This window comes from Setaria italica, chromosome II (genome assembly GCF_000263155.2).
Source record: "Setaria italica strain Yugu1 chromosome II, Setaria_italica_v2.0, whole genome shotgun sequence".
Taxonomy (NCBI): Eukaryota; Viridiplantae; Streptophyta; class Magnoliopsida; order Poales; family Poaceae; genus Setaria; species Setaria italica.
The window spans coordinates 16,103,668-16,159,730 of NC_028451.1; the positions used below are offsets into that span (position 1 = coordinate 16,103,668).

General features: G+C 45.6%; 7 protein-coding genes across 7 annotated transcripts in view; 5 read left to right on the plus strand and 2 right to left on the minus strand.

The window, feature by feature from the left end:
- The first annotated feature begins 11,437 nt into the window (after positions 1-11,437).
- LOC101784932 (mannan synthase 1) lies at positions 11,438-14,270 on the plus strand. Its single transcript, XM_004959201.2, has 2 exons — positions 11,438-11,800; positions 12,754-14,270. The coding sequence occupies exons 1-2, from the start codon at positions 11,438-11,440 to the stop codon at positions 14,038-14,040; spliced, it is 1,650 nt and encodes a 549-aa protein (XP_004959258.1). The 3' UTR covers positions 14,041-14,270.
- A 186-nt stretch (positions 14,271-14,456) lies between these two features.
- Positions 14,457-18,985, minus strand: LOC101783293 (histidine--tRNA ligase, chloroplastic/mitochondrial). The gene is made up of 10 exons (XM_004956213.4): positions 18,541-18,985; positions 18,365-18,453; positions 18,117-18,246; positions 17,931-18,023; positions 17,465-17,539; positions 16,716-16,833; positions 16,293-16,435; positions 15,762-15,890; positions 15,004-15,164; positions 14,457-14,935 (listed from the first exon to the last, which is right to left on the minus strand). Exons 1-10 carry the CDS (start codon positions 18,925-18,927, stop codon positions 14,797-14,799), a joined length of 1,464 nt encoding a protein of 487 aa, XP_004956270.1. The 5' UTR covers positions 18,928-18,985; the 3' UTR covers positions 14,457-14,796.
- Positions 18,986-19,084: 99 nt separating this feature from the next.
- LOC101783701 (probable serine/threonine-protein kinase PBL23) lies at positions 19,085-23,080 on the plus strand. The gene is made up of 5 exons (XM_012844056.2): positions 19,085-19,229; positions 19,332-19,469; positions 20,421-20,608; positions 20,702-21,813; positions 21,908-23,080. The coding sequence occupies exons 4-5, from the start codon at positions 21,594-21,596 to the stop codon at positions 22,945-22,947; spliced, it is 1,260 nt and encodes a 419-aa protein (XP_012699510.2). The 5' UTR covers positions 19,085-19,229; positions 19,332-19,469; positions 20,421-20,608; positions 20,702-21,593; the 3' UTR covers positions 22,948-23,080.
- A 2,894-nt stretch (positions 23,081-25,974) lies between these two features.
- LOC101784106 (mavicyanin) lies at positions 25,975-28,014 on the plus strand. Its single transcript, XM_004956215.2, has 2 exons — positions 25,975-26,222; positions 27,577-28,014. The coding sequence occupies exons 1-2, from the start codon at positions 25,975-25,977 to the stop codon at positions 27,857-27,859; spliced, it is 531 nt and encodes a 176-aa protein (XP_004956272.1). The 3' UTR covers positions 27,860-28,014.
- Positions 28,015-47,277: 19,263 nt separating this feature from the next.
- LOC101784512 (mavicyanin-like) lies at positions 47,278-48,124 on the plus strand. Its single transcript, XM_004956216.2, has one exon. The coding sequence runs from the start codon at positions 47,422-47,424 to the stop codon at positions 47,932-47,934; it is 513 nt and encodes a 170-aa protein (XP_004956273.1). The 5' UTR covers positions 47,278-47,421; the 3' UTR covers positions 47,935-48,124.
- A 68-nt stretch (positions 48,125-48,192) lies between these two features.
- Positions 48,193-48,866, plus strand: LOC101785726 (pollen-specific protein C13). The gene has a single exon (XM_004959202.4). The coding sequence runs from the start codon at positions 48,327-48,329 to the stop codon at positions 48,834-48,836; it is 510 nt and encodes a 169-aa protein (XP_004959259.2). The 5' UTR covers positions 48,193-48,326; the 3' UTR covers positions 48,837-48,866.
- A 60-nt stretch (positions 48,867-48,926) lies between these two features.
- Positions 48,927-56,063, minus strand: part of LOC101786132 (dynamin-related protein 1E) — a gene marked incomplete in the record, with an annotated part of 7,731 nt that continues 594 nt past the window's right edge. Inside the window, 11 exon segments of the mRNA XM_012843412.2 lie at positions 48,927-49,256; positions 49,349-49,747; positions 49,868-49,918; positions 53,663-53,888; positions 54,307-54,377; positions 54,467-54,586; positions 54,668-54,862; positions 55,026-55,090; positions 55,195-55,285; positions 55,707-55,768; positions 55,862-55,912. Of these exon segments, the coding sequence (XP_012698866.1) occupies positions 49,122-49,256; positions 49,349-49,747; positions 49,868-49,918; positions 53,663-53,888; positions 54,307-54,377; positions 54,467-54,586; positions 54,668-54,862; positions 55,026-55,090; positions 55,195-55,285; positions 55,707-55,768; positions 55,862-55,912 (1,466 nt within the window).

Here is a 56,063-nt window from a genome sequence, read left to right on the forward strand (position 1 = left end):
TTGACTACTATCGGGGGCTACTCCTCTGTTTTCACACAATTCACAGCGGATTTAGTACTTGGCGGCACGCATCTCCTGTCGCGTCAAGCAGGGATCAAAGTAGGAACTTGGTTCGGTAATCGAGTTTGAAACCAAAGCAAGGCATCTCTGAGTCCGAATGTGAAGTTTAGCCTACTACACCCCACAGACTAATCAGCAAACTACCAGGCTATCATCGTGTCGTTGTTGTTCCAAAGGCAAAAAGAACATTGCAAAGCTGATTCCTTTTCGACCAAAGCTAGAACTCAAGTCTGAAAGCAGAGCATCATCAGGACCGAGAAAACATGCTGCCGTGGTGCATGAAGAAGATAAAAATTCAGCCTGAAATTGTTATGCACACACAAAGGAGTACAAGAAGACTTCAAGTGCTTCATGGCAACATCGACATCCGGCGACGTGGTGGAGGAGGGGAGGGAGGGAGGGGAAGGGATTGAAGTTTCGGTCGTTGTTTTATTTCAGGTATTTTTTTAAATCTCATAGTTTAGTTAGTGTAGATACTGTAGTGGATGAATGTAGTAGTACATAGATCTAGTAGTTAGTTTAGTGGCTCTGAGACTTAGAAAAATCTATCGGATTTTAGACATAGGAAAATGTAGCTTAGTTAGTATAGTGGATTTAGCTTAGGTATTTAATTCACAGTAAATTTATTTGATTACTTATGTACATTAAATCTATATGAATATTATTTGCATTGCTAGGGTCACATGTTGTTTAGGTATTGACAATGTAGTTATTATAGGGGTAGTTGGAATTATTAGATTTAGTGAGAACCTTTGTGCTTGTCGCGTATATTGTCCCAGGTAGATGCCTATGATAAATTTATTTCGTAAGGTTGGTTTAGTCTTAAATAGTTGTTAGTGTGGTTGAAATGAAGGTGCCATTCTAGTTAACTAATTTAAGTTATTGAGAGTAATTTGAACTGCTCGTTCCATGTATGATGACAGGCATGTCGGATAGTTTATATTTCCATGTGTTCTATGGTCCGGGGGAGGTTAGATATGGTCCAGAAGGGGTAGATTTGAGTGGATTTCTATATTTCTGCAACTACTTACCAAGAGCAAGAGAGAGGACTTGGAGGGGCATATCCAGGTGGCATTGTAAGGATTTCGGTGTTGATAGAGATCAAGTGGATGTTTCTATGAAGGTTGTAATGAAGAGATGGCCCGACATAAACTTTTGGGAGCTGCTCCCGCTTGAAGGAACCCTAAGCTACCGGACTTATGTAAAGGGTTGCACGAGGCAGGGTTTGTCGATCATATGGTATGTTCAACTGTTAACGAAGGCTGGGTCTAGCAGTCAGGTGGAAGAAGAAGTGGGAGGTGCTAAAGTTGAAGCGGAGGAAGATGTGGAGAGTATTAAGGGGGCAAATGAAGAACTTGATAATGATGGGGAAGAAGGGGGAGATGCAGAGGATGATGTTGCAGCCCGTGAGCCAAATGGGGAGGCTGATGAGGGGGAAGAAATTGCTGAGTTAGTTGAGCAAGTGGAGAGAGAAGGAGAGGAGGTCAATGGTTCCGTGGATGATGACTCGTCCGATGAGGAAGATGCTTACCATGTCCCGTAGAAGTGGTCAAATTATTACCATTCCGCCCTACAGGTTAATGTAAGGGAAAATGTACCTTGGGAGTACAGGGAGAATGAGGTATGCGTGGGTGCTTTGTACCCAAGTGGGGATGAGGTGAAGGCAGCTGTGAAGAGATGGTCCACTTTATCTTTGTAGCGTCAGTTCAGGATGGAGAAGAGCAACCCGACAGTGTATGATGTCCATTGTGTGAGAAATGATTGCCTATTCAGGGTGCACACATACAAGGGAAAATGGAAGGATTACTGGGAGGTGACTGGAGTGGTTGAGCATTAATGCTTGCTGGATGAATTAGAAGGAACACACCGCAACCTCACTGTTGATTTTGTTGCTCAATACATGTATCCTCAGATAGTGTAGAATCCTAGCTTCAAGCTCAAGTCCATCATTTGTGCCATAGAGGAGAGGTTCAAGTACAAGATTAGCTACAACAAAGCTTACCCAGCGAAGCAGAAGGCACTGGAGATGAAGTGGGGTACGTTCGAAGCATCTTATGGCAACCTCCTTGTCATGTTGCACACCATATGGTAGAGGAACCCAGGAAGTTTCTACGACATGAAAACCTATCCTTGTGCTCCATTTTCAGGCAAACTGGTCATGCAGCGGTCATTCCTGGCATTGGGTCCTTGCATTGAGGCTTTCCAGCGATGTCGACCAGTCATTTGCATTGATGGCACATTTCTGACTGGAAGGTATAAAGGAACAACATTCACAGCTATTGGGTCCGACAACAACAATCAGGTGTTGCCACTTGCGATCACATTTGTGGAGAAGGAGTCTGGAGATAGCTTGTATTGGTTCCTGGAGAGGGTGAAGAACATGATTGTGAAGGATGTGGAGGGGGTTTGTCTCATTCATGATCAGCACAAAGGCATTCTACAAGCACTCGAAGATCTACAGAATGGAAATCAGGAGCGTTTCAGGGTGGCGATATGGCCAAACTTGAAGAGTAGGTGGTCCATAAGGCATATGGGTGCAGATTTTCATAAGCAATTCAAGAACAAGACACTTATGACATTGTTCAAGCGTCCATGCAGCCAGAATTCAGGAGAGGAAATTCAACCTCCTATGGAAGAAACTTGACGACCTTACAAAGAAACAATGCGAAGACCTAGCCAAGAGGCCAGTCAACAGCGAGGCCAACCACCCTGTGTCTCTAGAGAACGTCAGGCTCGATGCTCCAAGTGTCAGGTGAAGATGGGGAAGATCCATAAAGAGCTTCTCACAGTGGATTGAGCATGAGCCGGAGGAAAAGTAGGCATTACTCTTTGATGAGGGAGGTGCTCGGTGGGGTATAATGACTACAAACCTGGCTGAGGTTTACAAGTGGGTTCTGGGCGGTGTTCGGGACCGCTGCTTGTTGGTATCATGAAATTCTTCCTGTACCGTACCATGAAGTACTTCAAGGAAAGGTATATGGGTACAAGATGATAGAGTACATGGAGGAGGCAATTGAGAAGGCTCATTTGCATCGTGTGAATGAAGTGGGAGCCATGGAACGCCAGTTCAAGGTTGTTTGCAGGGACAAATCTCGAATGGGTAGGAGGTGCGAGAAGCACACATAGGAGTGCATAATCAGCAATGAAGGGTGTGTTTGCTCTTGCCACAAGCCAAGGTTGCTGCACAAGCCTTACACCCATGTCATTGTTGCATGCATCGAGGCGGGGGGACTTCAACCTCGTCGGTTTGTGTCGTACCCAGACTTCGTCGGTCAGTTCGACGCTCTTGTCGACACCGACATGGGGTGGAGACCCTACACCATCGATGAGGTGTGGGCTCGTGCCCTGCATGGCCTCTCTTCGCTATGCCATCGGGACATAGAGTACTGGAGGATGACGAGGCCACTAGTATACAACATCCACATCGAGGACTACGCGGTTCATCATGTGATGAGGCAGTTCGGCGTGTACTAGCAGTCCCCACTTCCTGTTACATTTGCAGTCCTAGCCGCCGTTCACAGGTACAACCCACCCTTTGATTCTCCTTCCAATAAGGATTTTTAGTTTACCTAACTCGCTGCACAATGGTTATGTTAGGGCTAGCCGTCAGGGTGGTGGTAGTGGTGGTGGGCCTGGGGTCCTGTGGGCTTCGAGGATGGTTCAGTGGGTCGATATGTGGACGATCGCTTTAGACGAGGTGGTGCAGGAGGACCGTGCACACGACAATGACGCTTTCGCAACGTACCTTCGGTGGTTCTTGCTGAGGACCAGGACGCGGGTCGCGTATGTTCTGAGTCAGCCACCAACGGAGACCGTGCCTATCACGCAGACGTACCCACACTCGAGGGACATCAACTTCGATGTCGCGGTAAGATTCTACATCATTTCTTACTCAAACTGCATCATGTGGTGTGGTTAACTTCAATCCTATCCTCTTGCCAAAAGTATGACGTTATTGCAGAGGTCGCCACTGAGCTCTGGTACGGCATTGACCACTTCCAGCAGCTATCTATGGAGTAGCACAAGACGCTATACAAGAGGGCCTTGGGTGCCTGCAGTAGGTTCTTGAGGGCCGTCAGCTGCCGTGGCGGTCACGGGGATGTCGTGCTTCCACCATGAGCTGCTTACCCCTATTCATCCTCTCCAGGTCCTACCCACCAGGCCAATACATCCTGTCAACCACCCATTCGTCCGCCGTATCCGGGCCATGTACTGCACCACAGGCACATGCGCTAGTGGCTAGGACATCCTGGGCCACACCGCCACCACCACCATATTGGCATGCCACCGCCAGCCCGTCCACTCTTCCGCATTATGTGACCTCGATAGGTACATGAACGTTATTTAGTCGTACACCATTGATGAAATGTTATCCAATTCACCTTACTAACTAATAATTTATTAACATAGCCCCATAGATGTACGGAGCTTGTAGTGGAGCGGGGCCATCTTCTGCTGCACCAGGCATAGAGCACTCTGTGCGTGATGAATATATGTTTTCTATTCCATTTTAATTATGCAACGAAACTAACAATACCATTGTCGTTGCATAACAAGGTTTGCAGACCACGGAGGGGCTTCGGAGGACTCTATTGAGGAGGAGGGATAGAGGTCCAGCGTCCTTGCATGGGTGGATGATCTTTTCAGACCCGAGCCTGACGTGATCGGTGCCTCGCAGTTGCGTGACAGCCCGGAGGCTCCTACATAGGACGCGACCCAGGAGCTCGCAACACCACCTGAGGCCACAGCAAGACGTCCGCCTCGTGATGTTGCCCCACGGGAGCCCTTGACATACGACCAACAGCAGACCAAAGCAGCACAGCGGGCATCAAGGTGTGGTTGTGGTCAGGGTGACCAGCCTCGTTTCAAGCGAGGACACATTTAGTGCGTAGGATCTCTTTTATCTTTTGTATGTTGGTGCAGGCTATCATGGTACGATTGTATAACATACACTGTGTGGTCATCCGCAGACTACTCTATCTAGGCTGGGAGTTTAATGATTTTTAATGATTTCGTGCAATCACTCTACCTCTCTCAAAAATGTTAGAAAAAACTAAAGGAACAATATTCAAAATAGAGGTACAGCCTCATATTACGAAGTTACGTATTGCAATGGAACTACATAATTGAAATAATCGATAAAAATGAAGGAAAAATAATTGATAAAAGTCAAAAAAAAAATGAAGGGAATATAATTGAAAGGGTGCTTATAGTCGTTTCAACCGGCTATAGTGTCGCCAACCCAATGGGGGCCTTACCGCCGGCTCAAACGGTGGAAGCCTGAAATGGCGGTAAGGCCCCTTCCACTGTTTCAGCTGGCGAGGCCCGCACGTGGCGGCCGGCACCCTTTCGCCGTTTCATACGACGAAACGAGCCTTACTGCCGTTTGGTGTGACGGTATACGTCCATTTTTGCAAATTTTTAGTTCAACTATTTATTTCTGCAAAATTGTAAAAAAAAAAATTCGGCCATGCCGACTGAGACCAAGGTCGCCCAACAAGGGCTGCCCATGCTGAGCGAGGGTGTTCCGTCAAGGCTGCTATCTGCTCAGTGCCATGTCACCCATCTGATCGTCTATGGCCTGCCTGTCGCTGCTGCTTCTAGCAGCCATTGCACCAAGCTACGAGTATAGATATACATGCAGCTCGCAGCCCGAGAGCTCGGCATGAAGCCCGTATTTTTAGCTCGGATCTAGCCCGGCCTAGCCCGTAACTCTTTGGACTCGGGCTGGCCCGGCCCGCATACTCGTTCCGGACGTGGGCCAGTGCCTCAGCCCGACGGGCGGCACGGCCTGGTACGAAAACGAACCGCCGGCCCGTTGCCGACCCATCAAGCGAATAGTCGGCCGGCCCAGTAGCCCACCAGTGTCCACCAACGGTCGGGAGGGGGGCATATATAAGCCTCCCGCAGCTGGTCACGCCCCTCTTCGCAAACCCTACCCCATTCTCCCCTCCGCCCGCCGCCTCCTCGCCTCCCTCGACCGACTTCGACTCCTCATCTCCTCCGCTCTAGGCTCCTCACCTCCTCCCATCCCGTCCCGCACCCGCAGGCCACAGTCCCACATCCCGGCGACGGCCGATGGCGACCGGCGCGCCGCCTCCTCGCCTTGACTCCTCCACTCCCGGCTCACCTCCTCCGCATCCGCGCCTCCGCCTGACCGCCTCCCTAGCTCCCTGCCCCCCTGGTGCCTTGCCGTCTTGCCACCGGCACCGCCTCCTCGCCTTGACTCCTCCGCTCCCCGCTCCTTGACTCCTCCCGTCCCACCTCCCTGGATCTGGATCTAGATCTAGATCCTCCTGATCCTCTTCTTGTTCTCCTGATCTTGTTCCCGTCGTCCTCTCCGACTCCGGGCTGTGGCGTCCCAGGTATGTAGATCCTCCTGATCCTTTTCTTGTTCTTCTGATGTAGATCCTCCTGATCGTGTTCTTGTTTTTCTGATCCTCTTCTTGCAGGTAACTATCTTCTTCTCCTGCTCCGGGCTCCGGCGTGTAGCGTCGCAGGTAACTGTCTTCTTCCTTGTTGTCCTCCTGATTCCCTTATTGTCTAGCTGGTCCTCTAGTTGTTCCTAATCTTGTTCTCCTATTTTTCTTGCAGGTATCCATCACCCGTTGGGTGCCGCACGCCGTTGAGTGACGGAGCGATTGAGGCCTGAGGGACGCCCCGGCTGCCGCCTGCCACAGGAGGTTGTCATGATGGACGAGAACTACACCATCAACGACGACCTAAGGGCCTGTGGCCTGCCAGGTAACTTCTTTCTGATCCTCTTCTTGTTTTTCTTCTCCTGATCATCTTCTTGTTCCTATCTTCTTGATCCTCTTCTTGTTCTATTCTACCAGGCGACGATGAGGACGACGTGGCTACCGGAGTCGTGGCACTCTTCGGTAGCTCTGCTGCTCCCGTCAATGTGGATGCTACTGGTGCCGGAGGTACTGCACCATCTTCTACCCCAACTACATCAATGGGCACTAGTGTTCGCAAGGGGAAGCAGCGATCTGCTGCCTGGAATGACTTTGAGTTGTTCCAGGAAGGCGCTAATAGGAAGAAGGTAAGGTACGCTGCCAAGTGACGTCATTGTTCTCACATTCTTACTGTCCAGTCTTGTGCTGGTACTGGGCATTTGCTCCGGCACCAGAAGATGTGCTTGGCTAAACAAAACCATTCTTCTCTTGTTCAGTCGCAACTGCAATTCCATTCTGATGGCTCAATTATTAATTGGGAATACAAGCCTGATCTTGCTTGCAAAGAATTGTGCCGGTTGATTGCTAGACTTGATCTACTCCTAGGCTTTGGTGAGACAGAGGCATTTGTGGAGTACATCCAGCGTGCTCATAACCCTTGTTTTGCTAAATTTTCTAGACAGACCACTTCTAGAGATCTTACCAAGTACTTTGCTGAGCGTCGTGTTCTCTTCTTGATACTTTGAAGTCTCATGTTTCTTCTGTCTGTCTTACTTCTGATATTTGGTCAGGGAATGCTAAGGAGGACTACCTTAGTATTGTTGCACATTTTGTTTCTGCTGATTGGGAATTAGAGAAGAGAGTCATTGCTCTTAGGTTGATTGATTGCTCCCATTCTGGTGTTAACATTGCTGAGCGTATTGAACAAGTAGTTTCTAAGTTTGGTTTACAGGATAAAATTTTCTCTATCACACTTGACAATGCTTCTGATAATACTTCTGCCATGTCCACACTTATTCCCAAATTTGTTGGTTATCTAGGTCCAGATCCTGAACCTCTTGATTCTGATTCTGATAAAGCACTTGTTGGTCTTTTGCATCAACGCTGTGCATGTCATATTATCAATCTCATAGTCAAGTCTGGTTTGAAGAGGATCAAGTCTTATCTTGAGGCTTTTAGGACCGCAATCTCTTTTTTGAACTCTTCTAATCAACGCATTACAACTTTCCATAACTTATGCATTGTCAAGGGGGTACGCCCTCGTAAGTTTGGTTTAGATATGGATGTGAGATGGAATTCTACATATCTCATGCTCAAACATCTACTACCATATAAGACTATCTTTTCTATCTTTATTTCTACTCATTATGGTTTGCACAATGGCCAGGCACTTCTGACTGAAAGCCATTGGGTAATTGCTGAGAAAATTTTGCTGTTCCTTAAAATGTTTTATGATTCCACTGTTGCTTTTTTATTCCATCCATAAATCGACTTTCCCTCCTATGCTCTGAGTTCCAGTATCGATAAGAATTCGAGTTCTTATTGTTCTTATGTTATGGTATGCCAACTTTATGTATTCCTCTATCCGTAGAGTACATTGAATGCTCGAGAAATAGCTCTCCATACACTAATAAGGGATGTATGGATTCTCGAGAAGAGAGGAGCCGCGGTGCCCCCCCCCCCCAACCACCCGGATCCCACGAGTGAATAGAAAGTTAGATCTACATGGGATCTCACCTGAATCGCGTCGTATTGATTGGTTGAAAGGCCTGAAAGAAAACGTAGTTCTGGGGGGGATTATACCTGTCGGTACCGGATTCCAAAAATTTGTGCATCGTTCCCCACAAGACAAGAACCTTTATTTCGAAATTCAAAAAAAAATCTATTCGTCAGCATAAGCGGCACCTAACCACACTCAACCACGATTGGAACTGGGCAAGGTAGGGCTTCAACCAACTTTACTTTCAAGCCCTGAACTTTATGCATTATCTGGTGTTTACTATCCAACAAGTCCTTTGATGTTGCATCATATTATTGAGATTGCTGGCCATTTGCATGGCCATGATTCTGATCCATTGCTCAGAAATATTGTTGTTCCCATGAAGCTTAAGTTTCTCAAGTATTGGCAGAACATACCTCTGTTGTATTCCTTTGCATTCATTTTGGATCCTAGAGGCAAGGTGAGAGGTTTTCATAATGTTCTCCAACTTCTTTCTCAGAAAGTTGGTCTTGATTACTCTTCTTATTTCACTGAGGTAAGAACTGAATTACATAAGTTGTTTAACAAGTATGAAAATAAGTTTGGTGCAGTTAGAACGCAAAGGCCCCCTCAACCTACAGTTGCTACTGGTAAGAAAAGAACAGCATGGGGTAAGATCTCTGGTGGTCCTGGTCCATCTGGTTCATGTGGTTCTCCTATTCTTTCATCTACACCTCCTATATCTCCTGCTTCTGAGCTATCATCCTACTTGGACAGTGATACTATTACTTGCTATGACGATGACTTCAACATACTTAGTTGGTGGCATGAGCACAAGCTATCCTATCCTATTTTGTCCACTTGCTAAAGATGTTATGTCTGTTCCAGTTTCCACTATTTTTTAGGAATCTTGTTTTAGTCTAACCGGTAGGGTGATTGAGGAGCGGCGCCGATGGTTGTTGCTGGAGATGGTGGAGATGCTGATCTGCCTCAAGGATTGGGAGTTGGGAGATGCAAGGGCACAACATGATGTTGAGAAGGAGGTTAATGAACTGGAGGAAACTTACAAAAGCCCCTACCCAGACCAAGATGAAGGCCAAGCTAGTCAGTAAGTCCATTACTAACTCATCTTTTGTTCAATTGTTAAACAATTTCAATTGCTAACACTAATGCTGTTGTGCACCTCTAGGCCTACCCCAGGAGCAAGCTGAACTGCTGGAGGGCTGGAGGATGAAGCTGAAGCCTGTTGGACTTGGACTGTTGCCTGTTGGTGTTGGCTTGGCCAGTTGGGTGTACTAGTTCTATATTTTTATGTCTGTGTGTGTCTCAATCTCTGTAAACTGTAATGTTGAATTGAACTTGAGTCTTGAGCTGGCTGTACTCTTTTTCCCTTCCTAGGGTTTTCTCACAAGGGTGAGTTTTTACCTAGGAAGGTTTTTAATGAGGCAGCCAACACTTGATCACATAGATCAAGTGTTAACAGCTCTAATAATTCCTTTATTATGAATTTCTGTGTGATTGTGTGCATGTGATGAATGTGTGATTGTTGATTAACCTTATATTTTGATTTTTGAATGTTTGATGAACTTGAAAATCTTAAATTGTGAATCAGTGTTTCACCCTTATGCGGTGAAGTCTTTTTCCTCTTGACTGGCTGTGGGTTGACCCGGCACGTAAAAATGGCCGGGCTCTTCGGGCCGGCCCGGCACAAAAAAAAAGCCTCATGGGACCGTGCATGGGCCACCAGTGAGGCCCGTGGGCTAGCCCGGCACGGCACGACGGGGTTGTCGTGATGGGCTAGGCCCAGCACAAAAATGAACGGGCCATGCTGGGCTCAGGCCGGATCGGGCTGGGCGGTCTGAATGGACATCTATTAGCTACGAGAGAGAAAGCACAAGGAAGAAAGTGAGAGAAGGAAGAAAATGAAAGGAAACAAGCCGTGGAGGATAAGGATACCGATGTGGCATCGGCCCACGTGAATGTGCGTGAATCACTCATTAACTTTTGCAATAGTAGGAGGGCGTGACTGAAATTTTGATGACCGAAATTTCTAACACAAATGTAGGGGGGTCCATCCAACCTGCTACTCTCATGAATCAATTTTTAGGGTTGGCTCATGAGGTGAGCCGCCTCTAGAAACCAACCTGATTTCTAGGAGTGGCTCATGAGGTGTGATTTATAGGGATGGCTCACACCATATATAGTCTATCAGCGTGGATCGGCGTCGGCTGCGACAGTGCGTTGTATAGTTATGTAGGGTAGGGAACTATTCACCTGTTAAAAAAAGTGCGCCTACAAACATTTTTTTTTAGTAGTGGAGGCCTAAGAAAATAATGAAAGAAAATCAGAGGTGAAAATGGGGAAACCGCAGGCACAAGAGAATAAAACTAAAGGCGGTGAGAGAATGAATCCGCCCACTGTCATGGCTAGCAGATATATCTAAAATCTTGTACATATGAACATTGCACGGGATGGAGCGATATTGGAGAACATATATCTTCAGCAAGAATTTATACATATATACCGTCGTGTGTGCGCGTGTTAGCTGTCCCCCATGCAATATAGTTTATATACTACGGCTGCAATGGGCGATAATACGGGGGGACGCCAGCGTGCACGTGTACACTATTAGCCATACGCGCACCGCACGTCCGCACCCAGTCTTTCTACGGTTGCATACACACATGATGCACGCGCAGCCAAAAAGCATCGCAAAGCAAAGCAATAGGCGGCGACAGTACAGATGCAGGCAGCTGGCCGGCATGCCAGATGTATTCTACTGTACTTGCCAAATTAATTAATCGTATATTCATACGTATACCCTCTGTCTAGTGTGTATATATACACAGACAGGCAAGGACACTCTCCACTCCAGTACAAGCAGTATACGTACGTGCACATCACCCTTCAAACTAAACCCTGGTCGGCGACCAGGTACATTCCATGAGGAGTGATTGAGGAAGACATCCCCGGGCGATCCATGCCTCTGCATGCCACAGGCATGGGGAGCCTCGGGTTGGGTGGTGTAGCGGCGACGGCTGGGTCTCCTCCGGCGGCGGCGTCCATCATGCGCGCGGCCTGGCAGGCGGTGCGGTGGCGCGTGGTGGTGCCGGCGCTGCAGCTGGCCGTGTACGTCTGCGCCGCCATGTCGCTGATGCTCTTCCTCGAGCGCCTCTACATGGCGGCCGTGGTCGCCGGGCTCTGGCTGCACCGGCGCCGCTGCAAGCGGCAGGCCTGGCGCCGCCTCGCCGACGCCGACGATCCCCGGCAGCGCGTGCAGGACGACGACGACGACCTGGAGGCCGGCGACGGCCACCGCTGCCCCATGGTCCTGGTCCAGATCCCCATGTTCAATGAAAGACAGGTGAGCGAGATTGCTCTGATTATTGCTCCGGATTCGCGTTCTGGTTCTTCTTTAATTCCAGCTGCTAATCGCCACGCTGAGTTAATGCCTGGCTCACTGGTATGGTATGAGCATGACATTGCTTGTTTGTTTGTACTAACGCAAGCAAGCAAAGCGCGCATGCGAAACAACTGAAAGGTAGCGTCGATCTGTCCAAGCATGGCATGATCGATCACCCCAGCATGCATGATCTGTGCGGCGTTTCTTTCGTACAGTTGGTTGTTGCCGCATATATGCACTTTAATTTGTTTCTCCTCCATGCATGTAAAAGCGAGAAACCAAAGCTACTTTGTTTTCGTTTGCAACAGTTTCTTGTTTTCTTCTCCTTTTCTTTACCTTTCCCCCACGTCAAAGTCAAAACCCACAGACATGAAGTATTCTTCATGGGATGGATAGATTTTTTTTTCCTTATGTGTATTTGTTCTTGGAGAAATTGTTTGCATATACATGTATCTGTAGAGGAGTGAATGTTAGAGATGTGGTAACAGAAAGGAAGGCAATGCCATGCAACAATGAGGTCAACTCTAGGTCTCTAGCTTGTCGCTAGCTAGCAATATTCTGAGATGAGCTGGACTCATTTCCGTCTCTCTAATTTGATTTATCTCTGATACAATTTATTGCCATATATCGGAGTGCATGCTTGCTGTCCATCCGTATCTTAAGCTTTGTACTATGTATTTGTTACACAAATTATATATGTATATATGAGAGCACTCGGTCGCCTCTAATAATTAACATGTGTATCTAGAGTAGTATATCTTGTCAGAAACGACAATCAGTCCAGCTTATTAATTTCTGTACGTAGTAGGTTTTTATCTAGATCTTGCTACGTATACTCTCTCTATATATCGTATCGACCAAAGATTATGTTATTAACTAACTGCTACTAATAAACCACGTCCGCACGCGGTCAGGTGTACCGTCTGTCGATCGGGGCGGCGTGCGGGCTGTCGTGGCCATCGGAGCGGCTGGTGATCCAGGTGCTGGACGACTCGACGGACCCGGCGATCCGCGAGCTGGTGGAGGTGGAGTGCGCGCGGTGGGTGCGCAAGGGCGTGCGCATCCGCTACGAGAACCGCAGCAACCGCAACGGGTACAAGGCCGGCGCCATGCGGGAGGGCCTCCGCAAGCCCTACGCCCGCGACTGCGAGTTCGTGGCCATCTTCGACGCCGACTTCCAGCCCGACGCCGACTTCCTCCGCCGCGCCGTGCCGCCGCTGCTCCGGGACCCCGGCGTGGCGCTGGTGCAGGCCCGGTGGTGCTTCATCAACGCCGGCGACTGCATCCTCACCCGCATCCAGGAGATGTCCCTCAACTACCACTTCGCCGTGGAGCAGGAGGTGGGCTCCGCCTGCCACGCCTTCTTCGGCTTCAACGGCACCGCCGGCGTGTGGCGCGTCGCCGCGCTGGCCGACGCGGGGGGCTGGAAGGAGCGCACCACCGTGGAGGACATGGACCTCGCCGTGCGCGCCAGCCTCCGCGGGTGGCGCTTCGTCTACGCCGGCGATCTCGCCGTGCGCAACGAGCTGCCCAGCACTTTCCGGGCGTACCGGTACCAGCAGCACCGGTGGTCGTGCGGGCCGGCCAACCTGTTCCGCAAGGTGCTCCCGGAGGTCCTGCGCTGCGACCGGGTGTCGCCGTGGAAGAAGCTGCACCTCCTCTACGCCTTCTTCTTCGTGCGCAAGGTGGTGGCGCACCTCGTCACCTTCCTCTTCTATTGCGTCGTCATCCCGGCCTGCGTCCTGGTGCAGGGGGACGTGCACCTGCCCAGGTACGTGGCCATGTACGTGCCGGCGGCCATCACGCTGCTCAACGCCGCCTGCACACCCAGGTCGTGCCACCTGCTCGTCTTCTGGATCCTCTTCGAGAACGTCATGTCCATGCACCGCTCCAAGGCCGCCGTCATCGGCCTGCTCGAGGCCAGCCGCGCCAACGAGTGGGTCGTCACCGACAAGCTCGGCAGCAGCAAGGCTGCGGCAGCGCCACCGGCGATCGCGAGGAGGAAGAAGCAACCGGTGCGGAGACGGGAGGTGCATGTGCTGGAGCTCGTGATGGGGGTGTGCCTGCTCTACTGCGCCATCTACGACATCGTCTTCTTTGGCCAGGATCATTTCTACCTGTACCTGCTCCTGCAGTCGGCGGCGGCCTTCATCGTTGGCTTCGGCTACGTCGGCGCCTCAGTGCCGGCAGCACCGTCCTGACCGACCCACCGACGGCCGATCGACGACGACTCAGTGCCTGCGTGTGATCCCCACTCCCAAACATTCATTAATTGTTTGGAGCCTCGTGTCATGGGGAATAATCATGAAAAATCAAGCTCAATTTCGTTACAATTTTTTTTTCAAAACCAAGAGACAGGTTCAACCGCCAAAAAAAGAAAAGAATTTTCCGAACCAGCTGGACTTCCGTGACTGCATGGTACCGTGTGCTGTAATAGCTATTACTCCCTCCGTCCTAAATTAGGATTCGTTTGTCCATTTCTTTTGATATGCACCTGGATATATATGATATGCACCTGGATATATATTATGTCTAGATACGTAGTAAAAGCTATGTATCTATAAAAGTCAAAACTAATAGTAATTTAGGATGGAAGGAGTACGGGCCTCGCATTGTCTGAACGAATATGACAGATTTGCTGTTACAGCACCAACAAGCTACTCATGGCACATATATATCTGATTATGAAAACCCCACTGTTACAGCAGGTTAAACTCCAAGCTACCTAGCTCCTAACTCACCAGCATTATCCGAGCTAGCCTGACCTACAATTTTGCAACCTCTGCCGATGATTGATTCTTTACACTAAAACCAAACAAACGAAGACACAACTCTGACAGCAAAGGTTTATATCACGAGTTTGTATCTATCCCATGTATATATGTATCTACACAACTTCAAGAAAAAATGGCAAAAAAAATGATGCTCAGAAATTAGGCCTTCTAATAAGCAAAAGCTCAGTCTAGTTCATCTGCCTTAACCTCGTATTCTTCCCTGGTTGATAGTATCTTTACACGAACCATACCTCGCTCCCACTCGGAGTTTCCAACCAATATCAGCCTGCTAGCATTGATCCTCTCCGCATGCTTAAATACCCTGGTAGTAGCGTAAAGGGATATTTCAGGCACAGCAATATACAAATGAGGACAAAAATGTATGTATACCATTTGAGACGCTTGTCTTCTACAAGGTCAACAGCTCGGCCTTTCTTCCTCAGAGAAGAAGCAATACTGGATGCTGGTCCTTCGAGCACTTCGTCCAAAGGGAAGACAATGTCATCTATCTGACGTGACATATCAGGCAACAGACCCTTTTCTTTCAGCAGCTGCCATAATGTAAATTACAATAATATTAATGGCACTCTCTTGAAGCAGTAACTCAAAATGATGTAAAACTGCAAATCATTCTTTTTGAGAAAATCATGTCATAGTAGACATCTTATTTACATCCTCCACTTTGCATGAATTAGCACACAGCTAGCACTTGAGATGCTTAGGCCCTATTTGGATGCAAAGTATTTTAGTTGTTTTAGAAAAATACTATGGTTTTGTGGAATACTTTGGTTTTGGAAAGTGGTGGGGTGTTTGGATGCTACAAACTTCGCAGTTTTGAAAACCATGGTTTTGATAAAAACTGCAGTCTTTTTGGAGTTTATAAAACTCCACTCCCTACCTCTTTTTTCTAAATTGTGGCTTTGTACATCTCTGCTTTTAAAAACTACAGTTTCTTGATACTATGGTTTCTCAAAACTACAATACCCAAACAGGCGTCTTGAATTGGTTCTGTTTTTAAGTTCATATTAACAGAGGTAGTCTCTATCTTCAATTCTTCATTAAACATCAATCTGGCTTATTTCTTATACCAAACGGATTGTTTAATTCTATGAAGAAAGGAACCAAAGATGGGATAGAAAATGGCATACTTCCACTATAACAGCATCTCCAAATCCAAAGCCACAAGCTGGAATATCTTCACTTCCAAATGTTGAAAGCAATTTATCATACCTTCCACCGCCACAAATTGCTCTCAGTTTTCCTTCTCTATCAAATGCCTACAAAAATGGACCACGAGTTTCAAATGAAACAGGAGTTGGTGGCATGGAAATGATAATGCAGAATTTATTTAGTCAGGAAAGAAAAAAAAAGTAATGCCAGGTCAACACAACCTTAAAGAAGCAAAATATACTCTATGATATGAAACATGTTGTCTAATCAGGCATCGATATTAAATTGTTGATCAAATTTTAACCAACCATTCTGCATGGACAATAGTGTAATCTAGCTTGTGCGCTAAAATGATGCTACAAATCATGAAAAATAACTTGAGAAAAGGCTAACAGAAATGTTTTTGTAAATAGAATACATTATCTGAGCAGTTTGATGATAGCAGTCCTGCAGTTGAACCAGGAACTTTCATGAGTTTAGACATGAGAAAGAGATGAGCTGAAAACAACCTCAAATACAATTCCCGTGTAGTATGCAAGGCCACGGACCACTGACGCATCAAAACAAATCCAATCAGCATAACCATATTGCTCCGCAAATGAGAAGAGTTTCTTCAAGTCAGCAACAGCTTCAACACCAGAGCCTAGCACCTCTGCATGAATATAACAAGATTAAACAATAACCTTTGCCAAAAGGTCCATCAACAAAGATTGTTCATTAAAATCAAACATTTATATGGATAAACAAAGACAAAATTGCCAGATTAACAACAAATTCAGCACAAAGACCCCAGCACATAACTCTAACTAATATTCTTTTAGATAATATAACTAACAATTTAGCCACATACCTTAGGGTAATATTCAAGTAAAGGTATATCATATATATAGCATGCATGATAACAAATCAACCACCAAAGGTTAGGAGAAAACCTTCAAGCTTGGACAATGACTTGAGCGAAAGCACTTCAATGATACCCTGGACAGCTTCAGATGACAGCCCAGTTGACATAAGTTCCTTCTCAATTTCTTCCCTAGTCAATTTTCCAAACTGCAAAATGTTTATCTTAGAATGAAGACACAGACATAATACCAACAAAAGTATAGCAATGAACGTATTCATCAAATTGTCACAAATAGTTTATATATAGAAAAACGCAGCAACAATAATCTGTTACTCAGTCCAATAATTGTATAAAAGGAACAGGGCTCTGTGATAAGTGATTACTTGTTACTTCCAAAGTTCCAATTTCACGAAATAGGCAGACATGAGCTTATAAGGACTAACTTTATCAGCTTGTCCAGCTGTTCACTCGCATGAGACAAGCATGGGTAGAATAAAATGGTCCATGTCACCATCTGATGAACCAACAGGTGCTCTTGGTAGTAGCAAGTGCCAAACTCCTAAACGGCAAATGGTTTTGGAGTTGAAAGGTGTTTTCTGGACTCTAGCAAGAGGTTAGTGGGTTTAAAATGACTTGTTCCGTTACAATAAAGAAATGTTTGTCCTGTAATCCATTATTAAAAATGTAAGAAGCTGAAGAAGATATACAAATCATCCTACTTTGATTTGCAGTCTGATGTTACAAGTTACCACAATGTGTCAGCCCCCAAACCTACACACAGAGTACAATAGGCAAGAAGATAACATAGTGCAACAATTAGCAATGAACAGGTGATACCTTATCAACAATAACACAAACTTGAGTGAATAAATGTTCTGGTATGGAGTACATGTTCAACACAGCCAGAAGAACCTGGAGAAAGCAAATAATAGTCAGCTAGAAAGCAGAGAAAACACATGAACTGACATGTACCAAGATGTTATCAAGTGTCAGCAGCTGCATCATTCAGGTAGTCCAATTCCTAGTGGAGTTCCATTTCCTTGTGAAATAGGCAAGGAATAAAATGGACAACCGCTACCACAAAGCAACATAGTCATGTACCACACCAATTTGGCAATATGAGAATGACTATATAAGTTTACGAGTTTTTCTTTTCTTTTTTACCAAACGAGTTTAAGAGTTAACTGTGATGCCAATTTACTTTTGGAGGACATACAGTCAAGACAAGCGAATCAAAAACATGAAACAGAAATATTGAGGAAAAGGTGAATTTAGATGGATAATTGAGTGAGTGAAACGTAACCTTCCTGCTGGACACCCTGATCCCCACATCCGAAGATGTAATTCCAAGACGTTGAAATAAGAGAACAATAGCCTGAAGAAGCTCAGCCTCAGCCTGATTTGAACAATGGTATGGCAATGCCCAATCAATTCAAAGTATACAAGCACAGCATCATCCAGAATCAACAAGGGAGGAGAAGGATGGTACCCGAACTTTAGGGACACCAAAGATATCCATATTCCATTGGTAATGCTCCCGCCTTCTCCCTCTGGTCATGCGCTCATATCGCCAGCATTGTCCTATAGTAAACCATTTCAGTGGAAGGGAGACTGATTTTCTAGACAGAAGAAGAGTAGGCGAAAATCACATTCTGATGGAAAGAAGAGCCATAAGTAAATATTGTAGGCATGACAATTGGTGAGAATAGAATAGCAAAGCTGCTACAGCATACGTACCCTTGCTTTATGACTAGGCGCGCTAGGGAAGGGGTGATTTCGGGCCTGAGAACAACACGTCGACCCCCTTTATCCTCGAAGTTGTAGAGCTGCGTTGCAGAATCAAGAGCAGAATTAAATTACTTCAGTTCAGAAATCAGAGTGGACTTCAATTAATGAAGAGCTCAGAGAGACACCTGCTGCGTGATCTCCTCCCCTGCCTTTCGGATGAAGAGCGCCTCCGACTCGAGGACGGGGAAGTCCACCTCCTCGAAGGCCATCAGGCGGGAGACCTCCCTGAATTGATCGAACAGCCAGGTGCGGAGGCGCATGTCCTCTGGCGGGAAGTCCCTGGTGCCGCGCGGCGGGTTGACGTCGACGACGCCATTGGCATCAACATGGGTCGAGGCCTCGTCGCCGTGGGTCAGCATCGAGGAGGATGCGGAGGAGAGGAACCGGCGGCGGCTGTGACTGTGGATGTGGCGGCGGGAGAAGGAGCCCGCGAGGCAGGTGGGGCTGAGGGGTAAGCGCGGGCGGAGGAGGAGGAGGTGGCGAAGCGACGGCGAGGACGACCACGCCGCCATCGATTCGGCTCCACTGCTAGATTGGAGAAGCAACAACAGCAACAGGTGGGGGATGAAGCTGCTGATGGTGGGAGATAATGCGATGCGGTTAGCGTTTGGGCTGGGCCGATACCGAACAGGTTGAGGCCCATTAACGATGCAATTTGCTGGGCTTCGTTCTTTTTCCGTGCCTCCTTCCTTCCTGTCTCCTCCTCTCGGCGGTGGAGAAGTCAAATGTCGTGGGCGGCGGCGGCGGCGAGAAAGCTCGCCGGAATCTCTCAGTCGAGCGATCCACCAGCCTTGACTGGTGGTCTTCTCTACCGGTAGGCACTCATCTTCAACTATTCCCTTCCAAATCCCAAGCCCAAACTAACCCGAGATCTCTCCCCTTCTTCTCTTCTGTGCCATGCCAACCTTTGTTTCAGCTCCTATGGAAGCGGCTCCAGCGGAAGCCGAAAGAGATCGCTGCCTTGGAGGGTCGTGTCGATCGGTGCCATCAGCCTTGCTGGGGGGCTCGTGCTCAGCGCCGTTAACGACCTCGCCATCTTCCATGGATGTACAACGTCAGATTCCTGTCTCCTTTTTTCTTTTTTTTTTCCTTTTTTCTTTTTGGCTTCCTCTGTTCAAAATCAATTCAGTTCAATATACTCGTGCTCTCCCAATATTTTACTCAAGAGCAAAAGATTGATTTTCTTTCCACATCAATGGGATGGGATGGGCATGGCAAAGTTCGGGCAATTTCCCCAAATGTCAACATTTCTCCTTTGTGTGCATTTATACATCAGTAACATATCTATTGTAGAAAATCCATTTGGAGGATTGCATTGAAGACTGAACTCTTGTAGGGTTTAAAATCAGATGCTCGCCATTGAATGCTAATGTGTTTACAATTGATTCACAAGACTCAATGTGAGTTGTAACTTCATCTGGGATAACCACAATGGCGCTCCTATTATCGTTGCATGAAATTTGTTGGTTTAGTGAATGGTACTTCATTTCATCAATGCAAACTGGAATAGTTGGGTTATTTCCTCGGACACATATGATGTTCTTGGTTTATTTGGTGTATATGGTTGTACAAATAGATAACATAACTGTGAGACTCGTTTCATATTCAAATGAGTTCCAGTCATCTCTATTTTTTCTCTTCTACTCCCTCCGTCCCAAATTGTAGTTCGTTTTGGCTTTTCTAGGTGCATAGTTTTTGCTATGCATTTAGATGTAGTATATGTCTAGATGCATAATAATATCTATGAATCTAGAAAAGCCAAAACAACCTACAATTTGTGAAACGGAGGGAGTATATTGTTTTTACAGATGTCTTGTTTTGTTCATCAGCCATCATATTTTGAGTTACTGTAACAAGGTTCTAGGTGCTTATGAACAACATTTTCCATATTCTATCTTGCCTCATGCAGTTGTACAAATATACATCGATGTGACATTGCATTTTTGCTTGCTTTCCTCAATGATAACCCTAATAAAGGAGAACTTACAAGTTTGAATGCTTTCAGTAAGGCAATTGAGAAGGCGGCTGACAACCCAAAGGTTGTCGAAGCAATTGGAGTGCCTATAGTCAGAGGACCGTGGTATGAAGCTTCGCTTGAAGTGGGCCATCGACGGAGATCTGTTTCATGCACATTCCCTGTATCTGGGCCACACGGGTCAGGATCTTTCCAAATTGAGGCGACCCGAAATGGAGGTCAGTGTTCAGTCTTTTCCTTTGCTGTGCCTGATTAGTTGCGTACATGATACAAGACAATGAATCAATGATAAAATCTGTTGTGTCGTGTAGAGGATGGAATGCTTTCCTTTCTGCGGCATCATGACTGGGAGATTCTTACCATGGAGGCTCATCTGCATGTACCTTCAGATGATGAGCAGCAGAAAACGTTGGTGAAGGTTGCAAGCAATGGCAGTGCTCAATCTGGGGAGCCTGAGTGAGAGTTAAGCTGCCATATTCTCATATCATCAGATCCTTTGTACGAAGGTGAATCTTGCAATCAATGGCAGTGCGCAATCTGGGGAGCCTGATAGTTAAGCTGCCATATTCTCATATCATTAGACCCTTGATATGCTAGTGTAGCTTTTCAAAGGTCTGGTCATTGGTCAATCTATGTGCTTGGTATGTAGTAGTACTGAATCTGATAGATGGCTGATAATGTTTTTGCTGAAGGTGGATTCATCCAAGCTAGTATATATGTTACTGACATGACCTAAAGAGAAGAGAAGCCGTTGCCTTTGTTCCAAAATTAGCAGCAGCAGAACAACCTGCAAGCACACAGCCATGCAGGCGGCCATATGCTATTTGTGGCCAGCCATTAGTTATATTGGCCCAGTTTTGGCGGCCAGGGTGCTGGCAACAAGACAACTGGATGATTCACTTTCTAGGTAGCCTGTTATTGATTCGTCTGTTGCTGCTGCTGCTTCTCGGGCCAAGCCTCGATCCAATTACACTGCCTGACGGTCGCCTCCACTCGCCGGCCGGCGGAGCGCACGGCTTGCCACCGCATCGCCATTGCGTCCGGCATCGGGTGTCGTTCTAGACAATTCCCCATAGGATTGGATCGGGCTGAATGCTTGGGCAAATTCGATTCGAATTTGCTCAAGCATTCGTGTCGATTCCCGGTAGCTGATCGATTACTCAATCAAGGAGGCCAAGTAGAAAATCGTGCAAGGCGACGAAGATGGGCATCTTGTGTTGCTTCCAGTCCCACCACGCCGGCGGCGAGAGCAGTGATCACGCTGTTCCTTCCTCGTCCACGGCGGCTTCATCCTCTGTTACCTCAAACAAGGATCGTCCCCTTCCCGAGCGGCGGCCCGGCGACTACAAGAGCATCAGGAGCAATAACAGCGTCGACTACAGCAACCTCGTCACCCTCGTCAACGAGATCGTCGCCGACTCAGGTACCCAACTTTATCGATTGATCACCCTCTGAGAGATCGTCTCGTTACCTATGATGGCCATCCATACGAATGCTAACGATGTTATGCGATGCAGTGAGCTACCGTCACAAGCGCGTGGCCGAGGAGATCCTCAAGATGGGCAAGGCCGGCAAGGTGACGGCGCGCGCCTTCACGTACGCCGAGCTCTCCGAGGCCACCGGCGGCTTCCAGCCGGAGTCGGTGCTGGGCGAAGGCGGCTTCGGCCCCGTCTACCGCGGCCGCCTGCCCCCCAGGTCGTCGGGCCCGGAGGTGGCCGTCAAGCAGCTGGACCGCAACGGCGTGCAGGGCACGCGCGAGTTCCTGGTGGAGGCGCTGATGCTGAGCCTGCTCAAGCACCCTCACCTGGTGACGCTGCTTGGCTTCTGCACCGACTCCGACCACCGCATGCTCGTCTACGAGTACATGCCGCTGGGCTCCCTGGAGGACCACCTGCTGGACCTGCCCCCGGGGCGCCCGCCGCTGGACTGGGCCACCCGCATGCGCGTCGCCCAGGGCGCCGCCCGGGGCCTGGAGTACCTGCACGACACCGCGCGGCCGCCCGTTATCTACCGCGACTTCAAGGCCTCCAACATCCTCCTCGACACGGGATTCCGCGCGCGCCTCTCCGACTTCGGGCTCGCCAAGGTCGGCCCCTCCGGCGACAAGACCCACGTGTCCACACGCGTCATGGGCACCTACGGCTACTGCGCGCCCGAGTACGCGCTCACGGGCAAGCTCACCACCATGTCCGACGTCTACAGCTTCGGTGTCGTCTTCCTCGAGATTGTCACGGGGCGCCGCGCCATCGACACCGCCAGGGAGCCGGACCAGCACAACCTCGTGCTCTGGGCGGGGCCGCGGTTCAAGGACAAGCGACGGTTCGCCGAGATGGCCGATCCGCTGCTCCAGGGGGAGTACCCGACCAAGGGCCTCCACCAGGCGCTCGCCATCGCGGCCATGTGCCTCCAGGAGGATGCCACCATGCGCCCCGCCATCAGCGACGTCGTCAGCGCGCTCGAGTATCTCGTGGTCGCGGGTGGAGGCGCGGGCGATGACGAGGAGGCTCCGGATCCCAATGAGCAGCAGCAAACCGACGACGACGACGCGCAAGCGTAACATGTCTGATCAAGGGAAATTTGAATTGACCATACGTGTTCATTAATTATATGCATGCATAGGTATGTAAATTCGTATATATATATATACACACTATGTTGGTGCATGTATATATCTCTCGTCGATCGAAGAATAGAGGACTTTCATGACAAATTGTAACGCATATTGTTACATGATGAGAATTGAAATGTATATTCTTTTCGGACAAATACATGATAAGTTGGCGACGACGGAGGCCATATGGTGGTGGCAGGAGGCAGCGGCAAGAGAGGCTACGATGACGCTACCGCAAGCGGGGTAGGGTCTTGCATTGCCGGCGGCTGCCGGCGCAGCTCTTCGGCGAGATCTTACCCTGTTGTGGCAGGGAAAGGGCACGAAAGGCGGGTGCAGGGGCGATGCAGCAAGAGTAGAGAAGAGAAATCAATCTAGTATGAGCTTGAAGGAGCAGAATGGACGGAGGAAGAAGAAACACCATGGCCTTTGGTTGCAAGACCAACTACTAAGAAAAATCGAGTCATCTACCAAACAAAACACCATGGCCCGCATAGACAGCCTCGAAGAAAAAGGTTACTGAGTGCTATTGGTAACGTGGCTATTCATGGTGTAATATCCATTTCGGTCCATCTTCTTTTGCCTTCCATCTCCCACACTATGAAAAAGCTCCCCCACCCACGACTACCGCCGCCTCTAATCTCAGTATCAATCTCCGGTTCTCCACACTCCGAGCAGAACTCCCCTGCCTCCACCGTCGCCTGCTCAGCTCTAGCATCGTTCTGCCGCCTCCGTCGCTATCCTCCAACGCCATCGCCACTAATCTCGTCGGAGCTTAACGCCCCACTACGATTCCTACCCAAACATCATCCTCCGCCTCCCTGCCCGTCCGGCGAACTATCGACGACCTTATTTGGAGCGGGCAGCTATGGAAACCAACCTTCAACCACTAACCCCTAAATGGCGGCACGACGACGAGCAGCAATAGCTGGTGCGGCGCGGAGGAAGCCAAGGAAAAACAAGCGTTGTGGGGTCCACCTAAAAGTGGTGGCTGAGATCGGTGTGGCTGTGGCATGAGTCATCCAAACGGGCCATCTGTAGTGATGATTTGATATGGCTTAAATTAAGGTGGTGTTTGGTTCACAAGTTGTAACGCAAACGTAAACGTAATTAAAAAGCACCGGTATAACGCAAATAGAAAACAGCCATAGCAGCAGCTGCTGCTGCCACGACACAGCAGCAAGCTCTGGAGCGCAGCAGTTCCTGCACAGGAGCAGCCAGCAGGCATTGCAGCACAGCGGCAGTGGCTCGCGCACAGCAGCAGGCTATGCAGGATCAGCTCGGCCGCTCGGGGATTTGATTCATCCCACCATCGGGTGTAATCAAAGTTGTATAATGATGGGATCTGATTACATGGTAATCGATTACAGAGACCCATAACCAAACAAAAACAAACGAAATCGCTTTGCACTGGGAGCTGATTACGTTACAAAACAACCAACCAAACAGCACCTAATCTTTTGTGATGATTTGATTTTTTTTTTATAAAACAACAGTTTACACACATGATACCGTGCCTTCTGTTTAATTTTTTCTCCTTCCCCTCACGGCCTCACCTCAGCAGTAGGTCAGAGATTATTTCTTTTTTTTTCTGAGATCAGTCAGAGATTATTTCTTGAGGCCTTCGCCTGACTCACGAGGTGCTCCTTTGGCGGTTGGGTGAGCAGCGACGTTACCACGCAGCGTCGAGAATGCAGTCAGGTGAAGAAAAATCACTCAAAAAATAAAAAAGGAAGAAACGAGAGGAGAACGGGAAAAAAAAGTGAAACCGCGCGCGTTTCTGGAAGACGTTGACCGCATGAAATGTTTGCTGCATTCAGACGTACATAGCTCCGTGCAAACAGTTACATGTGAGCATTTGTCAAAGTTCTCAGGCTTCAATATTGGGAAAAAAAATACAGCACATCACAGACTTTTCGTCCATCGAGCTTGCCTACACGGTGACGACAAAAAGAATGGTCGACGGCCTCAAAAGTCCCTGGTCCTCGATAGTGATACACACTCACGGGCGTGCCACCAGGTCACCAGGTCGGTATACCGATTACCGAACACGCGAATTATTAAGCTGCAGATATGTGCACTCTTCGTGCATGAGAAAAAAGTTGATGATTACATACAAAATCAAAAGAGATAACGAACCTACAATTATATTATTATTATTGTTATTGTTATTACGATAGCTAGATCCGATACACACTGATTGATCTACCTTTATGACGCATTCAACAGGATTAATTAGTTAGCACTTAACTGAGCCGCATGCTTGGAATGCTTATTCAGGTTCGCTTGCACAACGCAACAACCCTGGTGGCCCTGTTGACTTGTGCTGTGTGGTACGGTGGTCAGGCCATGCATGGAAAGGTCAGCACGCAGCTGACTGGGTGCAGGTACGCGTACGCGTACGCCGTTGAAATGACACCGCGGCCGTTGAACAGGTCATAGCTTTTACTAGTAGTATTTCGTAGCCCATCCATCTGAAAGTAAGGCCAGTTCCTCCAAACTCCCAACTTTGACACTATGCAAAAAGAAGATTCCCCGTCACATCAAACTTGCGGTAGATGCATGAAGTACTAAATGTAGACGAAATAAAAAACTAATTGCATAGTTTTGTTGTACTTTGTGAGATGAATATTTTGAGCCTAATTAGTCAATATTTGGACAATAATTCACAAGTACAAACGAAACGCTACAGTTGCGCATTTATGGCAAAATGCCAATTTTGCCACTCCCAAATTGGGAACTAAACAAGACCTAAGCTGCTCTGACGACGTCTGACGGCGCACATCTATTTGCCACCTACCGCGGGCGCGCACCTATCACATATATGCTATATATACGCACCCAATTTCTCGGACCAATCCATCCATTCATCACAAGCTCTAGCTCCTTCGATCGACCGCCTGCAAGAAGCTCGCCGGCGATCTCCTCTGCTTCTTATCACCCCTTACATCAGCTAGCTACCTGACTACCTGTCCCATGGCAGCCAAGCTTATTGCCTTTGCGGCCGTGTTGGCGGCGGCCGTGATCAGCACGGCGTTGGCGGCGACCTACAACATCGGCGAGCCGGGCTGGTCCTGGGACCTTCAGACCAACTACAGCGACTGGGCCGCCTCCAAGCGGTTCCACCCAGGCGACCAGATCGTATTCAAGTACTCCCCGCAGGCGCACGACGTGGTGGAGGTGAGCAAGGCAGACTACGACTCCTGCTCCTGTTGGGATACGAGGTAGGCTACACTAGCGCAAAAACAAAATTTTCTACCGCGCCAGGAAAACTGCCGTATAAGGATCACGGGATTACCACTCGACGCACTACTGGTGCGGAAGATGTAGATTCGCGTCGATGCAGCGAAGTGGATCAGCGTAGTCATACGTAGTCGATCACGTCGACGTCCAGCAGCTCCTCAGCAGCTCGTCCACGTGCAGCAAGATCTCCCTCATGCCGCGGCTCGTCGGCGGCTCGTCGTGGCTCGTCGGCGGCTCGTCCAAGTGCTGCAGGCGCAACACCTCCAAGGTATCCACACGTACAGGGAGGAAGTGTCGCAAGCCGGACTGCTAGATCCGTGAGTTGCAACAGGCGAGGGCGTAGGAGGCGCGGCAGATGTGTTTCGCCAAAAAGGTGTAAACCCTAGGGCGCCCCCACCCCTCTATTCATAGAGGTTCCTAACGGGCCTCTAGGTCCGAGGCCCATTAGTACTTCTAAACCTAATCCAACTCGGATCACATCCGAATTGGGCTTCCAGCCCCTTAAGTGTGTGACCCTATGGGTTCGGATACGTATAGACATGGCCCGAGTACTCCTACTCGGCCCAATAGTCGGTAGCGGCCTCTAGCAAGACGTGCCAACTCCTATACGCACGCGAAGATCATATCAGACGAACCATCACAACATTATATACATGCTATTCCCTTTGCCTCACGATATTTGGTCTAGCTCCAAGCCGACCGCTCTTTCTCGATCCTGTGATTTGAAATCCCTTTGTAGGTTAACTCTTAACCGTATGTAGCATGGCCATGCATTTTCGGATCCGATCACTCGAGGGGCCTAGAGATATCACTCTCAATCAGAGAGGGGCAAATCCCATCTTGATTGACCATGTTTCACAGCATGCTTCTTGACAAACCAGAAAGCTACCTTTATAACTACCCTGTTACGGCGTAGCGTTTGATAGCCCCTAAGTAGGTCGATCCACATCTTGAATACATGCGACAATCTCAGGTCTAAGGACAAAGCGTATATGTTGTTTAAAGAGAGAACTACTTCTCGTGTTGGGTCAGTCCTAGCACATGTCTCCACATGTGCCCACATTATTAGTTCAACATCTCCATATCCATGACTTGTGAAACATAGTCATCGACTAATACATGTGCTAGTCTAATATTCATGTGTGTCCTCACATGAACTCCAACTAGGGACAACTTTAGAATAACCATACAAGTAAAGAGTTTCACACACAATGCGCATAATTGCAAATCAATTCAAGTAGCCTTTAATGGATATTCAATGAACACAATATAAATCATGGATACAAATGGAATATCATCATCTCTATGATTGCCTCTAGGGCATACCTCCAACAGCTCCAACGCCAGGCCCATCGTCACCCACACCTCCGGCAACGACGCCATCGCCCTGACCTCCGCGGGGATGCGCTACTTCATCTGCGGTATCCCCGGCCACTGCGCCGGGGGCATGAAGCTCCAGGTCGACGTCGTGCCCAGCGCCACCTCCCTCGCCCCGGCCAGCGCTCCCGGCACCAATGCCCCGACCTCTCCGTCCACGTCCGGTTCCGCCGCTACCAAGGCCACCGCCACCGGCTTCGCTCTCGCCGGCGTCTTGATCGCCGCCGGTCTCATGGCTTAATTCGCTACTATCGCTTTGCTGCAAGCCTGACCAGACGTGTTTATATATTTAGTTATCATTGATTGCTGTATTCTTTTGGTGAGATGTCGCACGAGATACATGTATGTACGTATACAGAGATGAGAACGAGACATTTGTCAACATACATATATACATAACACATACCTATAGTATATACTGAGACGGACCTTCTTCTTCTTGTATATCTGTGTATATCTGTTGACTTTTGAGAATGAGGTGATGATGCATACATGTACTCTCTCTATTCCAAAATATATCGTTTTAATTTTTATAGATGCATAGATATATGGTTATATCTAGATACATAGTACAATATATGTATCTAGAAAAATTAAAACGACCTACATTTTGAAACGGAGGAAGTACGTATATAATAATGAAATGGATGATAGGATGGTCACTATATTGATCTAAATAATAACATGTAACGAGGGACGGACGACCTCTGTTTTAGGGAGGTGCATGGCTACAATTGCCCTCTATCAATCCTCTCTTTCTAAGGGAAATGATATTGTACGGATATTTCTATTTGGATATTTCTATTTGATATTCGAATTTGAATCCGTTTGGAGGGATTAATCCATCCATATCTGAAATCGGATATTCATTATGTATCCTTATCCGAATGCTCAAATTAAGATATATATGATGACGATATTCATTCATACCTTATCCGACGCAGCTGGCATTATCCGTATCTGAATCCGAGTCCAAGAAAAAGAATAACTTCATTTATTCGTATCCGTAGGTATATCCGTCCGTATTTGAGCTAGAGACTAGTAACGAACTTACCATTAATGATGGCGCGGTGGTCATCGGCGGTGTTGTTCGCGGGGTGGTGGTGTGACTCCGGTGCGGCAGGATGACTTCTTCGTAGAGGGCTTGGTGCAGTGTAGCGGCACGTGCCGTGCCGGGTTCAAGATGAACGCGACGGGCATCTGTTTTTGATGTTGGGTAAAGACAGTTGAAAATATTAAATTTCAAATTAAATAAATATGACACGAACAAATCTAACATTTAGTAATCATGATCTTAAAAATATAATTAAAAATTGGATCAGGACACGACGTATGTACTAAGCGTTTGCAGACAAGAAAGTTGTGACGGATGCTGGTGTAGATGCACTATAAAAAAAGCTAGTAGGGTCGGTTGAAAATCGTATTCCCGCTGGTTCAACTACTCATGTTTTTCGCAACTTAAAATTGTGATTTTTAAGAATGGTTCATGACCCGCCCATACAAATTAAAAAGGAAAAAAATGGGGCGCCATCCCTGACCATGCCCATGCACCACCGTCGCGCCCCCGCAGGGCTGCCGACAACACCGAGCAAGCACCGCCCCCCGTCTATTAGCGCTTGTTAATGACAACTTTTTTTTACCATTTAATTAGTATTATTGGACTAATTCTTATACTAATACGCTAGTTGGCATCTAAAATAAACCCATATTTGCATATTTGAATTATATTGCAATATAGGAAATATGACATAAGTAAATGATTTTTGTACAAGTTGGATTTAGACTCAGACTTTGGATATTGGAAGGAAAACATGAACATTGAACTGCAGGCCCGCATGTAGGGATGAAAGCGATACTAATGTTATCCGTCCGTTCGTGTGACCGAAGGGGTTCAAACACTCAAATGGATAGTTCGTATCCGAATATGGACGCTCAATATTCGTACCGTATCCGAATCCGGATACTCAAATTTGGATATTTAATATTTGAATAGGACAAATATCATTATTCGACACATCTTGAAACTATTCATATCTATATTTGATTCGAGAAAAAAAATAACTATCTATATTTATTTCTGTATATATCAGTTTTCACCCCTACTTGCACGAACTATATCTTCCTCATCCGAACTTTGATTGGGGCAAATTTGGTTTCAAACTCGCATAGTTTTAAAAGATCTACATCTTTGTATGAAGCGCCCGGACATTTGAGGCCTGTAGGGGTTAAGCCGATCGGCTTAAGGGAGTTCAAGCATATCGACCTGAGCCTGCTTCAACCTCAAATGTCGCCCCTTTGACAAGATGGAAGTTCTCGATAATCCTAGGGTTTGTCTGCACATACTTTGTCAAGAAGGCACCTCAACTGATGCAGATTGGTAGTATATATAGCCCCTTGCATGGGTACATCAAGGGGTCATCCATTCATTGCCTTTTCACCTAGCCAAGGCCTCCACAAGATGAGAAATAGATATTAGATCATATCATCACGATGGCGAATGCCAGCGGACGTTCAGAAGGTGGAAGAAGTCTGTTAACAGCTGTTAGCATGCCAAGTTGTGAACCGCAAGCGTACTGATCAGTTGTAGCTCTTCCCTCAGAGTATTCCCCCAAGGTTTATCAATCCGTGGCACTTATAGCACAAGATATATTTCAACTAGCATTGTTAGTATTAACTTGGTGTTTATGAGAGATTCAGATCCAATCTGCTAAGCATGTACAGATAGGTAACAAATAGAGCAGAGATAACCAATCTAGAGCAATCTAGACTATGCATATGTTGTACTTTCGAGCATAGATAGCAAAGTAACACATATATGATCCTAGTAAAAAGATCTTTAAATCTACACCTCCAGTTCGGATCCTAAAACCCCCCACCTTACACAAGAAAGATCCTATCACGATCACCTCTATCAACACAAGCAGGTTAAGGGCACGATCAAGAGAACGTGTCATACTCATCGGTAGATTAGGCATGCAAATCTAGTCACCATGATCAAAAGAACACCCTAAGCAATTTCTCATTGATTCATAGATTGAAAAGCAAGCAAACCTGATAAAACATAAAACCATCAAAGGAGATACTTATATCGTCAAGAACATGAACATATCTTTTACTTCACCATGAATGATTGTACATCACAATATCACCACCGGGATCCTTCCTTGATCTTGATAACTTCTAGCTCCAAAACTCCAGCGTGATCTTCCTCGTAGGGTGATCACGCTGGCAAAGGTTCACCTGCGCGAACCCCTAACAACTACACGGCCCTCGGCTCTCCGGAGAGGTGTCCCTCAAGCTCCTTCTGCTTCTCTGCTACATCACATCGAGTACATCATCTTCAATGTTGGGGCTCGGTAGATTTTTAGGGTATTTATAGTCCAGAGGGCACGTGGCAAAAATTGGAAGGTGAGGGGGCGAAGGAAACCCCTAGGCCAATTGGCCGGCCTGGGAGGGTCCAGGCCGATCGGCCTGGGCTTTCCATTTAGCCCCTCGCATTCGACTTCATCTCTAAGTCTTCTTAGATGCTCATGAGTCTTATTTTCACTTGCATGTGGGCCTGGCACGTCGGTAGCTTTGGGATGAGATTGATCTTCAATAACTCTCCAAATCTCCGCTTGATCTTCTTTGATTCCTTTTTGCTCCCGAAGTCATCCTTGCCATATCTTCAAAAACATAGCCCTTAAGTCATTTAGGAGGATTGTTTGCCAAAGATGGGCGTCAGGGGGCGCTAGAAGACCCTAGGCGGATCGACCTGGGCTCCTCTAGGTCGATCGGCCTAAGTCCTTTCTAAGCTTGTTGGCCTTCGTCTTCGTCTGATTTGATGCTCATTCAATGCTTTATTCAAAAATATGCTTTCAGGTCCAATCCTCTGCAAAAGCAGAACATCCTCCAAAATATGTTGCAATGTGAAAATGACCAGTTTATTAGATGTGATCATTAGTTTAGGTATTAGGCCCCGTTTGGAGAACATCAGATTCTCAAAATCCAAAATCCAGAATCTGGATTGCCCTCTAAACATGACAGATTCTGACCCAGATTCTACAGTCTAGATTTTGGATTTTGAGAATCCTAGAAGCTGCTCAAAAGTTGATTCTACCAGATTTTGCATGCATATTTTACCATTTTGCCCAGCAACCTTCTAGATAATTATTCAATCTGCCATTGTCCACTCTTTTGGGTAGCAGGGGCATAAAAGACATCTATTCAACAAACTACCATACAATCAGATTTTGGAATCTATGATCCAAACAACATCGTCCAGATTTTGCTTAGAATCTAGATTCTGAAAATCCATCTAAAATCTAGATTTTCAAAATTCACAACTGGATCCAAACGGGCCCTTAAATTCATGTCATTATTGAAGAAAAACAGGGATAAAAGTGTGTCAATAACGAGCGTCAACAATCCCCCCATGCTTAAACCTTGCTCATCCTCGAGCAAGTCCATGATATTTGCTTAATCAAGAAATCAGCATTGCCCTTCGATGTCATCCCTGCACTCAGTTATACATAACAAGACACATTGCTCTGTTAAGTATTTCGCATTTAAAGTTCAAGTTGTGATCGGCTACTTTTTCATCATGGAAGATAGACTAGAAATAAAGAACATGCCACAATAAAAATAAATACAATGCTCTTGAACTTAAGTGAACTTCATATCTTTGCATTTTTCCGTCATGAAGAGCTTTTCAAAAAGATGCAAATCCAACATAAGTGAAATTCTCTTGCAAAAGTTCATGGAAACACTCATCTCATCAAGTCACTCAAACCTATACTAGATTATTTTCAATCTATTCTACTCATATATGAAAGTGGAAGGCTTATGTGGAGCTTGGTAGGTAGAAACAATCCTAACAAAATATTATATATGAAATATTTTCAAACTAAGAGAGAGATCTATTGTGATTACTAAGACTTGTCAAAAAGGCTATGGAAAATAAATGTTGGAGAGGAGAGGGATGAAACACACACATTTAGATAGTGGACGTGTGTAAGGGCAAAGGGTGATCACGAGACACAAGTGAAGTCCACGTAATCAGACTGCACATGGTTGGAAATTGAGTATGGATCAATCCTTAATCTTGAGAGCACTGGCAACTTTAATGAGGCTCAAAGAACTGAGGAACATTTTATTCTTTTTCTCCTTTATATATTTTTTTCTTTTTCATTCATTTTTCTCTCCTTTCTTCTTTCTTTCTTTTTCCTCATTTTTTTCTTTTTTTCTCCTCAGAACTTCTTGTAACATAGTACTTTACTCAGCAGTAGTCAATGCGATGACTCCTCCCCTCATACTTAGACGATACTCGCCCTCGAGCATGAAAAGGAAGAAAGATAAACTGCTGATGTAAGTACCAAAATCTTCAATCTTCTACAAAAAATTATTTTATTCCTCTGGGGGGACTTCCACGCCAATTTCAGAGGGAACAGAGGGGGAAACACCTCAGGGTTGTCCAGGCCGATCAAGCTAGCCCCTTTTGGCCTCTGTTTTCTTCGCTTTTTATTCTCCGTACTGATGGATGCCTCCAGGTCTTGATTTTCTTGAAAAGAAGCTAATTAATCTTCTAAATCTTTGTCGAAATATTTTTCCATACTCAAGAATAGATTGTGGTCAAGGAGGTAGTAAAAAAATGATAATTTGGGTTTAGGTTGGATGCGCAGCGAGGTTTGCGAAATTTCCAGTGTAGAAACTCACAATTAATGGACAGAAAGGCTAGCAAGGAAAAGGTTTATACAAAGGAAATAGCCAGCTTCTTAATCCAACTCATCAAAATATAAGTTTGCAATCTAAGGATTTCATCATGAAAGATCATGCATGTATATAGGCTCTGGAAGGTAGAACTTTGCAAGACATTCGCAAATGTAGATAGCATATAAATTAATTTTAAATAAAAACAAATCAAGTTATCAGGTCATCAGAAAACTTAAATCAAAGAGCAATATAGATTTTGTGGGTGTAGAATTTAGTCATTTAACCTCCACAATTAAAAGAGCTGGTATTTAGTCAATTTAAGTTCTTTAAACAGAGAGCAATTAGTCAAGTCATATACAATATTGTGTAGGTAAAACAAAGCAGCAACCTTCATCATTTTTCTATAAGCATAAGTATACCAAAATTATTAACATAGTGGTAAGCACAAAGTGATGGTGATCATGATTTATTGAAAACAAAAACTAGGTTGTACTCCTAGAAGCCATGTTATTATAGGGAGAGATATACAAAGGTTGCATCGAGTTTATGGTTGAAGGCTTATACACACAGGAATTTAGAAAGAGATGGATAAAGAGAAGGTTGAGGAAGAATTTACCATCCTTTCAGTGCTTGTAATGAAGTGTAGCGCAGCCTCCCCATGCTTAAGCATTGTGGTTATGGAAGAAGAAAAATGAGCATATTCTGACGACCGTGATCCTTGTGTTCCATATAGCATTTTTATCTTCATCTTCCAAGTCCTCCCCCATGCTTAGCATTGTGCTAGGCATGGAAGAAGAAGATGAAGCAGTTTATGATCATTGAAATCCTTGTGCTCCGCGTTCGGAGCTTGTCTTTATGTTTCTTCAGTTTTTTTGCTTTTATTGTCCTTCAATTTCTTCTCTTTTCCTTTCATGAAAGCGCTTCGCATGCCTGTAAAGTAATCCAAGTGCACATGCTACCCCTAGAGTGATGGCCGCGAGTAGAAGCAATCGTCAACAAACCAATAACTTCCCTAAGACTTTAACTTGTGGCATAGCTAATCCATTAAAATAAAAACAAAAATCTAATTAGTATACACGAGTGCAAGTGTGAATGCAAATGATAGGTAGGAACATCAACAAAGGTCATGTTTGCACCAAGTTCTAAGCACCATGTTTACAACTAGGTTGCTGAAATTCTCCATAGCTATAAAAAAATTGTTAACCAAGGTCAAACACCATGCTTATCCCAAGATCAATAACTTTTTACAGCATAAGAAAAATAAAGCGCATTGCAAAGCTTATAAACCAACCAATGCAATATGAATAGCTAGCAAGTTTTTGTAAACTGAATGATGATGTCTACAATCAAGTCTAAACACCACGTTTACACAAGATTGCAAAAGGAAAATACCGTCTAAGCATTAACATAGATATGAAAGCATTCATCAAAAAGTTTTAGGAGAAAGCCAAGCTAACACATGAATGATGGAACAAATGCAAATGCATATGCAAAAGGGTTAGTAAAAACAAGGGTTAGCAAAGTCGAAAAGACTATCGATGCTGTTCTACTATTAGTTGAGTCAAAAAGAATTGCTTAGAATGACAAAGTAAGGCTGGTCACTTCATAACAAGTCAAGCAATGTTAACAAGAAAATCATTCATCGAAAAACCCTAACAACCAAACTAATGAGGCTTAGGGTGGTTCATAGGTATCCTATATTTTTTCGGATGAAAACAAGAATTTTGAAGAGATAAATCAGGTACAAAAATTCCATCTAAGGTGATTTCAAAAAAAGAGAAAAGCAAGGGCTATTTATTTATGAAAAACAAAACCTAAGGTTTTAAGATGGCTAAGGGTATTAGGTAGGCTTGTCAAAATTTTTAGTTAGAACGAAGGATAGAAATAGACTTGGCCGATCTGAATGGTGCAGCAAGCTGATCAACACAAGTTAACCCTACCTCTGTTGGCTCTGGTTTTTGGCGGGGTTGATAGGAAGGCTTAGGTGAAAAAGGATTTTAACAAATGGTTATAAAACAAAATAAATCATGAAATGCAATGCAAGGTGGAAAACAATATGATATGAGGATCGTCTAAAAGATAAAAATTAGCCTAAATTAACTAGCCACAAGTTTAGAATCAAAGGGGTGGTGCCATGCTTCATATTTCTCTCTAAAAAGGCACAACGAAAAAGACTCTAAACACTAATAGCATACAAAAAAGGGGTCTATAAGTTTTCCAAAATCAAATAACAAAGTACTCCCTTAATATTATTTAAGCATACAACACGTGGTTGCAGAATTTGTTAGAGTAATGGTACAATGTTACTGGAGGGTTTCAATTAAAAAGCATAATATAGACCGTCATCTTAGTAAAGAAAATAAATAAAAAGACAGGTTGCCTCCCGAAAGCGCTTTAGTTAAAGTCATATAGCTAGACTTCTCACCTCGATAATGTTCATGGGAAGCCATGGTCCTTTGCGCAAGAATCCAAAGTATCCATGCAGCTTGATGTTATCTTTTCTAATCCTTCGTGGTTCCCTTCTAGCATCTCTTTGTATTGGATGTAGCCTGCTTGTGTCTTCATGTGCCAATGCTCTAGAGGTTTTTATTTTATTCTAAGTTTATGAATTTGATCATGTACACTTGATGAAATCATTGCCCAAGCTTCTCTTCATTATTATCATCCTCATCTCCTCTGTCTTGTTCTCATCGCCTTGCTGCGGCCTATTGTTCATAGATTTTCCCCTGCTTTCAGAACAAAACATATACCAAAATATAGATCTATTGAAAAGTTTATAAAATTACCTTTCCAAAGAGTGATCATTCATCTAAAATGGAGTTCAAATGAGAGAGTTATGCCTGTTTTATTTTAGCTCTACATGCTGTCTAGAACTAATTTCAGGATGCGTGATGTTCGATAATTTGGCCATAACCGCTTGTAGAAACCTCCGATTGCCTTGATTCTTGATTCGTTGGAATGTAGACTTCATGAGACTTTTGAATATCCAAAAATATTCTATTGTTTCCTTCTGAGGTCGTGCAAAATCTTGATGATAGCAATATCTTCTCATGAATTGATCCGGAGATGTTGATGGTCTTGATCTTGTGGTCTTAAAGGCATTATGTCACACATCCTTTAGCTTCAAAGTCATCACCATTGCTGCACCAGCAAGTAGCATGGTGGCAATGATGCTTCTTCTCCATAATTCTTTAACCAAGGTGCCGTGATCAGAGGAGGCTCCTGTGCTTTGTGTCGACGATCTGAGCAGTTTTCTTCCTTGATTACACCACTCAATTAGAAGCTCCTTAGCATCCCACTGGAGAATATTAGTAATGTCATGGTGCTTCTAATCTTGTTGCCTACAGTCTTGATCAATCTCCAAATTGTCACCTTCTGTGCAGAGAGGTCCTCCAATTTTCCCTTTGCTTGACATGGTTGCTACCAACACCTGTTACTTGAACAAACAAATCTCTAAGAAACATTAGTCTTGAAAATTAGGCCCTGTTTGGCATGGCTCCAGCTCTGGATGGAGCTGCTCCACTCCAGAACTCCAGGTGGAGTCAACTCCACTCCAGAATTCTAGAATAAAATGGGGTGTTTGGCTAGATGGGTGCTCTCAGCTCCAAAAAAATCAATTTTCAGTGTGGATTGCCATTGTTACCCCCCAATTTAGGTCTCACTTGTCCTTCTCTCCATCCCCATCTCCTTCTTCCTCAGAAAGGCTGCCCGGCAACCGCGACACACCATTCCCTCCTCTTTTTTTCCTTGCCCCGGCGCTCCCATCGCCTCGCAGGAGCAATCAAGCAGCTCACCGGCGGAGGGGCTTCGGCGGACGGGCGAACTGGCGGCCGGCGGAGGGGCTTCGGCGGACGGGCGCGAAGGCCAGCGGGGGATCTTCGGCGGCGGGGCGAACTGGCGGCCGCCGGAGGGGCTTCGGCGGACGGGCGCGAATGCCGGCGGCGGGCCTTCGGCGGAGCGGCGCGAAGGCCGGCGGCCAGGCCTTCGGCGGAGCGGCGCGAAGGGCGGCGGCGGGGCTTGGCAGGGAGGCCCGAAGGGCGGCGGCGGAGCTCGGCAGGGGGGCGCGAAGGGTGGCGGTAGGGCTCGGCAGGGGGGCACGAAGGCCGGCGACGGGGCTCGGCAGGGGGGCGCGAAGGCTGGCGGCGGGGCGCTCCGGCCGCCGACGGGCCTAGGGGCGTCTGGCGGCGGGGCTAGGCGGGCAAGCGGACCGGCGTCGGGCCAAGGGCGCCTGGCGGCGGGCTCGACCGACCTGCGGCGGCGGTGGGGCGCTGGCTCCGGCCGCCGGCAGGGGCTACGGCAGCGCCAAGGCTAGCCGCCGGCGCAACCCTATGCGCCGACGCAGGTACACGTGGGGGCGGGTGAAGTCATGGGAGAATGGAAAGAAACAGAGGAGCACGGGAGAATGGAAAGGAGGCAAACAGATGAAACGTTTTTTTTGTGTAATCAGTGGCAGTGGTGGGTAATTACCCACAACTCCACGAGGAGGTTCAAAAGAGGGGGTTTTGGAGCAGCAAAAGAGGTGCTCCAAAACTCCACCCCTATTTGTACTACAGCTCCATGGAGTTGGCAGTTCCATGGAGTTTTGGAGTTGGGGTGTTTGGCTATTTTTTTTCCTGGAGTCGCTGGAGTTGTGGAGTGGAGCTGTGCCAAACAGGGCCTTAATTGAAACAATGGCATACCTTGCTTATTAGCATTTCTATTGTCTTAGTTGGTGTAGACTCAATAGCAGATGCTGGGCCACTAACAAAGTTAGCACCTACTGCTAAAGAGTTGAGCTTGATGTTGTTATTATCTTATCAGAGTGAGTCGAGATTTGATGAAGTCCATGTTCGATCATTTGGCGTCTAGTATTTACCTACTTTCAAGGGCGCAAACAAGAAAAATAGAGTATATGCAATAAAAAGAATTAGGGTTAGTCCGAAGAATTAGATAGATCGCCCTAGGGTTTGAGTTGCTGATCCCCAGCAACGGCGCTAGAAAAGCTTGTTGACAGTAGTTAGCGCGCCAGTTTGTGAACCACAAGCTCACGGATCATCGTAGTTTTTCCCTTAGAGTATTCCATCCAAGGTTTATAAATCCATGATCGGCAACAAACTAACTAAGGTTTTCTATCTAGCTCAACAGATCTAATCCTAACATGAAGCATAGATTGCATATGAAGGGTAACGTTGATGTAAAGATGAATCATGAGAACAAAAGTTGATCGCATCCACAGGCAAGCACAACATGCATCTCATCCAAAGAAATTTTTAAACTACTACCTCCAATCAACCTCCTGAACCCCTCCCACCTTACATGGAAGTAGACCCTATCACGGTCTCTCTTATCAGTGTAGGCAGATTAAGGGCACGAACAAAGGTGAACATGTCTACCTATCAAGAAGGATCAACATACTAGATCTAATCATACTAGATCTAATCACCATGATTATATAAAGCATGCTATATAGTCTAAACATGTATTATACTAAGGAATAAGCATATTCATGATAGATAGAAGAGCATAAAAGGAGGTGTCAAGTCGCTAATAGATCGGATGACATGAAGAACATTGCTCATATAATAAATGTATTTAGATCATCACCTTCGAGTACATACCATTGATGATCACAACTAGCTCCTGAACTCCACCATAGCACAACCGCGCAGGGAGGCCATGGCGGCTAGGGTCAGCCTAAATCATTTCCTAGACAACTTCAAAGACTTGCAGTGGCCCTCAGCTCCCTTTGGTGTATGCCTTTGGTTTCATCGAGTTCTGGTGGATGGATACCATGTGCCGATTAATTTTGGGCATACTTATAGTTTGGAGAGTGCGTGAAAAAAATTGGAAGGCAATCGAGCGAAGGAACACCCCAGGCCGATCGGCCTAGGGGGGTCTAGGCCGATCGGCCTGGGCCTTCCTTTCGTTGTCTCGTGCCCTCCGTCATCGCCAAGTCTCCTCTGATATTTGGGAACCTTATTTTTGTGTGCATGCAGGCCTAGCATGTCGGTAGCTTGGAGATGAGATTGGTCTTCAATAACTTTCCAAATCTTCGCTTGATCCTCTTTGATTCCAATTTGATCCCAAAGTGATCCTTGCCATATCTTCACAAACTAAGCCCTTAAGTAATCTTGGAGGAGTGCTTGCCAAAAATGAGTGTTGGAGGAGGCCAGAAGACCCCTGGCCGATCGGCTTGGGCTCCACCAGGCCGATCGGCCTGAGCTCTTTCTGAGCCTGCTGGCCTTCGTCTTTAATAGGTTCATTGCTCGTTCGAGGCTTTATCCAAAAATATACTTTTAGATCCAATTTCCTGCAAAAACAAAATGTCCTCCAAAATACAATGCATATGCGAAAATGGGTTATTTCAGGTGCCAAGTGGCAGGTTACAATAAGAATATGTATGAAAACTCCACTTAAATGGCACTAAAAGTGTGTCAATAATGAGCATCAACAATGGATCTTACTGAGACTTGTCAAAAAGGTGATGGAAAATAATTACTTATGGAGAGAGAGAGAATGAACACACAAATTTAGATAGTGGACATGTGCAAGGGTAAAGAGTGATCGCGAGACACAGATGAAGTTCTCGTAATCGGATTGTACAAGGTTGGAAAAATAAGTATAGAATAATCCTTAATCTTGAAAGCACTTGGGATCTTTATGAAGCTTAAAGAACTAAGGAGTATTTTATTTCTCTTTTTCGTTTTCTCATTTCTTTCAGTATAGAATAATCCTTAATCTTGAGATCACTTGGGATCTTTATGAAGCTTAAAGAACTAAGGATATTTTATTTCTCTTTTTCTTTTTCTCATTTCTTTCTTTCTTTTTCCACATTTTTTTCTTTTTGCTCCTCAAATTCTTTGCAACATATTATTTACTCAGCAGTAGTCAGAGATAATACAATGACTCTCCCCTCATCTTAGATGTTGCTCGTCCTCGAGCATGAAAAGGGAAGAAGGACAAACTGCTGATGTAAGTATCAAAATCTTCGATCTTCTGGAAAGAAATATTTAATTCCTCTGAAGGGATTTCCACACCAAATTTCGCAGGCAACAGAGCGGGGAACATCCCAGGCGATCGGCTTGGACACCCTCAGGCCGATTGGCCTAGCCCCTTCTAGCCTCTGTTTCCTTTGCTTTTTATTTCACACACTGGTGGTTGCCTCCAGATCTTTCTTTTTTCTTAAAAAGGCACTGAATAATCTTCTAAATCTTCATCGAAATATTTTCCATACTCAATAATAGGTTGTGGTCATGATGGTAGCCACAAAAATGATATATTTGAGTTTAGGTTTGGATGCCCAATGAGGTTTGCGAGGTTTCTAGTGTAGAAATTCATAATGCATGGACAGAAAGAATAGCAATAAGAGGTTACATAAAAAGAAATGACCAGCTTCTAAGTATCATACCACAGAAGTAGATCCTGAATCGATTCACCTAAAAATAAATTTTGCAATCTATAGCTCATTATGATATAAATATTTGGCTTTGCATGGGTAGAGAAATTGAAAAAAATATTATTGACAAAGTCAGCATGAGTTGTAACCAAAAATAAAAGAGCCTTTGATCCATTTAAAAGATGGAGCAAAAAAACAAATATATGGGTCCAAATTATCTTAACCTCCACAAAAGAATAAGTTGGTGTTTATGTCAATTTCAGTTTGTGTTAGAGAGAGCATTAGTTCAATGGTACAATAACCAAGTACAAAAATTAAACAAAGCGGCAATGATCATCATCTTTCAACATGACAAGAACTTAAACCATCACAATTAATCACATATCATTAGGTTTAGGTGATACATATTTTATTTAAGAATGACATGGTGAAATAGACACACAAACTAAAAATAAAAAGAAAATAAAACAGAAAAGTAAAATGGAAAATACTATGCACACCCAACACACATGCTGAAATAAATAAAGAAAAGAACAAAAAACTCAAACCACACGTGTGCGTATTTATTTGGTCCCTTTGGTCTTTAATCCAGGTCGTATTCCGGTGGGTCGTAATGTGGCTCTCCTTTGCTGCTGGTGCTCGTGATATCCCTACTCGTAATGTTGTTGTGCGCCACCTTGGTACTGGTCCGGAGGAAGGATTCCCATTGTCCCAAAATGATAAGCGATTCTCATGCTTCCATCTTCGATCCTCTCAGCAGCTTGCCTCATAGTATCTGCATCTTCTAAGTTCCTTTGTATGTACGCGCCTATGGTGCGCGCACTTCTCTGAGGCTGTGGCAAGTGGATGAACTGAGCAGACAATGGAGCATATGATGGGGGTCCCTGAAAAGATGGTGGATTGGAACCATGAAAAACATAGGGAGGTGGTGGTGGTGGCTGTGCCGACTCCTGAAAGTGTGGTGCAAATGGGCCTTGCACCCATGCTTCTGCCAGCGCCTCCGACCATTTCTTCTGCTGCCATCGTTCAGAAACTCCCTCGTAGCTTGGTGCATTTTGAAACTCCGTCTGCTAGTAGCTTGAGCTAGGTGGTGGCATGCTGCTTCTGGAGCTGCTTGTGAGGATGAGCTTTGTTTGATTTTTCGCCCTCTTTTGTCTTTCTTTGCTGGGAATAATACTCCCTCTTCTAGCCAGTCGATTTTGCCCACATGATAAATTCCAAGTCATCTGTCGGGCAGTTTAAAATTGGTGACCCCAACTGTGTAGCTATTTTCTTCATCGTCGTCGATTAAATGTGTATTCTTCATGGTCTTGGCGTTGGCGCTTCCAGCTTTTATAACCCATTCAGGGAGCCTTTCAATATCTAGCTTTGAGCATGCTGCTATCATAATGAGATAGCAACTCGACCCAACTACTCCAGTTCCAGACGTAGCTTCAGTGAGCCATCTTCTAGTCATCATGTAGAAGGGGTCAATGACTTGCTGTTGATGATCATTAAGTACCAAATATGACCGTCAATATACTCAAGAATAAAGGAGGATTTGCATTTCTTAAACGCATATTTGGTTTTGAATAATGTAGTTCCACTTGTCCTTGGAGAATATTTGGTTGCAGGTGAATAAGCACAAAAGGATGGAGAAAACACCCTCTATGGATACAAGAAACATGCTTCTGGCCAATGGGAGGTCGCCACGTGTGCATCCCATGGATTTAAGGGCCCATAAACTACCATAACTACCTCAATTCATGGATAACGCACACAACCACCATTGGGACCCACATGTCAGACTACCATGCGAAGGCAGTTGTAAGAGGGATCACTAGGGGTTTGGCCGAACCCTTGGATCGGCCGAACCGCCTTTGGCTCCACTCATGATCTGCTTCCACGTGGTGACTTGTGATGATTCCCCTACATCGGTTATGGGATATTTCCCGAAGATCCCATGCCAGAACCACCTCTTGGAGCTTATAAATATCAGGGGAGGGGCTCTATTCTAGGACACACACACAACTACTGATTCACTCTCTCCCTCTTAGTTTCCAAGTTAATGGGGTTAGGTTAGAGTAGGTCTACTTCAAGTTCCAAGTCTCCTTGAAGTCTAGTGTATGGCTCTTATATCTTTATTCCAAGGTTGACTTTATTCTATTCAAAATATACATCTTCTTTATATAGTGTTGTGTTTGGTTCTCATATGCATGAGTTAGATATATACCCTTGCTATGTTAATATGCTAGGCTTATACGCTCGTATTCTAGTCGTATACCCTTGCTATTGTAGTATATGCTTATATACGTCCATGTATGCCTTGAGACCATGCTATATTTTATACTCTGTGTGCATATTAATTAATTATATATATATATATATATTGTATAGCTTAGTTGATCTATGCTACTGATGAGGACGTCATCTGCTCAGATACAACCACATTGGCAACTTTTGATTCAAAGGTGAGATAATTCTTTATCATGATTGTATTTGATACATTTGATAAATTGACCTGCACCATGATGTATGTTCATTGTCATTTTCAGAAATACATACGTGGATCAAAAAGAGTGTTAAACACATATGGAAGGCATGTAGGACCAAAAAAGTTGATTGGGGGCTAAGTCCAAGTATTCCAAACATCCTGCACCAGGCCACCACATCACTTTTGGTCCAAGGAAATAAAGAGATAAAATCCAACACATTTTGGGGATCAAGTCCAACACATCATCTCAATCCCCAAATCGAGTTATCCCCCTTCTCCCATTGAAAGATCGAGATTCAACCCAACGGGTTCATATGAGCTACAGCATCAGTTCAATGGCTATTTCTATGGCAGCTTCAGCCCTTGTCACAATAGCTCGGGTCGGCTGGAGTGTTGTTAACAATGCAAGCATGGTGCCTGTATTGCTTAGCCTCATTGGATATGAGTTTGCCCCATGGATTGCTAGGGGTAGGCCGCAGGTGGCGATAGCCCTATTGGTCCTTCGTGATCCCCCCACGTTCAGGTACGATGTAGGAGTTCAGAAATTAGCAGTAACTGTGTTGGGCGGAACCAGTACGGGTACTATCTCCCTGTGTGTGCCTGGGTGTATAGGGTTGAGTTCTATACAATGTGTATGTATGTTATGCTTGTATGATCTGTGCAGTATATAGGAAGTATATATGAACCTATAGTTAACTCTTATTCCTTCTCACTAGCTTAGTTAACTTGAGATGATTCCTGTGTGTGTCACACTATCTATCTATCTATCTATCGTACCCCTGCCTTGAGTATTGTCTCTAACCATCTAGGATATACTCATATGCATAGTAAACTCTTTTGACCTACCCGCCTTCCTTTGGGAAATAAGATACCATTGAGAATACTCTTGGGTGAAATTCTACAATGGTATATCCGTGCGCTTGCGGATTTATTCGTGATCGTTAAATATACCAACAAGCATTTCTGGCGCCGTTGCCGGGGAAGGCACTGGTTAAAAGCTTTTACTTTGTATATGTTTATATTCATAGTTGGTAGATCTTTACTCAAATAGGCTAACCTTGGTATGTCTTCTCTATCTTTGACGTGAAGATAGGTAACGTTTGACTAGTTTTGACTTGCCGACTAATTTCACTGAGAATCTGGAGTCACTTATGAGAAGGGTACGATCTCTTGTCGTTCCTCCTCATATTACTCTCTCGGCAGTCGACCCAGCTTACTTTGCACCATCTACGTCCAACACAATGGTCCAGAAGACTCTTCATGAGTACTCCGCTCCTTTAACCTCTCAGGTGCTGAAAGGCCCTGAGGTGGACACAGGGAATGCAAGCTTTGAGATCAAGACGGGTCTCATTACCATGGTGCAGGGTAGCCCATTCTATGGGAAAGCCAATGAGGACGCAAGCGCCCATTTACAATAGTTCCTTGAGCTCTGTAGCACCTTCACCATCAGAGGGGTGAGTGAAAATGCTATTCGTCTATGATTTTTCCCGTTTTCTCTTCTTGGGAGAGCGAAGCAATGGTTTTATGCAAGCCGTTCGGAGATTAATACATGGGACAAATGCTCGACGACATTCCTCATGAAGTTCTTTCCGTGGGGCAAAACTAATGCCCTTCGTGGAAGGATTTTGAGTTTCCAGCAAGCAGCTACAGAGTCAATTCCCAAGGTGTGGGAAAGGCTTCAAGAGTACACCCTGGCCTGTCCTCACCACGGGATGGATAATTGACTCATTCTTCAGAATTTCTACAATGGGTTGACTCTGATAGCCTAAGGCCATGTTGATGCTACCGCTGGAGGAGCCTTCTTCTCGCTTACCATTGATGCTACCAGAACATTCATCGAGAAGATGGTCTCTAACCAAGGGTGGAGCTATGAATGACTGCAACCCTGTTAGAGAGGTACGCATACCGTCAAGGAAGCGGACAAGCTTACCGCTAAGATGGACCGCCTCATGAAGAGATTGGATGACTACACCAAAGAGAAAGCTGCCATGTCCAACACCATCCAAGCTATGGATTCTCACATGACATGTGAGGTTTGTGGAAATACTTGACACTCAGGGAATAATTGCCCTAAGACTCAAGAAGACGTGTTGTACATGAATGACAACAACAATGGATATCGTCCACAAGGAGGCCAAGGGTGGAATCAGCAATGCCCTTACCAAGGAGGTAATAACGATAATTCTTTCAATCCAAACCAACCCTTCTTCAGAGATCTCATTTTTGGGCAAGCTAAGGTCAATGAAAGCTTCACTAAAAAGTTAGCTGCCAATGAGAAAACCATGGAGAGCCTCAACATTAAACTTGATGGTCTTTCTTCTCCTTTCAAGAACCAGCTGAGTTTTAACAAAATGCTAGAAACCCAGTTAGCCCAGTTGGTCGCTGCTGTTCCTTCTGCTGAGATCGGGAAGATCCCAGCGCAACCCGAGTCTTCTCGTGAAAATGTTAGTGCGGTGACCGCTAGATGGGGTAAGCCATCTCGAAGGCCATGTGTTACTAACCATGCATGAAAAGCCCAAACACCAAGGAAAGAATCGTGGGATGAACTAGTAGCAACAAGCAAGGAAGATCCAGGATACCCGACGATCAGCTGTTTGATATGTGGCTGTTACATTGAGCAGGCCCTTTGCGACCTTGGAGCAAGTCTCAACATCATGCCCAAGGTAATGTTTGAAAGGTTGAACTATCCTACTCTTTCCCTCACCTTGATAAGGTTGTAGCTAGCCGAATCGATGATCCGATACCCTGAGGGAATAGTAGAGAATCTTCCAGTGAAAATCCGAGGTTCCTACGTCTCCACAGATTTCTTGATCCTCGATATGGAAGGCGATTTGGGGATGCCACTCATTCTTGGGCGACCATTCCTAAATGACGCTAAGGCAAGGATCAATGTTGGAGCTGGAGAAATCCGCTTCCGCACTGGGAGGAAGAATATGATTTTCAAGTTTCAACCAAGGGAGGAGCAATGCTACCTGATCCATCAATATGATGACTGGCACGGGGAGTGGGAGGAGCTACAGCCCCAATCCAAGAAACCACCGACCGCACCGACAAAACCTAAGAAGACCAAGAAGGTGTGGCGAAACGTGGAACTAGCATCTTCATCCACTTCTCCAAGATGGGATGCTGACGGGTAAACATGACAGAGAAGAGTCCTGCTCATAAGACTCAAAATAGTGAGCCCGTCGCTGAAAGGTAAAATTGGTAGTTATCTCATATTTCCCTTTCAAAATTTTAATTTTCCCCATCATTTGATTTTTTCATATGCATATTTGATTTTTCCAACCCACATTGCATGCTAGAATTTTTTTTTTGCCATTTTTCTCTTTTCATAAATTTTTTTTTCACAAAACGCGCCTAAAATTTTTTTTATAGTAATTGTTCCTTGTGGTAGGTCGTAAAAGCCAGCGCTGAAGATAATGGTACTTCGCGATAGTCGATGGTGTAGGAAGAGAGTTGTGGTGACGAACTTGAGGAGTCGAGCAAATCGCTTCGTATAATATTCTTTTCTCCGTGCAGGGATCACAAAGGCGAAGTGTTGCGGACCTGCGACCGCCATCAGTGCCAAAAAAAAAGTGAGGCATCATGCATCAGCACAAATTGATATTGTAAGTAGTATAGTCTGGTGCGACGACACACGGTAAAGAAAAAAAATAAGGGAAAATCGCCTTTTCCATCACCCTTATAAGCAAACTTATGGGTATGTAACCACAATGGTATGGTATGTAGGGGAGTAAAATTAGAACTAATTTTTTATAGCAACATAAGAGATGAGTATAGATTTTGGATGGTTTAAAAAACCTTCTCATAAAAGAATAGGCGACAGCCATAAAATAACCAAACGCGCAGCCATTGCGTGTGTATCGCCGTGAGGACCAGGTCGCGAGGTCGGTATACCGAACACGCTAATTAAGATGCAGACATGGGCATTCCTGGTGCAGACATACGCAGCTGACTGGCTGCAGCCTGCAGGTACGCGGACGGCGTTGAAATGACACCGGGATCGATCAGGCGAACAGGTCACAGCTTTTACTAGTATAAGCTCTGAAATCGTCTGAAGGTGTCACCTACCTCGCGCGGCGCATCGATCTCAGAAGTGCTATATATATGCCCCCAATTTCTCGGGTCAATCCATCCATTCATCACAAACTCAGTTTTCTAACTCTGCGGCACGCTAGCTCTAGCTCCTCCGACCTCCAAGACGCTCGGCGATCTCCTCTGCTTGTCACCCCTTCCAGCAGCTAGCTACCTGACTATCGGTGCCATGGCAACAAGATTTGTCGCCATCGCGGCCGTGATGGCAGCGGCCATCTTCGGCGTGGCGTCGGCGGCGACCTACAACGTCGGCGAGCCGGGCGGGTCTTGGAACCTGCAGACTAACTACACCAACTGGGCTGCCTCCAAGCGGTTCCACCCGGGCGACCAGATCGTGTTCAAGTACTCGCCGCAGGCGCACGACGTGGTGGAGGTGAGCAAGGCGGACTACGACGCCTGCTCCAACGCTAGGCCCATCAACACCCACACCTCCGGCAACGACGCCATCGCTCTGACCTCCGCCGGCACGCGCTACTTCATCTGCGGCTTCCCCGACCACTGCGCCGGGGGCATGAAGCTCCAGGTCGACGTCGTGCCCAGCGCCACCTCCCTCGCCCCGGCCGGCGCTCCCGGCGCCAATGCCCCGGCCTCTCCGTCCACGCCCGGTTCCGCCGCTACCAAGGCCACCGCCACCGGCTTCGCTCTCGCCGGTGTCTTGATCGCCGCCGGCCTCATGGCTTAATTAATCAGTTGCCTTTGCTTTGCTAAAGCCATACGTATATACGCACATGAATGTTTGTATTTAGTTATGAATTGTCATTGATTGTTGTATTCTTTTTTGAGAGAGGTCGTACGAGAACTATACATGTATATGTACGTATAGGGAGATGAGATTATGTATAATAATAATAAAATGGATGATTGGATGGTCAGTATTGGTCTAAGTCACGACATGTAACAAGGGACGGACGGCCTCTGCAATATGCCAATATGCATGGCCATTCCTAGTAGCTACAATTGCTCTCCATCGATCGTTCGGCCCTTGCTACTATATATCGATAGGGATGAAAGACAGATCGCATCTCGCTGGAGACCAGCATAACGGACTTACAGTATATATACTTACCACCATTAATGATGGCGCGGTGGTCGTCGGCGGTGTTGTTCGCGGTGGCGGTGGTGTCGGCGGCGGCTGCTGGCGTCGCGGCGGTGCGGCAGGACGACTTCTTCGTGGAGGGCTCGGTGTACTGCGACACCTGCCGCGCCGGGTTCGAGACGAACGCGACGACGCCGATCGCGGGCGCCCGGGTGCGCCTGGAGTGCCGGCACTACATGAGCAGGAGCGGTGCGGTGGAGCGGTCGGCGGAGGGCGCGACGGACGCGGCGGGGCGGTACCGCGTGGAGCTGGTGGACAACCGCGGCGCGGAGGAGGTGTGCGTGGTGGCGCTGGTGAGCAGCCCGCTGCCCGGGTGCGCCGAGAAGGAGGCCGGCCGCGACCGCGCCCCCGTCGAGCCGCTGGCGGACGACGGGCTCGCCACCACCGTGCGCCGCGCCAACCCGCTGGGGTTCCTCAAGGACCAGCCGCTCCCAAACTGCGGCCAGATACTCAGCAGCTACGCTCTCCGATCCGCGCCCAGCTACTGATTTCTGATTTGATCTGATCCTGGTGGCAAGGCATCCTACTTAATTAGCTTCTTGATCAATCATGCATTTGATTCCCAGTTGATGTTTAGATTACGAATAATATAATCTCTGAATCATATATACTGTATGTGTTAATTCCTCATGTAATGTAATTAAGCATGTCCTGTCTGTGTGGCCCCGGTATGGTACCTATATACAACAACCATGTATACTACCATATACTATATCGGCAGACAGCAGTGCTAGCAGCTAGATCGTGCCTATTATTCCAATCCTCCTCGTCAGCTATCTGCTGCTGCTCCACGCCACGGAATCGATCTCGTCCCTCGCAGATTTGTACAGCTCCAGCCTCTTCCAGCACTGCTGCCGGCGCTCCATCATCGCCGGGTCCTCATCCAGCAGGTGCCCGAACTCCCCGGCCTGCTCCCGATCACCATCAAACAGCGACATTAATTTGAGTGAATTCAGCTACCAATTTATTATCATGTACAGGGACAAGACAAACACACTACCTCTTTCTTCCCGATCTGCACGTAGAAATGGTTAAGCAGAGACCTCTTGGCCTCGCGCACTTGGCAGTGGACAGCTGCCTTGGGGATCGTCTTCAAGAGCTCGTCCCCGACCATCCGTATGTACTGGGACACGTTGGAGGCAATGTTCCTGTAGTGCCCATCGCCGTAGCGGTCAAGAGGCACCGACGAGTCCGCTGAATGATTTTTAGCTCCCCCCTTAGTACTAGCATCAGCAGCAGGATCTTGAGGTCGGTTCCGGAAGAAATCCACCGTCGGGTATGTAGCCTCCATTTCCACTAGACGAAGTGCTGTGCTGCGCCCGTCCTCCCGAAAACCTTCCAGGGCTTCATTAGCAGCGGTCGCAATCGAAGCTTGTAGAGTGGGGAATCTTCTCAGTTGCTGCAATCCGCAAAACGCGCATACCATGTCAATCTTTTCTTCTTATTTCAAGAATTAAATGTTTATCGTACATAATGCTAAGATGCGAAAGCACAGGGAATATTGGAAAACGGAAGCCACCTCTGTCTCTCCTATGGATTTCCTGACCAAGTCTTTCAGAACAACATGGACCTGGAAGTGGAACATAGATTTGTCAGACATACCTTACAGAGAATCAGAAGCTAAGATATTTCACCAAACATTGAATGCAAGCATTTGGACCATATCAATGCGGAATGCAACTATTAGAGCGGAAAGGAAAGTGCATACGACTAGATCACTAATTGAAGGCCCCGAGTAAGTGTACATCATCAATTGATCATTTAATTGAAGATTAACTCAATGAATAGCAGGATTACATATGAAAGCTGTAACACCTCTAGTGTTTAGGATGATCATCAAATTGGTAAACCAGTTTAAGAAATTCAAAGTTCAATCAAAATTCGGTCAAATTGGTTTGACCTTAACTTGTTCCTCGTCCTAGCTCCCGCATGATGCGCGGCGGCAATCGGCCGGCCGGCGAACTGGGCCAGCGCCACGCGCCGGTTTCCGCGGTGAGCTGGACACGGCCCTGCGCGCGCCAATATGACACCCGGCATCCTTGCTCCGCCTGGCACCTGCCCATCCCTCCGACGTCCGCGCCAGCGTCGCCCTCGCTAGCCTGCCTCATTGTTGCAGTGTCCTTGCACCGTACTTGGGCCCTGCTCCTAGTCCGCGCCATCTGGCCGGTAGGGCATGGGCGACGTCCTCCGCAAGCTTATCCTTTCCACGTCGCCGGCCTCATCTCTTCCTCTTCCTCATTCTCCCCCTTTCTTCTTCCTCCAGCAGGGCCAATCCAAAAGCAGAGCCGAGTCGAGCACCTTTGATTCGCGGCCCAAATTCACCCCTCTCCCTCCACCAAAATCAAATCGCAGCCAACCGGACCTCCCTCACCTCCCAACTCCATCCTCAACCACTCCTCACCGCCGGCCATGGCTCCTACGGCCGGGGGTTGAAGTTTCCCCGTCCGCCGGGTGCCGCGAGCTGCCGTCGGCCACCCTCACGTCGACGGCCTAGCTCCGACCACCTCTCCCCGAGCCGACCGTCTTGGTGAGCTACGCACGATGCACTGATGCTCATATCCCCCTCGTCTTCGCTTTTCCGGCTACTTTCCGCGGCGGTTCATTGCGTCGCCGCCCCCATCACGCCGCCACTCGCCGCAGGCCATGCTTCGACTGGCGTACGTGCGCGAAAAGCACATGGGTAGATGCGCCTCGTGTCGTTGATCACCTTGGGCGTGTCGTCGTCGCCTGACGGCTCACCGCCGAAGAGATATCGCCGGTCAAAGTCGGTGAACTCCGGCTTCGACTCGGTCTTGACCGGCCTGGATCTGTTGACCCTTGGCCCACGCGTCAGCGACCGTAGAGGAGGGTGGCTGGGCAAAGCTGACTAGGAAAAGTTTGGGTAGGGTGTTGGTTTTTCGGGAAAATGATTAAATAGCCTGTGAACTTGTAAAATGCATAGTAAATCAAATAAAAATGTAAAAAATGTGAAAAAACTTTTGTTGAACTTTTTTTGGACTTCTTCATAAATGAAAAATGATATATATGGTTAAATGACTCTTTTTCCATTGGTAAAAATTAGTGTGTGCTTAAAAAAGCTTTATGTGTATAAATATTTCTGTTAATCCAAAAATCATGATAAATTAATAGTAAAGTATTCTGGTAGAATATTAGTTTCTGTCAAGTTTTCATGTCCAGAAACTATAGGATGATGCTTAAATAAATTTATCACCATGTTGACATGATCTTATATTTATAAATAGTTTCTATTTATATAAAATCTTGGTAAATTAATGTAAGATACTTTTTCAGTAGTTTAACCATGCTATATCTTGTTCATGACCATAATGTGTTCACAAGTTAGTGTAATGCATTTTCTTTGCTCCTATCTACATTTACCATAGTGCAAATCAAATGATTATATGTAAATTCTATTAATTTAAATTCTGGAAAATTTTAACTGATTTTTTTATAGTGTTAATAACTCAGTTTAGGTTCTGAGATTTGATAATACTGATCATCTCTAGTTGTCTCATGTTTAAAACATAAGAATTTACTAGTTAGCCATTTTCTTCCTTTATGCAAATGTGGATATGTTTTTGTGTTAGATTAAATAACTTGTTTAAGAAAGTACTTCGGACCATGGTAAAATTTATATCTGAGCCTCATCTTTGTAGCATTCCATCTGTTCTTGCATAGTTTGTTATATTTTATGTGCGATAAATGGCTGCTCTTTGTTGTATGCTTTATGAACATCATTTAATCTTGCATCGCATGTGCATTCATGTAGAAAACGCAATTGTTGACACGGTATACGAGTTGGTGGCTGAACCACGGGAGGAGCAGGAAGCACTAGAGCCGCAGGGAACACTAGAGGAGCAGCAAGACCTGGTTGATCCTAGCGTTGAGCAGCAGTAGGAAGGCAAGCCCCGGAGTATAACCCTTATTTTCCAAAATATACAGTGTTCTTATTTATGTACTTATACATTTATGTTTCTAGGAGTTAAATGAAACCATAGATGCATGATCCATAGGTTCCCTTGGTTATACTAGTATGTGTAGGTCATTAGCTCCGTCATGCTTAATTAAGTTCGGTAGAAGATAAGTAATTTCCTGTCACTCGCGAGAAATAGGTCTATTTATTATTTATGGCATAAATATTGAGACTAGATCACATGTTGAAACTGGAAATCAGGTGGGGATGGGAACATTGATATTAGTATGTGGTTATATGATAGTATGACCCCGCTTGTGTCAATCACATACTGGGAGTAGGAGGTAGTACCTGACTGGCAGCGGGGTGTGAACTCCTACCTACCACCCGGGTAGTTTAAGTGGCCGCGGAGCATAGGTACGCCTAGGGTCTCACGTAGGGCTCAATCAACGAGGTTTGGTGGGGCAGTTCAGACATTCGATAGTGAAGACTGGGAAAGGCTGCCAACATGTGGCCTGCGTGGTGCACGCGAGATGTGTGGTTAGATTTTCCGTGCAAGGATTAAATCGAATCGATTTGCCGTATCTCTCGGATAAGAGAACCTCGATCACTTCGTCACTTCGTAGTAAAGAAGTGGAATTATGATGATGATAATATTGTTGTTTGATTAATTATCTATCCACATTGATTGTTGTATTCCTGCAAATCTAGAAAATAGCTACTCTCATTTTAATTTGGCTACAATATTGAAAGTAAGGATTTACTTTTAGTTGCTTTTTGGCAAAACAAACCTCAGAGCCAAAAGCCTTGCATGCTAGCTAGGAGTCATCTGGTCGGGTAAGTCTTGCTGAGTACTAGTTACTCAGGATTTGTTACTTAATTTATTTCAGGTCCGGATGACATAGATTTCTATCCTTGTTGCACTAAGTTTATTTGCCGTGATGCCGATGAAATCACTGGACCGGATGCTTAGTCACTTGTTGGCCCCAGATGGCACACTTGTGGGCTGAAGTGTGCGATCTACCATTCGCTTTGTGTATCGTAGTTTCGACTTCAATAATGTTAGACTTGATTTTAATTCTAGTTGAACTGTTCAACTATTTTTTACTTGATTTTAATTCTAGTTGAACTCTTCAACTATTTTTATTTGAACTCGGTTTGTAAAACTCAATGTACCGCACTAATCGTACATGTACGAACTTTGTCATGTATGTACTATCTGTGCTCACCTGCGCGTGAGACTTCTGGTGTTTGTTTCGATCCGCATATTGGTAAATGCAGGCTGTCAGATTAAACCATTAAGTTAATGCGCCTGATGTGTTCAAATGATGGCCATTACGTTTAATTAGATTTTTAATTTGGCGGTTCTGCCACAAAAGCCATGGAGAGTAGTCAATTTACCGCATCAACCGTGGCTTCAGCTGGTCCCCTGAAATAGGTGAGGCCAGTTCCAATAAGACGACGGTATCCTTGTTCAGGGGCGATAAGATGGGGCTGATAGCCATCTGCTTCTGAGACCACCTTCTTGACGTTTTCCACAGATAGATAGCGATCAAAGGGAAGCTTCTTAAAAGCAGCAGGGAGCTTATGATCAAACACACGGTATATTCTATCGCCGCCTGACCTCCTGCAGTTAGGCAGCAAAGAGTTTACGGAACAGAATAAACCTAAGAACATAATGTAATTGCATAAGAGTCCACAAAACAATACAAGGTGAATTGTTAACACAAACAAGAAATATTTCATATCCCACACATTGTAACAACACTTAAAAATAAACTGAATGATTAAGGACTTATTTTTCAAAATGTTCTCCATACAAGATCGTGGAATCCTAAAGCACCACAACAAAAATGGAAAATACATAAAGGAGTGAAAAAATTGGTCGAATAACTGAACATGCAGGTGAAATAAAGGTAACGGATGGTTTATCATGTGCTACTTGACATTTAATTAACAAGTGAATAGCAGGGTTCATTAAGTAAATCCTTCATGCTATGTACTAAAAGAAACAAAATGAGATACGAAAGAAGGATGACACCAACCCTCCATCAAGATGTTCCTTGAAAACACGGTCAAAAGCACGGCAGAGGTCCAATATGGTGTAAAGTTGAGCCTGGGATTTATGGAGAGTTATCATAAGATCGATAAGGGAAAATACACCCATGATTACATTGATTATAGAATATGATACAAAGGACTGACCCCTGGATCAGAAGCCACAGCTCTCCCAATGGTATCCAGCTCTGATTCAAGTTCATCTATAGTTTTATTGATTACCGCTGTGATACTGGGAATGCGTGCTTTGATAACAGATTCAAGATGCTGAAATGTTGTAATAAATTACTTTGTAGGCAGCTTTGTTTGGATAAGTCCAAGAAATAAGCTTTAAAAAGCTCCAGGTACCTCAGAAAGAAGCTTAGCAAGGTATTCAGAACCCATGCGGCTTGCTAAATGTGCATAATCAGGACTGCTTTCAAAATATTCCCTTTCTTTTTCCCTTGCAGCAATCATGTCAACCTTTCTATTGATATCTGCTTGCGAGCGATTGACAATTCCAACCCAAGGATTCTGCAGCCGATAGGCCCTTCCCTCGAGAACCTTAAAGGGGAAAAACATGAATATTCAAGGTAGGGTGGGCAACGAATCGTTAACCTTACAGATGTCAGAAAGGTGTGATATAAACAAACAAGACAAATAAGCAAATTGATCTTTTGAAGTTGACAACGTTCAAGTTAGAGAGGATAGACAAGATTAATCTTACATCAAGAGCATTTGTTCCTTTGTCCATCAGGTCCAGCTTTGTCAACACACCAAAAGTCCTTTCACCTTATTATGTACAAACTTTATATTCATTGTATGGATAAAATATGAAAGTTCACAGTAGTAGTATAGATGTCAAAATTGTCCCTATGTCCACTAAATTTTAGCACCTGTTGGATCAACTTCTTTTGCGAGCTTAATTGCATCGGAAGTCGCAATATCCTGGTTTGCTGGAGATATAGCCAGAATGATACAGTTGGGCTGCAAAACGTGTATGAATATCTTATTATCACCTACATAAATGGCCACCAAGGTGAAAACTAAAAAGAATACTCCACATAGCCAGGAATCTTGTTGTATCAACAGGAGGTTGGCCATGCATGTGGAATCAGTGATAGAGAATTAGAGATAGACAAAGGCAAAAATGTGTTTACTAGTAAACAGTTTCTTTAATAGTATCTATATGTTACTTATCAAATATGATGAAACGCAGATGCCCATGTCGGATATGGAAAAGCTACATGTACTGAATAAATTATTACAATGTGAATGGTTAAAGGACCAAAAAAACAGATTACAGATTCATTTTGAAAACAAAAACTAGATTAAGTAATACAAGAACAAAGGGCTCGTTGTGAAGACTCTATAGTTAAAATGGAATATTATTTCGTTAATTAGTTACCTTATCAACATATGAGAGAACCATATTCTCTATATCTTGAACAATACTTTCAGGCTGTCCTTCTGTGTATTAGCAAATCAACAAGTTGACAGAGATGAATGGTAACACCGCACACACAAAACAAAAATTCCTTTTTAATAGAAGAATAGTATTACCTACAGCAACCTTTGTCAACCCCGGAAGATCAATCAACGTTAAGTTCACAACTGCAAAGAAAAGGCGTAAAACTATTATTAACCCAAAATGTGATGAAAAGACCTGTACAAAACGATACAATAGGGATGAGTTATGACAAGCTATAGCAGGCTACAAAATTCAGAAAATGATAATTCTTTCAAGTGATTGATATGCGGTTTG

What these genes read in the sequence shown, in the direction of transcription:
- LOC101784932 (XM_004959201.2), top strand. Translation starts at nt 11,438, where the DNA reads ATGGGGAGCCTCGGGTTGGGTGGTGTAGCGGCGACGGCTGGGTCTCCT. An exon ending in CCATGTTCAATGAAAGACAG is followed by an intron (nt 11,801 to 12,753) that starts GTGAGCGAGATT and finishes GCACGCGGTCAG; the next exon opens with GTGTACCGTCTGTCGATCGG.
- LOC101783293 (XM_004956213.4), bottom strand. Translation starts at nt 18,927, where the DNA reads ATGGCGGCGTGGTCGTCCTCGCCGTCGCTTCGCCACCTCCTCCTCCTC. An exon ending in GTCATTGTCCAAGCTTGAAG is followed by an intron (nt 16,436 to 16,715) that starts GTTTTCTCCTAA and finishes ATATTCATGCAG; the next exon opens with AGGTGCTAGGCTCTGGTGTT. An exon ending in GAAGACAAGCGTCTCAAATG is followed by an intron (nt 14,936 to 15,003) that starts GTATACATACAT and finishes CGCTACTACCAG; the next exon opens with GGTATTTAAGCATGCGGAGA.
- LOC101783701 (XM_012844056.2), top strand. Translation starts at nt 21,594, where the DNA reads ATGGGCATCTTGTGTTGCTTCCAGTCCCACCACGCCGGCGGCGAGAGC. An exon ending in CGAGATCGTCGCCGACTCAG is followed by an intron (nt 21,814 to 21,907) that starts GTACCCAACTTT and finishes TATGCGATGCAG; the next exon opens with TGAGCTACCGTCACAAGCGC.
- LOC101784106 (XM_004956215.2), top strand. Translation starts at nt 25,975, where the DNA reads ATGGCAGCCAAGCTTATTGCCTTTGCGGCCGTGTTGGCGGCGGCCGTG. An exon ending in TGCTCCTGTTGGGATACGAG is followed by an intron (nt 26,223 to 27,576) that starts GTAGGCTACACT and finishes TACCTCCAACAG; the next exon opens with CTCCAACGCCAGGCCCATCG.
- LOC101784512 (XM_004956216.2), top strand. Translation starts at nt 47,422, where the DNA reads ATGGCAACAAGATTTGTCGCCATCGCGGCCGTGATGGCAGCGGCCATC.
- LOC101785726 (XM_004959202.4), top strand. Translation starts at nt 48,327, where the DNA reads ATGATGGCGCGGTGGTCGTCGGCGGTGTTGTTCGCGGTGGCGGTGGTG.